This window comes from Ylistrum balloti, unplaced genomic scaffold (genome assembly GCF_031769215.1).
Source record: "Ylistrum balloti isolate Yb309-2 unplaced genomic scaffold, AGI_CSIRO_Ybal_v1 Utg370448, whole genome shotgun sequence".
NCBI classification, from domain to species: domain Eukaryota; kingdom Metazoa; phylum Mollusca; class Bivalvia; order Pectinida; family Pectinidae; genus Ylistrum; species Ylistrum balloti.
Genome location: NW_026782298.1, coordinates 277,788 through 349,876, shown reverse-complemented (window position 1 = coordinate 349,876; position 72,089 = coordinate 277,788). Strand labels below are relative to the sequence as shown.

The following is a 72,089-nucleotide window of genomic DNA, read 5'->3' as shown; positions in this document are numbered from 1 at the left end:
TGATATACAATATATTTATGGATTAGAATGTTAGTGGTATCTATGGTGATAAGCTGGTGTAAGCTATGTCTACAGGTTAGCAGTGTTTGACTATTGTTAGCTGTGTCTACAGGTTAGCTGTGTTTGACTATTGTTAGCTGTGTCTACTGGTTAGCAGTGTTTGACTGTTGTTAGCTGTGTCTATGAGTTAGCAGTGTTTGACTGTTGTTAGCTGTGTCTACAGGTTAGCAGTGTTTGACTATTGTTAGCTATGTCTGTGAGTTAGCTGTGTTTGACTGTTGTTAGCTGTGTCTATGAGTTAGCAGTGTTTGACTGTTGTTAGCTGTGTCTACAGGTTAGCAGTGTTTGACTGTTGTTAGCTGTGTCTACAGGTTAGCAGTGTTTGACTATTGTTAGCTGTGTCTATGAGTTAGCAGTGTTTGACTGTTGTTAGCTGTGTCTGTGAGTTAGCAGTGTTTGACTGTTGTTAGCTGTGTCTACAGGTTAGCAGTGTTTGACTATTGTTAGCTGTGTCTGTGAGTTAGCTGTGTTTGACTGTTGTTAGCTGTGTCTATGAGTTAGCAGTGTTTGACTATTGTTAGCTATGTCTACAGGTTAGCAGTGTTTGACTATTGTTAGCTATGTCTACTGGTCAGCAGTGTTTGACTGTTGTTAGCTATGTCTATGAGTTAGCAGTGTTTGACTGTTGTTAGCTGTGTCTACTGGTTAGCAGTGTTTGAATGTTAGCTGTGTCTACTGGTTAGCAGTGTTTGACTGTTGTTAGCTGTGTCTACTGGTTAACAGTGTTTGACTGTTAGCTGTGTCTACTGGTTAGCAGTGTTTGACTGTTGTTAGCTGTGTCTACTGGTTAACAGTGTTTGACTGTTGTTAGCTGTGTCTACTGGTTAGCAGTGTTTGACTGTTGTTAGCTGTGTCTATGAGTTAACAGTGTTTGACTATTGTTAGCTGTGTCTATGGGTTAGCAGTGTGTGACTGTTGTTAGCTGTGTCTATGAGTTAGCAGTGTTTGACTGTTGTTAGCTGTGTTTATGGGTTAGCTGTGTTTGACTGTTGTTAGCTGTGTCTACTGGTTAGCAGTGTTTGACTGTTGTTAGCTGTGTCTACTGGTTAGCAGTGTTTGACTGTTGTTAGCTGTGTCTATGAGTTAGCAGTGTTTGAATGTTAGCTGTGTCTATGAGTTAGCAGTGTTTGACTGTTGTTAGCTGTGTCTGTGAGTTAGCAGTGTTTGACTGTTGTTAGCTGTGTCTACAGGTTAGCAGTGTTTGACTGTTGTTAGCTGTGTCTATGAGTTAGCAGTGTTTGACTGTTGTTAGCTGTGTCTATGAGTTAGCAGTGTTTGACTGTTGTTAGCTGTGTCTACAGGTTAGCAGTGTTTGACTGTTGTTAGCTGTGTCTACAGGTTAGCAGTGTTTGACTATTGTTAGCTGTGTCTACTGGTTAGCAGTGTTTGACTATTGTTAGCTGTGTCTATGAGTAAGCAGTGTTTCACTGTTGTTAGCTGTGTCTACTGGTTAGCAGTGTTTGACTGTTGTTAGCTGTGTCTGTGAGTTAGCAGTGTTTGACTGTTGTTAGCTGTGTCTATGAGTTAGCAGTGTTTGACTGTTGTTAGCTGTGTCTACAGGTTAGCAGTGTTTGACTGTTGTTAGCTGTGTCTATGAGTTAGCAGTGTTTGACTGTTGTTAGCTGTGTCTATGAGTTAGCAGTGTTTGACTATTGTTAGCTGTGTCTATGAGTTAGCAGTGTTTGACTATTGTTAGCTGTGTCTACTGGTTAGCAGTGTTTGACTGTTGTTAGCTGTGTCTATGAGTTAGCAGTGTTTGACTATTGTTAGCTGTGTCTACTGGTTAGCAGTGTTTGACTGTTGTTAGCTGTTTTTATTGGGTTAGCAGTGTTTGACTGTTGTTAGCTGTCTGTATGTTGTTAGCTGTGTCTATGAGTTAGCAGTGTTTGACTGTTGTTAGCTGTTTTTATTGGGTTAGCAGTGTTTGACTGTTGTTAGCTGTGTCTATGAGTTAGCAGTGTTTGACTGTTGTTAGCTGTGTCTACAGGTTAGCAGTGTTTGACTGTTGTTAGCTGTGTCTATGAGTTAGCAGTGTTTGACTGTTGTTAGCTGTGTCTATGAGTTAGCAGTGTTTGACTGTTGTTAGCTGTGTCTACTGGTTAGCAGTGTTTGACTGTTGTTAGCTGTGTCTATGAGTTAGCAGTGTTTGACTATTGTTAGCTGTGTCTACTGGTTAGCAGTGTTTGACTATTGTTAGCTGTGTCTACTGGTTAGCAGTGTTTGACTGTTGTTAGCTGTTTTTATTGGGTTAGCAGTGTTTGACTGTTGTTAGCTGTGTCTATGAGTTAGCAGTGTTTGACTGTTGTTAGCTGTCTGTATGAGTTAGCAGTGTTTGACTGTTGTTAGCTGTCTGTATGAGTTAGCAGTGTTTGACTGTTGTTAGCTGTGTCAATGAGTTAGCAGTGTTTGACTTATGGGAGCTGTGTCTATGCAGTATTCGACTGATATTTGGATTTTTTGTAAAATAGCAAATACTTATATATATTTCTCTCCTTTGGCCAATAGCAGAGGCCACCAATAAAGGTAATAAGTGTTGTCGCCACAAACACAGTGTTGTTGCTAATTTTGATTTGCGATTTCCCTTTAATTATATCATTATTATTTTTATTTGAATGTTTGCCTAAGATTTACACCAAAAGTTTGCTTCTCGATGTTTCAACAGACTTTAAGCTGGTGTTGGAACAACACACCCCTATACTTTTACTATATACACGTCCTATAAACGGATAGAACGTATTGTTAACGCCCTCAAAAAAAGAAAGGAGACAAATTAATGAAATCAAATAACAAAAGAAAATGCAATGGGTGTTTCTTCATTGAAACTAATGTGGTGAATGGATTACACAATAATAATAGGTGTTTAGGTAATAGTGCATGCTTCTTCAAGTCAAATTAGTTTGTCGACTCTCGAGATGGAGTGGGGGGGGGTGCCTGAATATCCCAAATTTCCCCCCATAGTTATCGCCCCATTCGTCGTTATAATCTTTGTTGTGAGTAACGTGTGTAGTGTCCGACAGATTTGTATCGGAGAATCAGAACCACGTGTTACACAGTAAGACTTTATTGTCAATGTTTTGTATTACAGGGAAACATGTCTATAAAGCACAGTATTTCAGATATCTGTTATTTCACACAACATAATCCCTCCTACTGATAGACAGTCACCAACTTCTTAAATGCTTTACTTTTTATATAATATAAACCATTTTCTATGTATTTTAAACAAGAATAGGCTATATTTTGACCTTCAGTACACCAAACCTAAAAGTTTTAACAATATAGAGAAATTTCTCAGACCATTTTTTAAGAAAATGAATTAAAACATTTTTTTAAAAAATTAACTCCTTTCTAAAACCTTTTAACTGGTAACAAAAAATAAATTGCAATTTAACCTGACCTCGCCTTCAAAATCAAATTTCAAGATTCCCATGCTACTCTTCAAATCAGATTTGGTTACGAAATATTTTCTTAATCTTGTTGATTCTAAATGCTGCAAAAATGATATTTAAAAGTCATAATGTCGACAGTAGTGTACTGGGTTAGCTTTAGCCTGGGACAACGTCTTCATGTTGTCTGCTTACTCAGCCAGAATTGCATGTTGCATGATCTTAGTTAGCTGGTTGTGATACACCAACTCTTCCTATTAATGGATGATCTTTTCCTGGTGTTGGCTTCTTTTTATTTCATTTCTTCAAAACAAAAGTTCTCGTGATTTAATTGATTATGAAGTTTTACATTCTGTAATTTGAACAAAGAGGTACATGTCTTATGTTAATGAACCAGACGTGAAATAATATACTTTAATTTCATCTCTTTTTTTAACGAGTTTTGGTAGAGAGAAAAGATCTCATTAAAGTAAATAAGTGTGTTTTACCGAAAAAAAATGTTTTTATTAAGGTCTCTGATTTCATGCAATTTTCAGTTACGGTTTTCTTTAAATTTTCACATGATTTGAAAAGTTTGTATATTCTTAAATTTTTTCCCTGATTGCTGAACTCTACCATGGTGATGTCTGACCATTACATCACTGACAATATATATTCTTTCTTTTAGCATCTATAGCAGCAGATACAAAAACAGCAGGCAAAGGAAAAGGCAAGGGTAAGGACAAAGGCAAGGGCCCTGCGGTACAGGAAGTAGAGGTAAGTATAAGGTAAGGTGGTTAGTGAAAACAAGGTAAAAAGAAGGATGTGCGATTCATGTATTGACTTAAATTAAAAAAAGAGGGGGGGAGCAGGGGGGGGTCTTTGGCAATGGGCGAAGTGTGGGGTATTTAAGAGCGTTGTAAGGTTGGTTTGACTATCAAATTTCTGTCATCAAGGGTAACAGTGTTTAGAGAAAAAAGGCGGAGTTAATTGGTAATGGTTTAACATTAGGGATGGTATGTTATGGTACTTGTACCTAGTTCTGGAACAAATGGTTGATAACGTCACTAGTTATAATCAGATGTACACTTTGTTAGGTCGCTTTCGGAAATCAGTAGAATTTTTCTCTGTTGATTTAACATGTAAGTGACTGTAACTAAGGGAGTTTAAAAACTGCCTGATGGTCTTTTGATAGAATCTAGTTATCAGACGTTATGTTTTTCCATTAAAATGAAGATTTGTATTCTGTCAGGACGCTGGAGCTTCCGACTTTGTTAATCCTCTGACGGACGCCGCTGATTTTATAGATGGCCAGCTCCTAGTAGCAGGGAACAGAGTTCTCATCAACCTCAACTTGTCCAGTAAGATTTCATTTCCTTCAGTAGTTTCATTATCGTGGTATGAATTTATTGACAAATAAAACGATATTAACATATCTACATTAAAGTAGAGACGTATATATATCACTTATATACGTCTCTGATTAAAGGGGAAGGCATCAATGATTTGAGTTGAAATATAAAAACTAATGATAATAAGGTATATATATTTTATGGGGGTTACTATATGAGTAAGGGTACCAACAATTCTCGGTTTCTGTTTTCTCTGACAGGGAACTGTATAGGAGAACGTGGACTGGCTGCTTTATTAAAAGCAATGCAGTATCAGACAACACTAACACACGATAGTAAGAGCAGTGGGACCGGATTGATGAGGATCGGAGTTCATGTAAGTACAGCTGTACTGACTGTAATAATTAAAAGTTACAACAGTTAAAATAGCATTACCACTTTTGTATGAAAATATTACTTATCACCGAAAATGTTTAATAGAATGTATTATTTGGATGTTTTGTCAACAGAAAAACAAAGCGTCACCAGACAGCGAGGTGCTGGCTAAGCTAACAGAATTCATGATGCCGAAGGACCCGTTTTATAAACCGCCACCACAGACACCAGACGGAGACTCCAACTCCTAACTTAGTATTGGCTGGTAGTGATATCCGTCCACACGTGAACTATCTACTCATTTCTCATCCTGCTATAAAATGTAAAACTTTGAACTCATTTCGTGCATTTGTCCAAAAATGAAGAAATTTAAATTTATTTTGATAAAAAAAGCAGAAGAAAAAAATAATGAAGGGAAGTCTACAAATATCTAAGTATGCATTTCTGTTGGGATATTTTACTGTTTATAATTGTATTGATAAACAGAAAAAAATGTAGATTTCTCAGGTAGCTTTTGTTACGAAAATACAGAAAAAGTGAGCGATTACTGGGTTATAAGATATGAAAATACTGATTTTTGTTTTAAACAAAATTATGTGTTAAAAAAAATTGTATTTACAGAAGGTCTATAGAAATTTAGTTCAAATTCTATATGTATTAATAACATTCCATATTCCTGAAAATGTTTTTAGATGTTCTTTATTTTTCCGTTGATTTTCATAAGTAACTAGATGTATTTTTTTTTTGCGGGGATTGGGGTGGGGGGGATAAAACCTTATCCCGCAAGTTGTTAAATTTTACCAGTAATTGGAAGGTAATACAGATATGAAGACTAGGATCGGAGGTGATCATCCACAATATTGATCTATTGATAATTAGGAATGTAAACCGCTACTCTGTGATATATATTTGTATGATAAAGAGTGAGGGAGACGTGTGTGAATGAGAGGACGAATGGTGTTAACAACGCACGTCAATAGTGAGTTCTACTCTACATCTATGTTGTATTTAAATGTCACTGACCTACGTCAGTTTGTCTGGAGGGGTTCCTCCAGCTGTTTTAATGATCGATCAATCCCGGAGGAACAGTACAGACCAAAACTAACACTAATACACTATTATTTTTGAACAAGTGGCATTGTTTTATGTGAACAAAAAACTTAATAAACATAGGTTATAACAGTAGCATGTATTTGTCGTATTTTATTTCAGAAATGAGCACATCTTTACCCTATACTGCTATCAATAGGGTTGGAGCCCTCAGCATCTTTTGTTTGAGGAAAATTCGTGAACAATATGAAACAATTTATTGTAGTTTTGACTGAATTCTTTAGAAGACAATGCAGCTTTGGAAACACACATGTGGTACATATTACATAGCTACACTTCTGTTTCATTGCTATGTATATCCAAGGTTGAGCCACGAGACCTTTTGCACGAGCACTTGAAGAAATGAAACAATATACCATACACATGCACATTATAAATAAATCTCTAACTCCATGATTTTCGTACAAGAAGTCGTCAACTGACTGATAAACTCGTAAAAAGGGTTTCAAAAGACAAGATTGATGACAGTTATTGGGAAGTTTTAATGTCACCATAGTGATAAATATTTCTTTTTTTATATCGTTGGCTAAGTGGTGAACTTTGGGAGACAATTTCGCAAAAACCAAAGTGGAGCGAAATGTTTAAATATGAAAAGATATATTTCGTACAAGTGACGTTCATACAGCGTAGAATTCGAGGCTTCAGCTTTGTTAAAACCCTTCAAGGTTCATAAAGGGTAGAATTCTTGCCTTCAGTTTTGTTAAAACCCTTCAAAGTTCATAAAGGGTAGAATTCTTGCCTTCAGTTTTGTTAAAACCCTTCAAAGTTCATAAAGGGTAGAATTCTTGCCTTCAATTTTGTTAAACCCTTCAAAGTTCATAAAGGGTAGAATTGTTCATAAAGGGTAGAATTCTTGCCTTCAGTTTTGTTAAAACCCTTCAAAGTTCATAAAGGGTAGAATTCTTGCCTTCAGTTTTGTTAAAACCCTTCAAAGTTCATAAAGGGTAGAATTCTTGCCTTCAGTTTTGTTAAAACCCTTCAAAGTTCATAAAGGGTAGAATTCTTGCCTTCAGTTTTGTTAAAACCCTTCAAGGTTCATAAAGGGTAAAATTCTTACCTTCAATTTTAAAATTCTTACCTTCAATTTTGTTAAAACCCTTCAAAGTTCATAAAGGGTAAAATTCTTACCTTCAATTTTGTTAAAACCCTTCAAAGTTCATAAAGGGTAGAATTCTTGCCTTCAGTTTTGTTAAAACCCTTCAAGGTTCATAAAGGAGAGACTTCTAGACTTCAATTTTGTTAAAACCCTTCAAAGTTCATAAAGGATAGAATTCTTGCCTTCAGTTTTGTTAAAACCCTTCAAAGTTCATAAAGGGTAGAATTCTTGCCTTCAGTTTTGTTAAAACCCTTCAAGGTTCATAAAGGGTAGAATTCGAGGCTTCAGTTTTGTTTAAACCCTTCAAAGTTCATAAAGGGTAGAATTCTTGCCTTCAGTTTTGTTAAAATCCTTCAAGGTTCATAAAGGGTAGAATTCGAGACTTCAGTTTTGTTAAAACCCTTCAAGGTTCATAAAGGGTAGAATTCGAGACTTCAGTTTTGTTAAAACTCTTCAGGTTTGTAATCGTCAAGGTTTGTAATCGCCGGCTATACGTTTAACATGACGTTGGTTTATCATTATATACGACAAATGAAAACTTATCTTTTTCCAACTGTTAATTTAACAATAGCGTCTCCATGACGAAACGTATTAGAACGTTATGGTCATATAGACAACTTCCACACCATGTTACCAGCCAAAGGGTAACAATATGATAATAACTGAACACTTCCTAATGTCTTTACCCTTGTGGAAAGTCCGAAAACATATATATATATATATATATGTGTGTGTGTGTGTGTGTGTGTGTGTGTGTGTGTATACATAGTTGTCTTTGCACGAATAATGCAGAAAAGTTGAATTCCGGATGTTTTCTCTACTTGACCTTATCAACAAAATTGATGTTTACATTTTGGTCAACGTCAAGTCTGACCTTTTCAACCAAATTGGAAACTGCTGTTTTGCTATTCCATCAATAGCCAGGCTGTTCCGTCCACTGGATGGCGATTATTACTTTTGATGTAGCGTAAATGAAGATAAAAAAAACTGACAAAATGTAGATTTATGAAATTTTCTGTCCCTATTTTGTTGAACAAGTAAACAGTGAAAGAGATGCAAGATATACTATTCTGCTGATATAGTGTGATTGTCGTTGTGGCCGTATTCATTACTTTAATCATCAATCACAAAGTGTCTTGAAATAAATCACATAATGCATATAATATGTTTGTGTTTAAACAAATCTAAGTGCTGTCAAATTGACCAGTGAGAAGTGAGGTCAGGCTTGTTACAAAATCAATGCAAATAAATCAAGATGAATTATCAGAAAAACAACGAGTCAAATGGAAATTACTCAGCTTTTTAATGTCGTTGATTTAGAAAAGATTTTCTTCATAATTCGGGCTGAATCAACGAATCTCCTGCTATTTTGATCTGTGTATTTTCTCTTTCTCAGTTGCCAAGCTGTTTCGTTCACATATAAATGATGATATGACTTTGTGCTTTCACAATTGCATTCAGACTAGATGAGTGTCACTCGCCCAACAAAGATTATTCGAATGGTTTCCGTCCGTCCTCCCATCCGTCGAGCCGTCCGTCCGGATGCTGCTTTCTGTGAGATATCTTCTGAAGGACTGATAAGATATTTATGAAATTTGGTTGGTACACCTTAATCCCCTGTCCAAGTTTGATTAACGGTGAATTCCGCGCATATTTAATGAGGCTGCTGTGACCTGATTGGCTGATTTCTTTAATCACTATATGGGAATTATTTCTGCACATTATCTTATGAAGGTTTCATAGGAAAATCACAGATTTTTTTAAAAATTTGAATTTAAAGTTAAATCAATTCAATTTTATTAAAAGTATATTTTAAGATAATCGAAAAAGAAAAGGATTACAATTCATTTAGTGAAACAAAATGTCTTTGTACTTGAGTCTTGTCAAACAACCTATTGTCCGAGATACGGTCAGCGCTACACATGCATAGTTGACGTAACAATTCAGTACTCCGGTCAGCTTAATTAGAGCTTTAGGTGTCTAACACACGCGGTCACTTTCCCAAATCCCGATCGCGGTCTGTAATCCGAATAAACTGACCAATCAAAAACTCACCTGGTCAAGTTTGAACTTGCGCGTTACTGTCCGAAGTCTTCACTTCTTATCAGGACGCCAAATAAATCACATCGAACCTAAAAGCTATCTTCGTATAATTTCAGGTGAGCATACCTTTTTATATTTTTGATAATGCTTTGTCTTCCATTTTTCAGTCTATGTATTTACATATGATATTGATTGATTTGAACATTTCATTATTATTTATGATTATTTTTTTTATATATGTCATTTGTTAACCTGTACACATTTTAATGTACATAACTTTCTTCAAAACAATTTACTAAGCATGTCACCTTGATCGACATGTTAATTATAAAGCAGGCAATCCCCTGAAACGCCAAATTTATCATACTATTGTTATAGCAGTCAAATTAAGACAAATTTCTCTCGCATGCCTCGACCTAGCTTCGAGCTCGCGCTTTGTTACCAAACTGTTGAAGTTTTATTATTTGTCCTGTTTAGCTAACCTGATACTGTATGTTCAGGCTTTTTATAAGTATTCATTACTTTAATCATCAATCACAAAGTGTTACTTGAAATAAATCACATAATGCATAATATGTTTGTGTTTAAACAAATCTAACCGTCAAATTGACCAGTCAGAAGTGAGGTCAGGCTTGTTACAAAATCGATGCAAATAAATCAAGATATAATTATTGTTCCTTTGTAAAAACATGACGAGTCAAAATGGATAATTACTCACCTTTCACGTGCCAAGTGCAAATAAATCAAGATTAATTTTTTGTGATGGAATTTATTCAGAAAAACAACGAGTCAAATGGATATATTACTCAGCTTTCTCTGTAATGTCGTTGATTTAGAAAAGATTTTCTTCATAATTCGGGATGAATCAACGAATCTCCTGCTATATATGATCTGTGTATTTTCTCTTCCTCAGTTGCCAAGCTGTTTCGTTCACATATAAATGATGATATGACTTTGTGCTTTCACAATTGCATTCAGACTAGATGAGTGTAACTCGCCCAACAAAGATTATTCGAATGGTTTCCGTCCGTCCTCCCGTCCGTCTTTCCGTCCGTCCGGATGCTGCTTTCTGTGAGATATCTTCTGAAGGACTGATAAGATATTTATGAAACTTGGTTGGTACACCTTAATCCCCTGTCCAAGTTTGATTAACGGTGAATTCCGCGCATATTTAGTAAGGCTGTTGTGACCTGATTGACTGATATCTGTTAGCATCATTATTGAATGCTTTCCGCATGTTATGTTTTGATAAAACTTGCTTGGTAAATTTATTTCATAATCAACTCACTCATGTGCGATCAACCGTGAATTCTATGCATATGTAATCACTAAGACTGCGCCGGTTCAGCCCCCTTCTCATTAGCATAACTGAAGAAAATTTAGTAGTTTCTTGGAACTTTCGGAAAGTCGGAAATTAGACGTCACAAAATCATGGAGAAGAATAAGAATAATAAGTATAGTAACAGAACAGTAACAATAGTCCTTTCACCAGTTGGTAAAAAAACCCTAAGAAACCTATGATAGTGAATCTCCAAAATGTCATAGTGTTTATATGTGGTGACGTTGTAAAGGATTCCCAAGTTGGAATTTGCTGAAATGTAAGTAGTTTGTTACCATGACAGTGTTGTTGATTTTAAGACAGGTGTTTAGAAATAAATATCTTCTGTAGCGTTATGTTGGAATTAGCAGTATTTTTGTATTTTCATTTTTTTGCAGTAGGTAACCATGGCAATCACACGTCAGAAATCAGAGGAAATGTTTGATTTACACAAAGTTGGTCCAGTGTGGGACCGACCTCTCATTTCGTGGACTCTTTATTGTCTCTAATGTGGTAGATCATTAGCGCGCGTTTTTGCGTGGTGCGGACGTTCGGGAGTTGACCCAGTTTAATCTAAACGACTTTCGACAACTGGTAAATTGACTAAACATTGCAATCAAAATGTCGCCTGTTTCTGTGATATTCGGAACATCATGGTTAGATAAATAAACAGTAAGATTTAGTGAAAAATTAGTTCTGGAAATCTCGGGAACAGGGATCAGTTTGACTCGGGTAGCCCCCAGTTCATACAGACTTTCAGTTTGACTGATTTTGTAATCCCTGGTAACTCCTGGATTTTTGTATTGGTAAATATTTACTGCAATAAACGTCATTTTGTTTTCACTGATTTATAGAAACATGCAAATCTTTCTATTTTTGTAGTATATTTCACTGTGAAAATGTAATAACAGATTTTTATCAAGTTACATGACGGGAAAACTAACACAATATCTGTCAGGAGCTAGATAACATTACATTATAACAACTTTAATTTATTTTTTAAAAAATTGCTATACAAGACCACCAGACCATCCGAAACAAAGCGTCACCAGACCGCCCTAAACAAAACGCCACCAGACCACCCTAAACAAAGCGCCAGCATAACACCCGAAACAAAGCGCCACCAGACCGTCCTAAACAAAGCGCCACCAGACCATCCTAAACAAAGCGCCAAAACAAAGCGCCACCAGACCGTCCTAAACAAAGCGCCACCAGACCATCCTAAACATAGCGCCAAAAGACCACCCTAAACAAAGCGCCACCAGACCACCAGAAACAAAGCGCAACCAGAACACCCTAAACAGGGCGCCAACAGACCACCCGAAACAAAGCGCCACCAGACCACCCTAAACAAAGCGCCACCAGACCACCCTAAACAAAGCGCCACCAGACCGCCCTAAACAAAGCGCCACCAGACCACCCGAAACAAATAGACTATCTATAGTCATGTGATAAAGAAACGCAGAGTGATATTATTTTCAATATCTTGTGATTGCGTTGTTCAAACACAATAAAAATCGGCCAAGCAACTCTCTAGGTTACAGTGCACGTGGTCCTGTATCGAATGTTGCATTATTGTTTTGCATGACAATGTCTTCCGGGGAAAGTACAAAACGGGAAAATCTCGTGCACAGCAGTATTGTGACATTGAGTCATACCATTAGGTAATCTTCATAGAGACACATCATTTTGATGATTTTCTGATAGCATTAAACAATGGCATGGCTGAAGAAAGTTCAGAGAGGGCAGGCCATTGCGATTATTATGCAAGGTCAAAGGCAAACACAAGTTGCGAGACATATCGGTGTCCATATATACACTATAGAACGTCTTGTTAGACGTCTAAGGTTAACTGGGCGGGTTGCTTACAGACCTAGGTCTGGCGTCCGCGCATAACGTCACAACGTCACAACGTCATGACAGTTGCCCTTCATACCATAGGAACCCATAACCGTCTTATCCATGCAAAAACTGTACGGAAGAGATTGCTGGAAGTTGGTCTGCAGGCACACCACCTGGTTGTAGGTCTGCCACTTACCATTGCTCGTCGCCAGCGGCGTATGGCGTGAGTGGCGGCACATGCTCTCAGACTTTCCCCACTGAGGCAGTGGAGGCGGGTCTTGTTTACTGACGAGTCCCGGTTCACCCTGTTTCGAGCAGACGGTCGACGTCGTGTATACCGACGTTGTGGAGAAAGTTTTGCCGACTGCTGTGTAGTAGAGACGGATAGGTTTGGGGTTGGTCGGTTGTGGTGTGGGGTGGAATCTCACATGGAGTTAAATCAAAATTGGTTGTGGTAGTGGGTAAGTGAACTGCCGCTATGTATAGGGATGAGATCCTCCGACCACATGTTGTCGCATTATTGTAGCAAAACAACCTCACATTCCAGCAGGATAATGCTCGGCCTCATGTAGCGAGGATCTGTCCCAACTTTCTCACTAACAATATTCAGCCACTAGACTGACCGTCATATAGCCCCGATCTATCCCCTATTGAGTACTTGTGGGACAAGCCGGACGCTAGCCTCCCCTGTTACTCTGGCCCAACTGACAGCAGCCCTCTCGGAAGAATAGACCAACATCCCAATGAGAATAAGACTCGTCAGTGATACTACATCATACAGCTGTTTCGTCCGTCTAGGACTTGTCGGTGATGTTACACCATACAGCTGTTTCGTCCTTCTAGGACTCGTCAGTGATGCTACATCATACAGCTGTTTCGTCCTTCTAGGACTCGTCATGATGCTACATCATACAACTGTTTCGTCCTTCTAGGACTCGTCAGTGATGCTACATCATACAGCTGTTTCGTTCTTCTAGGACTCGTCAGTGATGTTACATCATACAGCTGTGTCGTCCTTCTAGGACTCATCAGTGATGCTACATCAAACAGCTGTTTCGTGTTTCTAGGTCTCGTCAGTGATGCTAAGGGCTCAAATTTTGAGTCTAGAATCCAAAGTAATTTAAAGAAAAGTCAAAATCTAAGATACACTAACCCCATTATTCAATCAATTTTCATACATCTGATAATTTTAGAACAATGTCAACTACATGTGTATATTCTGAACCGTGCCATTATTCGGGTGAATTAAAACGTGGCAAGCAGGTTACGACAAACCCCGGAGCAGTTGTTTAAACGGGGTAATAGTAACAGATGATAACACTCGAAGTGAACAGTACCGTTAGAAAAGTTCCTAAGAGTTAGATTTGATAGCTAAAGTTGTCTATGTACCTAATTATTAATATGTGCCTTACTCCTTCTGTTCACAAAACGCTGCTATATTAGGGTCTCTATGTACTGACATATGTATTGGTGTCTGTAGGTCAAGGTTGTTTTAGGTAACTAGGCCATACATAACTGCGTCTCTAATACGAAATGAAGATTAAAACATGCATCACATCAGCAATCGCAACGACTGACCTTGAATTGTCGTTAAAAAGTCAAGTAAAATGCAGTTAATTTATTCTCAGCCAAGGAGTCAAACCAGGCACCCTGAGAGGACACATGCTATCTATTAGTTAAGTGTTAAACATATAGTATCCACTTGGTCATACATCGAGTGAAACATTACATTGATAAGATGATCAACAGGAGAGTACCAAAAATTATTATACTTTGACATTAATATTAACTGACGATAGGTGGATTTAGACTCCAACAAAGTAAGATTCTAAGACAGTTATTCATTCAATGTCAGTGACGCCTGTGTTTACGGATCAAACGTTTATATGTGCCCGTAAATGTTGATAAAAACGTGATGAAACCAATGTTTATCACTTGTCAGTCTTGAGAAATGAATAACTTCCTGAGACGTGTATATGTAGACATGATTATGGAAAATCTGTTTAAAAAACAAAAAAAAAAAATAAAAAAACAAAAAAATCCCTGACGCTGACTACGGGAGAATCCTGAAGAAGCTATTCAAAGTAACAAGGGAATTTGAAAGATTAAAAAAATCTGAGGGATTCAACTTGGCGTAGGATCGACGATAATACAAACACCTTGCTTGTGTTGTATCACGATAAAAAGACTGGAACCAAAATAATAAAAATTTCATAGAATTTGTAATCTCTATAGTGTTCAGCCTAAACGCAGCGTGGGTGAAATTTATAAGTTTATCAACTGGCATTTTGTACAGCCAAACAAGATACCTAGCCCAGGGATATGATTTCAATTGTGTGATGTAGTTACACCGGTATTGTCTATCATATGTCTGCCTCGTGTTTACTGGTGTTAATCTGCCGACTGGGGCGATTGGATATTGAAATAATATACTCACTGTATTGATAACACCATGGTGAGATTTAACCTTTGTTAAAAGTACACAGGGAATTGTACAAATACATATAAGCGACGAAGTGAATGATACCGTTTAGCGATAAATCGGATCAAATAAGATTTCAGTCAATAGTAATTTAAACTTCATCAAGCAGTTTTTTCACCCATTACAAAATACGTTGGTGATGCTAAGCACCTACAGATTTATAACTCCGAAGTGGGGCAATCAAAATTGATCGAAGTCATTGTACACTTATCAAATCCTTCAAGGCGAAACAGCTGATTGATTCAGTTTCGAACCTACTGTATATCAATTTGTTTCGAAAGGCTTGTTCATATGTAAATCTTTCGTACGATCAAGCATCAAATAAAGATATGACAAAAGATAGACTTTAACATCACTGACGAGTCCTAGAAGGGCGAAACAACTGTATGATGTACAATCCGTGACGAGTCCTAGAAGGGCGAAACAACTGTATGACGTAGCATCACTGACGAGTCCTAGAAGGGCGAAACAACTGTATGACGTAGCATCACTGACGAGTCCTAGAAGGGCGAAACAACTGTATGATGTACAATCCGTGACGAGTCCTAGAAGGGCGAAACAACTGTATGACGTAGCATCACTGACGAGTCCTAGAAGGGCGAAACAACTGTATGACGTAGCATCACTGATGAGTCCTAGAAGGGTGAAACAGTTGTATGATGTAGTATCACTGATGAGACCTGGAAGGGCGAAACAGTTGTATGATGTAGCATCACTGACGAGACCTAGAAGGACGAAACAGCTGTATGATGTAAAATCACTGACGAGACCTAGAAGGACGAAACAATTGTATGATGTAACATCACTGACGAGTCCTAGAAGGACGAAACAGTTGCATGATGTAGCACCACTGACCAGTCATAGAAGGACGAAACAGCTGTATGATGTAGCATCACTGACGAGACCTAGAAGGACGAAACAGCTGTATGATGTAGCATCACTGATGATACCTAGAAGGACGAAACAGTTGTATGATGTAGCATCACTGAAGAGACCTACAAGGACGAAACCACTCTACGATGTAGCATCACTGACGAGACTTAGAAGGACGAAACAACTGTATGATGTAGTATCACTAAGGAGTCATAGAAGGACGAAACTACTGTATGATGTAGCATCACTGACGAGACCTAGAACGACAAAGAAACAACTGTATGATTCAATTTAATTCATCATTTGGTCCCACTCTGTCTAATTCTAACCAAGGGTATCATTCGCTTGTTCGTCTTTGGTACAATCCTGTTCTCTGCAGGATATCTTTATTCTGTACCTGTATGTGTTCTAGTTTATTGAACTTTTGGCCATTTAGCCGGGTTCAGCTTTTACTATACAGGACTCCCCTAAAAGGATAGGACGAGCTCCGGGTCGTGTATGACGTTTGTAACCAGGTACCGTGTTTCCCATTACTACAGGTATTTGTGTTCTCCGAGCACACTCTAGGGTACCGTGGAAATTTAAATATTATCTTTTCCTTTGACCATGACACAAAATTTACTGATTTTTTTTCTGTTTATAAAGCGCAACATTGATACTTAATGGGACATTTGTACCCTCATCACACACTGTCGGGGTCTCGGGTTAATTAAGGTAAGAAACCAGTGTTAAACGTTATATATGTAAGATGTATTTCAATAATATTTTTTATTTTAAAACTTACTACAAGTAAACAGTATATTCGCTCCTATCTTGTCAGTAATATTGGTTTACTGGCAAGTCCTCACCACTCAGTTTAAATTAATACAAATGAATCAATAAGATTATGTTATGATAATCTCTTACTTTTGAAGAATACTAATTATAATGACGTCGTTATAACCTTTAAAAACACTAAATATCCGCTTCTCATTTCTATAAACACTAAATATCCGCTTCTAATTTCTATTAACACTGAATTTCCGTTATTCATTTCTATAAACACTAAATATCTACTTCTCATTTCTATAAACACTAAATGTCCGATTCTCATTTCTATATAAACTGAATATCCGATTCTAATTTCTATAAACACTAAATATCCGCTTCTCATTTCTATAAACACTAAATATCCGCTTCTCATTTCTATAAACACTAAATATCCGCTTCTCATTTCTATAAACACTAAATATCCGCTTCTCATTTCTATAAACACTAAATATCTACTTCTCATTTCCAAATAAACTGAATGTCCGCTTCTAATTTCTATTAACACTGAATATCCGTTTTTCATTTCTATAAACACTAAATACCGCTTCTCATTTCTATAAACACTAAATGTCCGCTTCTCATTTCTATATAAACTGGATATCCGATTCTCATTTCTCATTGCGGTAGCGAGACATACACCTGAAATCGGGAGATTTTGACGAGAATTTGGTAATTTTTAAGCATTAACCTGTTGATATTAAAAAAAAAATTTCCCCTCAGATAATGTGTTTTTTACAGAAACTTTGGTCAAGAATATTAACACCTGCACAATATCTAGTCCACTAACTGTCTATATAACGATTTTTTAAACAGAGGAAAGGTGCTGTTATGTGCTTTAAATAGAAAAACAAATTTATTAATTTGCGATTCAGATTCAGTAAAATCAGTTTCGTGTAGGCATTGAGTTCACAGTCATTTGTGTTAATGACCATCACGACTGATCTGAAGTGATCACAACATTAGTTACAAATAGAAACAATGTCTGATAACTTTATGCGCCGAAAGTGGATTACATTATTTTTCATAACATTATTTCAAAAATCTTATTTTAAAATTATCTACATTATGAAAAACTGGTCGGGTATGAAACGGTCACATGTAGACAACTGTGGACAAAATATGTCGAGGAACTTATATATTGCTTCGCGGGTTTAAATAGAATTGAAAAAAATATAAGAAAATGTTGTCAATTCAAATGGTTTTATAAATGTCCTGAATGAGTGAATGTTTATGTGATCTCGAGTTCGTTTCCAGCTTCGTCTAAAATAACTCTGTGGGTTACATCCAGTTGATAATCTGAACGAGAAAAACATCTATATCCTTGCTATCATATACTTTGTGTCCCCGCGCTTTATCATCAATATCACCGTGTAGAATCAGTGCTTTTTATTAAAAATGGCAGTTATGTTTACGTCACTGAATTTCCCGCTCAATCTAAAAATAACTTTATATCTTACGTCATCCTGATATGTATTTTCTTTAGTATTTTTTTAAACAAAATATATTGGTACGATAATATTCTTTTTAGTGTATTACCTTTTTAGGGTACAAAGCTATGCTTGTCTCGGTGCTGGCCAGCGTCCATGATGGTCTTTCGGGTGTCTCCGGTGTCCCGATGAAACGTGAGTGACGTCACAGTCAGTGAATAAGGAAATTATTTATATTTTACCTCTATATATACACCCAGAATGTACCATATTGTTACCAATATACCATTGTACTACATTTGAGTTAGAACTTTAACTTGCCGAGTCGTCTAACTATTTGTCCAGTGGGGCCAGGAGACATCGTATCGGCACGTGAGATATTCCACATCTACATTTGTATGTATGTAGTGTAGTATTCTAAAACCAACTGATGAGACGATTTCAGTGTGTACAAGTTGATGGGGATCAGTTCGGAGATTTATCAATTTTGGATGTTGTATCAGTATTTGGTTTTAACCATATGCCCTGGTATGCCATGTTTGTATTCGTTTGACTATTGTCATAACCCAGAATATAAATTGGCATTTGATGTTTTTTGAAATGATTCCATATTTAAAGCTTAAGTGACTTTATTGGTTAGTTCAACTTTACACATGAATTTTAATATATTGTCCCTAATTTTACTCTTGGAATCCGCAGTCATTCATGGTTTTTAAAACCTTCGGCCCGAGCATCACTGAAGATACTTATAAGGACGAAACAGTTGTATGGCGTACAGTCAATACTACTTAAAGACTATATTCACTTGTATGTCGTTTGTATATTGCCTTATGAAGTTGTATTTGTACGAAGCGCATTGTAACCTGTCTGAATCTTGATTTTTTTTAATTAAACATATTTTATTGCTAAAATTATTACAACAGGATTAGGTACAAGTTATTACAACTTATGAAACACCCTTTCCCCAATATATAACAAAATATAATTAGACAACGCAATAGCCATATGGCAACAAATACACTAACTACATATTATAGGAGAGAGAGAGAGGGGGGGGTGGGGGGGGTGGGGGGGTGGGGGTGGGGGTAGTTTAGGCGGATGACGTCAAGTGAACCTATTACTAGATTTAATAAAGTTTTGGACATTCAAAAAGATTTTCGAGTTTGTTTCAAAAGAAAGATCATTATTACCATACAATATCAAATCTAAATCACAATGTATGGGTAAATTTAAATCATCTAAATGTTGAAAAAGAACATTTCTTTGTAAATTATAATGACAACACATAAAGACAAAATGATAAGAATTTTCACACAAATGTCCACAAGAACAACTGGGGGTATCCACAAGGTTTATCCTGAATAAATCATAATTTAAAGAAGTGCACTGGTGTCTAAGTTTCGTTAGTATGCTATTTAATTTACGGTCACCTATCTTGATATGAGAACAGGATATAGTGTGGACGGACACTGTCATGGTACCGCATTTCTTCTCAAAATACATCTTCTCTTATTCTGTAATTGATGTAAAGAAAATACATTTCATTTAGTTTGAAATGAAAACCAATCAACACACACAAATAAATCAGGTATCGTTTATAGTTTACTACATCCGGGTCTTTGATTGTCTTGTTCATTCACCTGCACGCTTGATTACGTAATTAACGTCGGCAATTGGCCGATCGACAACGCAAAAATAACCACGTCTACCGAAAATCAAGGGAGGCTACTCTCACCATCTCCGACAAACAAAATGTCGTCAGCATTGAACGTCATTCCCGATGATATCGTACTTAATTATACTTCTAACGTATCGTTGAAGAAAAATTTAAAAGCGAATGGTTTCGTGTCTGGGTCATACTTTCAACGAGCGTCCTTCCAAACAAGAGAAGATGATACAGTTGAAATTAGTGGCCATGTTTTCCCCAGTCAGCGGAAAAATTTGGGGATATATACCATCTACGACCCGTTTTCAGTCGAATATTTATGAGGTTTTCCTTTTCAAATAAGGTTAACATGGAAAATCACTGCATTTATTCAATATATATACCAATCAATAGGGAATTCAAAATACTAAATTTGTATCTATGGATTACAGCCCTTTCCGTTGTTGAAGGAGTAAAAATTGTCTTTTTCATTTGACGCATATTGCCAGAACCCAGAAAGTCGCCACATTACTACGATCCGTTTTTCAGACGAGTATTTCTGTGACGGGTTTTTTTTACTTAACTAAGTTTATATGTGGTAGCAGTGCAATAATTAAATAATGAAATATACCGGTCGTTAGGGAATTTAATAACCTAAAATTAGGTATATATATTTTAGCCCCTTTCCTCCTTGAATGACTTAAAACAGTCCATTTATGTAGTCACGTACTTTCATTTCCCTATACTCGCCATGTTAAATCGGGTCGATTTCAGCCTCTTTTGGTATACTGTGACGTCACTGGTCACTTATTGGGTTTTCAGACAACTGTTTCCGTGAAATCGATAATTTTGCCATTTTAACAGTCAATTTCGCTTTTATGGTTCATCTTTGAAAATTTTTATTTCTTGTAAAGTGGTCACAGTAACCTTTATTTTCAAATATATAAAAAAATCATTTTTCGTTGAAGATACCCTTTAAACACCACACAATGTTGAATCTGTTTATGTTTTTTTTCCTCTTTACATTTTTGCTAATAATTAAAAAGATAAACAACAAACAAACAAACAAAAAAGTTCAAGTGGTGTGATAGTTTTCTATGGCGCAGAATTAATGAAATAAAAATAAAAACAGTCGCCATGCAGGGTTAGCTCAGTTGGTAGAGCATAGGCTCCACGACCACAATGGTGCAGAGGGCCGGGTGGGTTTGAATCCCGGCAGCAGCATTTTCTTTCCCGTGAAAATTCACCTCTCACCTCTGTTTCAAGTGGGAATGAAGTGGTAAACCCCAAAGAAACTAACAAAACAAGTTTGCTTTTACAGTCATATAAAGTCTTTATAAAATGGCCAACAAGATACATCGCTGATATAACGGTTACTTTCTAAACTGGCATTAAATTCTTAAATTTTGGGGTTTTTTTTAATGTATATCATGTTAATGGTTTTTTTTCATCAAGAATGTTAATACCTTATTGGAAGACTTTAAGATTTCATTTCAACTGTTTAACCATAACAGTAAACACTCATATTATCACAGACCATTCACAAAGTAAAACTTTGTAAAAGAGCAGAAACATGTCCAGATAATTTCATTTCCCTTCAGTCAATAAATATCCGAAAATGGTCAGTCCGAAATCAAGCTTGTTTATAAATACACACATTAACATGCGGCTTATTAGCACATGAGAGAGGATTATAAAACTTATGCTAGCAAAATTTTGAGAGAAAAAAATACTGATGTTCATTGAAATATTGTACACGTGAGTCTGTGAATATTTACGCACTTTTGAGCAGACATAATATTTTTTTTAAATGCTTTAATCTATAAGGACACTGCAGGATCTCCTCGTTAAGTTGATACTTAGGCCGTCCGCACAATCGGAGCTAAGATTTGCACTTCTCATGCTTCGTCTGAAATTTGGGAAACGGTATGAACACAACACCTCCCTCTAATCGCTCTGGGTAGCGAAATCGGTGTTGCAAGTTCCCCAGCAGCAACGTTTCACCATTGTCGGAGAATGTCGGAGTAGCGAAACGTAAACAAAGAGGCGAATACTACCCGCGATCTGATTGGCTAAACCGCGCTGTCAATCAAAAGCTGTCGATCGGCCAATTAACAAAGCGTAGGTCGGACAGAGAAGAACAGATAAGGTACATAATTTCGGTCTCAGCGGAGGAATCCGGATGAAGGGAAGTTGTTGTGAAACAATAGTAGTGTAAACAATGTTCCCCACCAACCAAGGTTGGAAACATGTAATCGGCATACAGGTCAACAACCTCGGGTAGTATTAACGTTTTACTAGTCAACGACTGGCTGTAGAAGTGGACAACCAGCTTTAGGGTAGGGTATGTTATCAGTATAGGTCAGAGCTAATTGTGATGTTTATTTATAAATAAGATCTGCGTCTTCCTATAATCGGTGACAGTATGTATACAGCCGGAAGCAAAACATAAAACGACGGACAGTGTTACTTATATTATTCTTCACTGCCGACCAGTATATATATAGTGTGTGACTGCCGACCAGTATATATATAGTGTGTGACTGCCGACCAGTATATATATAGTGTGTGACTGCCGACCAGTATATATATATAGTGTGTGACTGCCGACCAGCATATATATAGTGTGTGACTGCCGACCAGCATATATATAGTGTGTGACTGCCGACCAGCATATATATAGTGTGACTGCCGACCAGCATATATATAGTGTGTGACTGCCGACCAGTATATATATAGTGTGTGACTGCCGACCAGTATATATATAGTGTGTGACTGCCGACCAGTATATATATATTAAGTTACCGGCCTTCGGACTGGTGACACCCAGTAACATCGCTCAGCCTGAAATGTGAAATTCTACACTATTGCAGCCTGCTGATTGGCCAAATAAGCTGGACTATGGTAATATAATAAGTATGGAATGTATCCGTATAGCTGGACTCCTATAAATTTAACATGAATTACTGATATTGCTCGTCCAAATATTTCATCGTATCCTGAGATCGCCATACTATTTTACATACATACTCGTGTATACGCTCGTGTCCGTCACGCCTGCTGACCATATATACTGTGTCTTACCTGTATAGACTGCTGACCCCAGCCGTGTAAAACACCTGTACTCACCTGTTTGTTTACATTTCCAGTGTGTGCATATTCCTGAAATATTGTGTGCTTTGACGTTTGTCAATCCATCATGAATACTACTTCAACTTCCAATAAACATCTTATGATATTCATCGTCGTCGTCTCCAATTTTTCCTGAAAGTAAAAAGGCCAGACAGGGATCCCTACTGAAGAGAGCCCACCCAATTACCCTATGTACCCTAGTCAACCCGGCCTATACCTTCCGATGGGTACATCGACTCCCTCAACTCCTCATGGAAACGTCCTTCCTGGCAACTTCTATCCTCAAACTGCTGGGTATCCTCTGGGCCACTCCTCTAATACTCAAGCCTTTAATGTTAATCTCTCTCTCCGGAAAACATACGAGATATAGTTATGGCCGTTAAAGAAATGGTAGTGAGTGAAATATCTGGCCTCATACAAACCGACCAGCATATATATAGTGTGTGACTGCCGGCCAGCATATATATAGTGTGTGACTGCCGACCAGTATATATATAGTGTGTGACTGCCGACCAGTATATATATAGTGTGTGACTGCCGACCAGTATATATATAGTGTGTGACTGCCGACCAGTATATATATATAGTGTGTGACTGCCGACCAGCATATATATAGTGTGTGACTGCCGACCAGTATATATATAGTGTGTGACTGCCGACCTGTATATATATAGTGTGTGACTGCCGACCAGTATATATATAGTGTGTGACTGCCGACCAGTATATATATATATAGTGTGTGACTGCCGACCAGTATATATATATATATAGTGTGTGACTGCCGACCAGTATATATATAGTGTGTGACTGCCGACCAGTATATATATATAGTGTGTGACTGCCGACCAGCATATATATAGTGTGTGACTGCCGACCAGTATATATATATAGTGTGTGACTGCCGACCAGTATATATATAGTGTGTGACTGCCGACCAGTATATATATAGTGTGTGACTGCCGACCAGTATATATATAGTGTGTGACTGCCGACCAGTATATATATAGTGTGTGACTGCCGACCAGTATATATATATAGTGTGTGACTGCCGACCAGCATATATATAGTGTGTGACTGTCGACCAGTATATATAGTGTGTGACTGCCGACCAGTATATATATAGTGTGTGACTGCCGACCAGTATATATATAGTGTGTGACTGCCGACCAGTATATATATAGTGTGTGACTGCCGACCAGTATATATATAGTGTGTGACTGCCGACCAGCATATATATAGTGTGACTGCCGACCAGTATATATATAGTGTGTGACTGCCGACCAGTATATATACAGTGTGTGACTGCCGACCAGTATATATATAGTGTGTGACTGCCGACCAGTATATATATAGTGTGTGACTGCCGACCAGTATATATATAGTGTGTGACTGCCGACCAGTATATATATATATAGTGTGTGACTGCCGACCAGCATATATATAGTGAGACTGCCCACCAGTATATATAGTGTGTGACTGCCGACCTGTATATATATAGTGTGTGACTGCCGACCAGTATATATATAGTGTGTGACTGCCGACCAGTATATATATATAGTGTGTGACTGCCGACCAGTATATATATATATAGTGTGTGACTGCCGACCAGTATATATATAGTGTGTGACTGCCGACCAGTATATATATATATAGTGTGTGACTGCCGACCAGTATATATATATAGTGTGTGACTGCCGACCAGTATATATATAGTGTGTGACTGCCGACCAGTATATATATAGTGTGTGACTGCCGACCTGTATATATATAGTGTGTGACTGCCGACCAGTATATATATATATAGTGTGTGACTGCCGACCAGTATATATATAGTGTGTGACTGCCGACCAGTATATATATAGTGTGTGACTGCCGACCAGTATATATATATAGTGTGTGACTGCCGACCAGTATATATATATATATATAGTGTGTGACTGCCGACCAGTATATATATATAGTGTGTGACTGCCGACCAGTATATATATAGTTTGTGACTGCCGACCAGTATATATATAGTGTGTGACTGCCGACCAGTATATATATATAGTGTGTGACTGCCGACCAGCATATATATAGTGTGTGACTGCCGACCAGTATATATATATAGTGTGTGTGTGACTGCCGACCAGTATAAATATATAGTGTGTGACTGCCGACCAGTATATATATAGTGTGTGACTGCCGACCAGTATATATATAGTGTGTGACTGCCGACCAGTATATATATAGTGTGACTGCCGACCAGTATATATATAGTGTGTGACTGCCGACCAGTATATATATAGTGTGTGACTGCCGACCAGTACATATATAGTGTGTGACTGCCGACCAGTATATATATAGTGTGTGACTGCCGACCAGTATATATATATATAGTGTGTGACTGCCGACCAGCATATATATAGTGTGTGACTGCCGACCAGTATATATATAGTGTGTGACTGCCGACCTGTATATATATAGTGTGTGACTGCCGACCAGTATATATATAGTGTGTGACTGCCGACCAGTATATATATATAGTGTGTGACTGCCGACCAGTATATATATATATAGTGTGTGACTGCCGACCAGTATATATATAGTGTGTGACTGCCGACCAGTATATATATAGTGTGTGACTGCCGACCAGTATATATATATATGTGTGACTGCCGATAGCATATATATAGTGTGTGACTGCCGACCAGTATATATATATAGTGTGTGACTGCCGACCAGTATATATATATATAGTGTGTGACTACCGACCAGTATATATATAGTGTGTGACTGCCGACCAGTATATATATAGTGTGTGACTGTGTGTGACTGCCGACCAGTATATATATAGTGTGTGACTGCCGACCTGTATATATATAGTGTGTGACTGCCGACCAGTATATATATATATAGTGTGTGACTGCCGACCAGTATATATATAGTGTGTGACTGCCGACCAGTATATATAGTGTGTGACTGCCGACCAGTATATATATATAGTGTGTTACTGCCGACCAGTATATATATAGTGTGTGACTGCCGACCAGTATATATATATATATGTGTGACTGCCGACCAGTATATATATATATAGTGTGTGACTGCCGACCAGCATATATATAGTGTGTGACTGCCGACCAGTATATATATATATATAGTGTGTGACTGCCGACCAGTATATATATATATATAGTGTGTGACTGCCGACCAGTATATATATAGTGTGTGACTGCCGACCAGTATATATATAGTGTGTGACTGCCGACCAGTATATATATATAGTGTGTGACTGCCGACCAGTATATATATAGTGTGTGACTGCCGACCAGTATCTATAGTGTGTGACTGCCGACCAGTATATATATATAGTGTGTGACTGCCGACCAGTATATATATAGTGTGTGACTGCCGACCAGTATCTATAGTGTGTGACTGCCGACCAGTATATAAATATAGTGTGTGACTGCCGACCAGTATATATATAGTGTGTGACTGCCGACCAGTATATATATATAGTGTGTGACTGCCGACCAGTATATATATATATATAGTGTGTGACTGCCGACCAGCATATATATAGTGTGTGACTGCCGACCAGTATATATATAGTGTGTGACTGCCGACCAGTATATATATATAGTGTGTGACTGCCGACCAGTATATATATAGTGTGTGACTGTCGACCAGTATATATAGTGTGTGACTGCCGACCAGTATATATATAGTGTGTGACTGCCGACCAGTATATATATAGTGTGTGACTGCCGACCAGTATATATATAGTGTCTGACTGCCGACCAGCATATATATAGTGTGTGACTGCCGACCAGTATATATATATAGTGTGTGACGGCCGACCAGCATATATATATATAGTGTGACTGCCGACCAGTATATATATGTAGTGTGTGACTGCCGACCAGTATATATATATAGTGTGTGACTGCCGACCAGTATATATATATAGTGTGTGACTGCCGACCAGTATATATATATAGTGTGTGACTGCCGACCAGTATATATATAGTGTGTGACTGCCGACCAGTATATATATAGTGTGTGACTGCCGACCAGTATATATATAGTCTGTGACTGCCGACCAGTATATATATAGTGTGTGACTGCCGACCAGTATATATATAGTGTGTGACTGCCGACCAGTATATATATAGTCTGTGACTGCCGACCAGTATATATATATATAGGCTGTGACAGCCGACCAGTATATATATAGTGTGTGACTGCCGACCAGTATATATATAGTCTGTGACTGCCGACCAGTATATATATATATAGGCTGTGACAGCCGACCAGTATATATATATTGTGTGACTGCCGACCAGTATATATATAGTCTGTGACTGCCGACCAGTATATATATAGTCTGTGACTAACACCTTGACTGCCGACCAGTATATATATAGTCTGTGACTGCCGACCAGTATATATATAGTCTGTGACTGCCGACCAGTATATATAGATAGTCTGTGACTGCCGACCAGTATATATATATAGTCTGTGACTGCCGACCAGTATATATATAGTCTGTGACTGCCGACCAGTATATATATATAGTCTGTGACTGCCGACCAGTATATATATATATATAGTCTGTGACTGCCGACCAGTATATATATAGTCTGTGACTGCCGACCAGTATATATATAGTCTGTGACTGCCGACCAGTATATATATAGTCTGTGAATAACACATTGACTGCCGACCAGTATATATATAGTCTGTGACTAACACCTTGACTGCCGACCAGTATATATATAGTGTGTGACTGCCGACCAGTACATTTATTATTTATAGAATTATGTACGATCTACGCAAATACGTTACGACATATTTTGACCATTTTGGTTTGCAGTTTCCTTGTTTTCATGAAATATTTTAAGTTTGATTTCCAAGACAAAACATTTATTCGTGGCTGAGGGTAGGTCTGTCAGTAACTAGACACACTAAATGTTTTGTTGTAGATTTGTTTGTGGTCACATGTTGAAATATAAAATTCACAAATATTTTCGTTTGCGACTTTTTATAATTGTAAACAGAATATCGTGACCACCCATGCATGCGACCATGTGCCATCAACTCACCAATGATCTGCGAGTATGATTTTACTGCGGAATACTTCTACACACTCGGTAAAGCCTGTGGTGACTGTCCACATAACGTCATGGACTGCTACAGACCAGAATGCATTGCAGCCGACGGTAATCCCCGTGCAATCTTTGTCATCAACAGGATGTTGCCTGGTCCAGCTATTCACGTAAGTCAGTGTACAGGACGTTGTCTGGTCCAGCTATACAGGTATATCAGTGTACAGGATGTTGTCTGGTCCAGCTATACAGGTATATCAGTGTACAGGATGTTGTCTGGTCCAGCTATACAGGTAAGTCAGTGTACAGGATGTTGTCTGGTCCAGCTATACAGGTTTATCAGTGTACGGGATGTTGTCTGGTCCAGCTATACAGGTATATAAGTGTACAGGATGTTGTCTGGTCCAGCTATACAGGTATATCAGTGTACAGGATGTTGTCTGGTCCAGCTATACAGGTATATCAGCGTACAGGATGTTGTCTGGTCCAGCTATACAGGTAAGTCAGTGTACAGGTTGTTGTCTGGTTCAGTTATACAGGTAAGTCAGTGTACAGGATGTTGTCTGGTCCAGCTATACATGTATATCAGTGTACAGGATGTTGTCTGGTCCAGCTATACAGGTAAGTCAGTGCACAGGATGTTGCATGGTCCAGCTATACAGGTATATCAGTGTACAGGATGTTGTCTGGTCCAGCTATACAGGTAAGTCAGTGTACAGGATGTTGTCTGGTCCAGCTATACAGGTATATCAGTGTACAGGATGTTGTCTGGTCCAGCTATACAGGTAAGTCAGTGTACAGGATGTTGTCTGGTCCAGCTATACAGGTATATCAGTGTACAGGATGTTGTCTGGTCCAGCTATACAGGTATATCAGTGTACATGATGTTTTCTGGTCCAGCTATACAGGTATATCAGCGTACAGGATGTTGTCTGGTCCAGCTATACAGGTATATCAGTGTACAGGATGTTGTCTGGTCCAGCTATACAGGTAAGTCAGTGTACAGGATGTTGTCTGGTCCAGCTATATAGGTAAGTCAGTGTACAGGATGTTGTCTGGTCCAGCTATACAGGTAAGTCAGTGTACAGGATGTTGTCTGGTTCAGTTATACAGGTAAGTCAGTGTACAGGATGTTGTCTGGTCCAGCTATACAGGTATATCAGTGTACATGATGTTGTCTGGTCCAGCTATACAGGTAAGTCAGTGTACAGGATGTTGTCTGGTCCAGCTATACAGGTAAGTCAGTGTACAGGATGTTGTCTGGTCCAGCTATACAGGTAAGTCAGTTTACAGGATGTTGTCTGGTCCAGTTATACAGGTAAGTCAGTGTACAGGATGTTGTCTGGTTCAGTTATACAGGTAAGTCAGTGTACAGGATGTTGTCTGGTTCAGTTATACAGGTAAGTCAGTGTACAGGATGTTTGGTTCAGTTATACAGGTAAGTCAGTGTACAGGATGTTGTCTGGTCCAGCTATACAGGTATATCAGTGTACAGGATGTTGTCTGGTCCAGCTATACAGGTAAGTCAGTGTACAGGATGTTGTCTGGTCCAGCTATACAGGTATATCAGTGTACAGGATGTTGTCTGGTCCAGCTATACAGGTAAGTCAGTGTACAGGATGTTGTCTGGTCCAGCTATACAGGTATATCAGTGTACATGATGTTGTCTGGTCCAGCTATACAGGTATATCAGTGTACATGATGTTGTCTGGTCCAGCTATACAGGTATATCAGCGTACAGGATGTTGTCTGGTCCAGCTATACAGGTATATCAGTGTACAGGATGTTGTCTGGTCCAGCTATACAGGTATATCAGTGTGCATGATGTTGTCTGGTCCAGCTATACAGGTAAGTCAGTGTACAGGATGTTGTCTGGTCCAGCTGTACAGGTATATCAGTGTATATGATGTTGTCTGGTCCAGCTATACAGGTAAGTCAGTGTACAGGATGTTGTCTGGTCCAGCTATACAAGTAAGTCAGTGTACAGGATGTTGTCTGGTCCAGTTATACAGGTAAGTCAGTGTACAGGATGTTGTCTGGTTCAGCTATACAGGTAAGTCAGTGTACAGGATGTTGTCTGGTTCAGTTATACAGGTAAGTCAGTGTACAGGATGTTGTCTGGTTCAGTTATACAGGTAAGTCAGTGTACAGGATGTTGTCTGGTCCAGCTATACAGGTATATCAGTGTGCATGATGTTGTCTGGTCCAGCTATACAGGTAAGTCAGTGTACAGGATGTTGTCTGGTCCAGCTATACAGGTAAGTCAGTGTACATGATGTTGTCTGGTTCAGTTATACAGGTAAGTCATTGTACAGGATGTTGTCTGGTCCAGCTATACAGGTATATCAGTGTACATGATGTTGTCTGGTCCAGCTATACAGGTAAGTCAGTGTACAGGATGTTGTCTGGTCCAGCTATACAAGTAAGTCAGTGTACAGGATGTTGTCTGGTCCAGCTATACAGGTAAGTCAGTGTACAGGATGTTGTCTTGTTCAGTTATACAGGTAAGTCAGTGTACAGGATGTTGTCTGGTTCAGTTATACAGGTAAGTCAGTGTACAGGATGTTGTCTGGTTCAGTTATACAGGTAAGTCAGTGTACAGGATGTTGTCTGGTCCAGCTATACAGGTAAGTCAGTGTACAGGATGTTGTCTGGTCCAGCTATACAGGTAAGTCAGTGTACAGGAAGTCAGTGTACAGGAAGTTGCCTCTCGTTTATATTGACTGATGACATCTAAATACTAAGTATTTTTTATGTCCCGTACATCCGTCTGATGAAGGGACAGTTAAGACATCCATATATAAACATAATATGTATTAAGGGTATTTTTATAAATTAACTTTTTGTTAAGCCATAAAGTGATTGTGTCGACTATTACAGGTTTGTGAGGGAGATACTGTGCTGGTAAACCTTCACAACAAAATGGCCGGCGCCGGTATGTCAATCCACTGGCATGGACTTCTACAACACGGTACTCCCTATATGGACGGAGTCGGCATGCTCACTCAGTGTCCAGTACCGGCTTTCTCTACGTTCCAATACCGGTCAGTATCTGGTACAAATCTTCATCGATCAACTAGCTTCATCAATCAGATCCATGATTTCCTTTGATAGTAGAAATATTACCGTAAACGTAAGACTACTAAAATACAGGTGTATGTAACATACTTACCATCTGATAATTCCTGACGAAGGATTTCTTGTTCATTTGTACTATATACTCAGGTAAATAAAAAAAACTCTTTCATGAAATGTAAAAGAAAACCGTGTTGATGTATTAAGAATATGACGATATTTTTCACATGTATAAAACTGATTTTCAAATATCACTTATGTTAATTACCACGGTATGTACTTCCTCTATGAAAATCTCACGGTATTCTTTTGTAGAATGAATGAATGTGAGAAATATATTATTAATCATTGTAAAGCTGTACCTATAAACATATTTATGAATTATTGTGATGGTCATATACATAACAGGATAAATTCTAAAATGTTTCATTCTGTATAAAACACCTGTGATAGATTTTCTTGACATCTGATTGTGTGATAGAAGCTGTGATGTCTCGTGAGTTGTATGTAGGTAAAACGCCTTTATAATGTACACAATGTGTACAGAATTGTTACAACCAGCTAATAATTGTATCAATAGATTTAACGTCACCAATTCTGGAACCCATTTCTGGCACGGCCATCTCGGACTACATCGATCTGATGGGATATTTGGACCATTTATTGTTCGTCAAGCCGCAGAGCGCGAGGTCCATAGCGGTCTCTATGACTACGACCTTCCCCAACATACCATGCTCGTCAATGATTGGTTAATGGAATTAACTGTGGACAGGTTCGCACACCACTATCAAGCCCAGGGCGACAATAAACCCGCTTCAATACTCATTAACGGTATAAGAATATTTAATAATAGTCTATTTGTCGGATTAAATTTTTCATCTTTTTTGTGTTAAAGTTACAAATTGCGTCTGTATCATGTTCTGTTAAAGTTACATCTGTAACATGTTCTGTTAAAGTTACATCTGTATCATGTTCTGTTAAAGTTACACAGTACATCTGTATTATGTTCTGTTAAAGTTACATCTGTACATCTGTATGATGTTCTGTTAAAGTTACATCTGTATCATGTTCTGTTAAAGTTACATTTGTATGATGTTCTGTTAAAGTTACATCTGTATGATGTTCTGTTAAAGTTACATCTGTATCATGTTCTGTTAAAGTTACATCTGTATGATGTTCTGTTAAAGTTACATCTGTATGATGTTCTGTTAAAGTTACACAGTACATCTGTATTATGTTCTGTTAAAGTTACATCTGTACATCTGTATGATGTTCTGTTAAAGTTACATCTGTATGATGTTCTGTTAAAGTTACATCTGTATCATGTTCTGTTAAAGTTACATCTGTATGATGTTCTGTTAAAGTTACATCTGTATCATGTTCTGTTAAAGTTACACAGTACATCTGTATCATGTTCTGTTAAAGTTACATCTGTATCATGTTCTGTTAAAGTTACATCTGTATGATGTTCTGTTAAAGTTACACAGTACATCTGTATCATGTTCTGTTAAAGTTACACAGTACATCTGTATCATGTTCTGTTAAAGTTACATCTGTATCATGTTCTGTTAAAGTTACATCTGTATGATGTTCTGTTAAAGTTACATCTGTATCATGTTCTGTTAAAGTTACACAGTACATCTGTATCATGTTCTGTTAAAGTTACATCTGTATCATGTTCTGTTAAAGTTACATCTGTATCATGTTCTGTTAAAGTTACATCTGTATCATGTTCTGTTAAAGTTACATCTGTATGATGTTCTGTTAAAGTTACATCTGTATCATGTTCTGTTAAAGTTACATCTGTATGATGTTCTGTTAAAGTTACATCTGTATCATGTTCTGTTAAAGTTACACAGTACATCTGTATCATGTTCTGTTAAAGTTACATCTGTATGATGTTCTGTTAAAGTTACATCTGTATCATGTTCTGTTAAAGTTACACAGTACATCTGTATCATGTTCTGTTAAAGTTACATCTGTATCATGTTCTGTTAAAGTTACATCTGTATCATGTTCTGTTAAAGTTACACAGTACATCTGTATTATGTTCTGTTAAAGTTACACAGTACATCTGTATGATGTTCTGTTAAAGTTACATCTGTATCATGTTCTGTTAAAGTTACATCTGTATGATGTTCTGTTAAAGTTACATCTGTATCATGTTCTGTTAAAGTTACATCTGTATCATGTTCTGTTAAAGTTACATCTGTATGATGTTCTGTTAAAGTTACATCTGTATCATGTTCTGTTAAAGTTACATCTGTATGATGTTCTGTTAAAGTTACATCTGTATCATGTTCTGTTAAAGTTACACAGTACATCTGTATCATGTTCTGTTAAAGTTACATCTGTATGATGTTCTGTTAAAGTTACATCTGTATCATGTTCTGTTAAAGTTACACAGTACATCTGTATCATGTTCTGTTAAAGTTACATCTGTATCATGTTCTGTTAAAGTTACATCTGTATCATGTTCTGTTAAAGTTACACAGTACATCTGTATTATGTTCTGTTAAAGTTACACAGTACATCTGTATGATGTTCTGTTAAAGTTACATCTGTATCATGTTCTGTTAAAGTTACATCTGTATGATGTTATGTTAAAGTTACACAGTACATCTGTATGATGTTCTGTTAAAGTTACATCTGTATCATGTTCTGTTAAAGTTACATCTGTATGATGTTCTGTTAAAGTTACATCTGTATCATGTTCTGTTAAAGTTACATCTGTATGATGTTCTGTTAAAGTTACACAGTACATCTGTATCATGTTCTGTTAAAGTTACACAGTACATCTGTATCGTGTTCTGTTAAAGTTACATCTGTATCATGTTCTGTTAAAGTTACATCTGTATCATGTTCTGTTAAAGTTACATCTGTATCATGTTCTGTTAAAGTTACACAGTACATCTGTATGATGTTCTGTTAAAGTTACATCTGTATGATGTTCTGTTAAAGTTACATCTGTATCATGTTCTGTTAAAGTTACATCTGTATGATGTTCTGTTAAAGTTACACAGTACATCTGTATCATGTTCTGTTAAAGTTACACAGTACATCTGTATCATGTTCTGTTAAAGTTACATCTGTATCATGTTCTGTTAAAGTTACATCTGTATCATGTTCTGTTAAAGTTACATCTGTATCATGTTCTGTTAAAGTTACATCTGTATCATGTTCTGTTAAAGTTACATCTGTATCATGTTCTGTTAAAGTTACACAGTACATCTGTATCATGTTCTGTTAAAGTTACATCTGTATGATGTTCTGTTAAAGTTACATCTGTATCATGTTCTGTTAAAGTTACATCTGTATCATGTTCTGTTAAAGTTACATCTGTATCATGTTCTGTTAAAGTTACACAGTACATCTGTATCATGTTCTGTTAAAGTTACACCTGTATCACGTTCTGTTAACAAAAGAGCCTAACCTCGTTGTGAATATGTTGCCTATTGATGGTGCGTTATTGTATATTTTAATTTGTGTATTCTCCGTATTTTTGAAGGCAGGGGAGCACACCGTATTTTTTACGACCGTGAACATGATGAGAACATGACAACACCTTATGAAGTGTTCCATGTCAAGCCGGGGTTGCGCTACAGATTCCGTATTATCAGCAATGGGATACTGCATTGTCCAATACAGCTGTCTATTGACAACCACACCCTCCAAGTCATCAGCAGTGACGGTAATCCATTTCAGCCGATTGACGTAGAGAGTATTAATATATTCGCCGGTGAACGGTATGATATAGTCATCTTAGCTAACCAGACAGTGGACAATTATTGGGTCAGGGCACGAGGACTGGGAGACTGTTCCTTCAAGGATACTTATCAACAAGCCATTATCCGATACGATGGAGCGGGGGAAAAACTGCCGAATCGTCCTACAGGACACCAATTCGGAGCGCGTGAAGGAAAGGTGAAACTGGTTAGGCCGATTTATAACATACATACATACAGCTGTATGACATACATACATGTAGTTGTATACAGACATACATGTAGCTGTATGAAATGCTTATATGTAGTTGTGTGAACCATGTTGCCTCGAACATAGAGAGAATCAACATTTTAAAATGTAAAAAATAGTGTTCAATCCTTAGTTTGGGCATGGTCAGTTCACGTGCTTAAGACCACCGAATAAAGAATACCTACACATAGACGGAATTTTAGTTAAAGTTCGATGACACGTGAGCAAACTACGAACAAAAGCAAGATTTACACGCATATTCGGGAGGGCTCCGGAAGAGTAAGCGTCTTCTGTTTCATTGAGGACAAACGTCATTTAAACGATGGTGAATCTAAGCAAGTAATGTCACGTTCTCAAATGATAACCATGGTTCACAAGACATACTTACGAGCACTAGACATGACAAATGTCACGTTATCAAATGATAACCGTGGTTCACAAGACATTCTTACGAGCACTAGACATGACAAATGTCACGTTCTCAAATGATAACCGTGGTTCACAAGACATTCTTACGAGCACTAGACATGACAAATGTCACGTTCTCAAATGATAACCATGGTTCCCAAGACATACGAGCACTAGACATGATGAACTTTTTATCGGAGAGTATAGTATTTTCCAAGGAGACGAGTATGACGACCAGAAGACTTCGTCATAATCAAACTATGTAAGAATATGTGGTATTAGACATACGTGTGACATGTATCAGTAAAATAAAAATAGTAAGTTTAATGTGTATCTATTTGGTTACTTTTTTATAGAAACTAAATCCTTGGAACAAAAAGGAGACAGAGACACTTATTCCAGTAACACATCTCGAGAATTTACGCCCGTCGGACAAATCACTTGAGGAAACTCCAGACAAGAAGTTCTACCTGGCGATGGACTTTAACTTCGTTAACAACTTTAACCTTTATGTAGAACGTGACCATGTTTCTGCTTCGACTGTCGTGGACCCTACTAAGTACGAATTGACCCCACAGATTAACCACATCAGTACTATCCTCCCACCGTCTCCCCCACTGTCACAATTCCATGATATCCCACAGGTAAACACTTAGCTTCACTACCATATACTACATCTTATGTTCATTGATAGTAAGTGTCTGTTAACTCTGTTAATTGGTTTTATTCAATATTAATTTTTTTTCAGATTTAATTTAAGATTAACTTGTTCGTTTAATCTTCCTATATCTGTACTGAAATTCCAAGTCAAGGCCTGTTACTTTAATGTTCCGTTTTTGGCAGCATTGAGTATTTTCAATTTTCGAAATAACGAAGACATTTACAATGTCGATATGACATTTATCTACAGTCATTTGCTGAAAGTCATGAAGCTCAAAACAGTCCTGAAACTGTTTAATTTTTTTTTTGTTAAATAAGCTTCACGTACTCCAGGTTTGTAACACAAGGAGTTCCAAACTAATTGTTATTTGAAATCCCTGGCAAATCAGACAAACAGAACAGATAACACAGTGTTACATATCGGGGATGTTTTACTCTTAAGGCATTCATTATTTCTGGTCATTGATGCAAATTTTGAAAATTAATTTCGTGATTTGTCAATGTACGGTTGTACAAACTTTCCATATAACCAGTGACATATAGTGCCTTAATGTTATGTACCGCAGCCATTAGAACAATATATGTAGGTTTTATTATCTGTAATAACCCCAAACCGGGAGATGTTCTGTAACACCTGTCGACGTGTTGTGTTACCGAGAGACGTTCTGTAACACCTGTTAACGTGTTGTATTACCGAGACATGTTCTGTAACACCTGTCGACGTGTTGTGTTACCGGGAGATGTTCTGTAACACCTGTTGACGTGTTGTATTACCTAACAATGTTCTGTAACACCTGTTAACGTGTTGTGTGACCGAGAGACGTTCTGTTACACCTGTTGACGTGTTGTATAACCGAGATATGTTCTGTAACACCTGTCGACGTGTTGTGTTACCGAGAGATGTTCTGTAACACATGTTAATGTGTTGTGTGACCGAGAGACGTTCTGTTACACCTGTTGACGTCTTGTGTTACCGAGAGTTGCTCTGTAACACATGTTGACGTGTTGTGTTACCGAGAGATGTTCTGTAACACCTGTCGACGTGTTGTGTGACCGATCAATGTTCTGTAACACCTGTTGGAGTGTTGTGTGACCGAGACATGTTCTGTAACACCTGTTAACATTTTGTGTGACCGAGCAATGTTCTGTAGCACCTGTTGGAGTGTTGTGTGACCGAGCATTGTTCTGTAACACCTGTTGGAGTGTTGTGTGACCGAGCAATGTTCTGTAACACCTGCTGGAGTGTTGTGTGACCGAGCAATGTTCTGTAACACCTGTTGGAGTGTTGTGTGACCGAGATATGTTCTGTAACACCTGTTGGAGTGTTGTGTGACCGAGACATGTTCTGTAACACCTGTTGGAGTGTTGTGTGACCGAGATATGTTCTGTAACACCTGTTGGAGTGTTGTGTGACCGAGCATTGTTCTGTAACACCTGTTGGAGTGTTGTGTGACCGAGCAATGTTCTGTAACACCTGTTGGAGTGTTGTGTGACCGAGACATGTTCTGTAACACCTGTTGGAGTGTTGTGTGACCGAGATATGTTCTGTAACACCTGTTGGAGTGTTGTGTGACCGAGAAATGTTCTGTAACACCTGTTGACGTGTTGTGTTACGGAGAGACGTTCTGTAATACTGTCATTATACATAATTACAGTTTTTTTATCAACGTTGTATTTTCAGGAGATGTTCTGTAACGCCGACACCATACAAAAGAACTGTTCTCAGGAATATTGTGAGTGTGTTCACGTGATAAAGGTAGACCTGAACGATACAGTAGAACTGATCGTCATTGATGAAGGAAAGTACTGGGATGCTAACCACCCGATGCATCTCCATGGCAACAAGTTTAGGGTGATAGGCATGGACAGGGTGCGTATTGATTCCACAGCAAATGAATACCTCTGTTATCTACTTAAAGATCATACTCGATACTCCAGGGGTTACGATCACTTTCACTCTCTGTTCCCCAGGAACATGTCCTCGATACTCCAGGAGTTACAATCACTTTCACTCTCTGTTCCCCAGAAACATGTCCTCGATACTCCAGGAGTTATAATCACTTTCACTCTCTGTTCCCCAGGAACATGTCCTCGATACTCCAGGAGTTACAATCACTTTCACTCTCTGTTCCCCAGGAACATGTCCTCGATACTCCAGGGGTTACAATCACTTTCACTCTCTGTTCCCCAGGAACATGTCCTCGATACTCCAGGGGTTACAATCACCTAAACCCTCTGTTCCCCAGGAACATGTCCTCGATACTCCAGGGGTTACAATCACCTTAGCTATCTGTTTCCCTGTAACCATTCTCGATACTCCAGGGGTTACAATCACCTTAGCTATCTGTTTCCCTGTAACCATTCTCGATACTCCAGGGGTTACAATCACCTTAGCTATCTGTTTCCCTGTAACCATCCTCGATAATAATAATAATAATAATAATATACAACATTTATATAGCGCACTATCTATTTTGACAAAATACTCTAATGCGCTTCACAATTACATAATAATCTTACTACAAAATTTACAGAACATGTATAACACAGTAATCAACATATGTAACACAAATTGACCAAATCAAGTAAGTAGTGGTGAAAGTATGTATATACAGGACGTCAGCGTGAGAGTCTAAAATGCAGACGTAAACAGGTGGGTTTTAATATCCCTCTTGAATTTGGCCAGGGATTTTGACTTTCTAGTAGCAGATGGTAAGCTGTTCCACCTAAAGTGGCCGCTACCTTTCCAAAGCATCGGTTACCATAAGTCACAGTCCGAGAGTTCCAGGGGCACAATCAAGGATTCACTCTCTGTTCGTAGTGATCGTGACGGCCGATAAACGGTGACAAGTTCCTGCAAATATTCAGGAGCTGTTCCATTTATTGCCTTGTATGTATACATCAAAATCTTGTACTCTGTAACCGGAATCGCACGGAACATGCCAATGCAATAAGTAAAGGACTGGTGTAAATGTGGTCACTCTCTGTTCCCCAGTACGGGTAACTAGGCGTGCTGCGGTGTTCTGTACCCTCTGCAGGCGTATCAGTAGTGTATCAGCTACACCAACGAGTAACGCGTTACCATAGTCTAACCTAGAAGTAACAAGAGAATGTAGCAATTGTCTTGCATGCATCTGTGGTATATATTACAATTTTACTGATTTGGTGATAAATAACATTTTATTCACTCTAATTCAATAATGTTCGTAACTTATCACACTACAGGGAGAGAGCACGTTCATGTCTACATAAACCTATTTTGGTCAGTTTTAACTTTCCCATGTTGTATCTCAGATTTAAACATCCTGAAGTTAATAGTATCACTAATGAGTCCTAGAACGTTTAATCATTTGTCTATATTCTACCTAATTTATACTGAAGGGTGATACTGCCTCAACAATATGACTTTTAACATAACCTTCACATATTCATCACTCATTACATTAAAACGAAATTTAATGTGCATATGTCTGTCGATTACATCATAATGATCAACAGAGAAATGATTTTAATTATAAAACCATTCACCGATGTATTTATCAACTTAATATTCCACGGGAAAATCGTCCTTGACCTTGAAAAGGATTCGTCAACACTGAACTAAACGTCAAATTAATGCCACATACATAATATAGCAACACTTATTGTCACATTTATACACAAGCTATGGTGGATTGATATCTACTTGTGGTATTGCCGTGATAATTTCATATACATAACATAGCAACACTTATTGTCACATTTATACACAAACTATGGTGTATTGATATCTACTTGTGGTATTGCCGTGATAATTTCATATACATAACATAGCAACACTTATTGTCACATTTATACACAAGCTATGGTGGATTGATATCTACTTGTGGTATTGCCGTGATAATTTCATATACATCATAACAATTATTGTCACATTTATACACAAACTATGGTTATTGATATCTACCTGTGGTATCCGTGATAATTTCATATACATAACATAACAACACTTATTGTCACATTTATACACAAACTATGGTGTATTGATATCTACCTGTGGTATTGCCGTGATAATTTCATATACATAACATAACAACACTTATTGTCACATTTATACACAAACTATGGTGTATCGATATCTACTTGTGGTATTGCCGTGATAATTTCATATAAAGTCATATCAATGTCGTGTTAAGACGTCTTATTAAGTCGACTAGTCGTGATAATGTCGTGTTAAGACGCCTTATTAAGTCAACTTGTGTTAATATCGTGTTAAGACGCCTTATCAAGTCGACTTGTCGTGTCGTGATAATGTCGTGTAAAGATGCCTTATTAATTCGACTAGTCGTGATAATATCGTATTAAGACGCCTTATTAATTCGACTAGTCGTGCTAATATCGTGTTAAGACGCCTTATTAATTCGACTAGTCGTGGTAATATTGTGTTAAGACTCCTTATTAAGTCGACCTGTTGTGTTAATATCGTGGTAAGACGCCTTATTAAGTCGACTAGTCATGATAATGTCGTGTTAAGACTCCTTATTAAGTCGACTTGTCGTGTTAATATCGTGTTAAGACGCCTTATTAAGTCGACTAGTCGTGATAATGTCGTGTTAAGACGCCTTATTAAGTCGAATAGTCGTGATAATGTCGTGTTAAGACGCCTTATTAAGTCGACTAGTCGTGATAATATTGTGTTAAGACGCCTTATTAAGTCGACTAGTCGTGATAATATTGTGTTAAGACGCCTTATTAAGTCGACTAATATCGTGTTAAGACGCCTTATTAATTCGACTAGTCGTGTTAATATCGTGTTAAGACTCCTTATTAAGTCGACTAGTCGTGATAATATTGTGTTAAGACTCCTTATTAAGTCGACTTGTCGTGTTAATATCGTGTTAAGACGCCTTATTAATTCGACTAGTCGTGTTAATATCGTGTTAAGACACCTTATTAATTCGGCTAGTCGTGATAATATTGTGTTAAGACGCCTTATTAAGTCGACTAGTCGTGATAATATTGTGTTAAGACGCCTTATTAAGTCGACTAGTCGTGTTAATATCGTGTTAAGACGCCTTATTAAGTCGACTAGTCGTGATAATATTGTGTTAAGACGCCTTATTAAGTCGACTAGTCGTGATAATATTGTGTTAAGACGCCTTATTAAGTCGACTAGTCGTGTTAATATCGTGTTAAGACGCCTTATTAAGTCGACTAGTCGTGATAATGTCGTGTTAAGACGCCTTATTAAGTCGACTAGTCGTGATAATATTGTGTTAAGACGCAGTGTTTTAGCCTAAGGAGGTTCCCCCTACACTGACTTCAGCCACTAACTGTCAATTTTTCTCTTCATCGCCGAAAACCCAAAATACCGAGGCCTTCCGAATAACGCGTCTGTCAATTTTAAGAGGAAGTTAAGTTTCAACACAGGTCATTTTCGAGCAATATCGTGACAAAAATCGTTTTGTCATGACTGAAAGGTCATTTATGGCAACAAATAACAATTCATGTTACTGTGAAATTGATTAATCTGGCAACACAAATAGAAGGCAGTTACATACCACCATAACAGACTTATTAATGGAGGCACTGATCTTATATCTGTTGTGTAAAATATCTCATTGTACATCAAACAGCTCAACAATTCCACGACCCTTGAGGAGATAAAGAAACTGGACAGTGAAGGCAAATTAATGAGGAATTTTACCTCCCCGGTTGATAAAGACACAGTTACCGTTCCTGACGGGGGCTATGTTATTCTCCGTATCCATGCCAACAATCCAGGTACGATTTCATGTAATGGTAGCCAGCTAGATTCACGACTTTTATATCGTAGAGTTTTTATATCACAACTAGTAAAAATCTATATAACTGATTGGGAAATAAGATTTTTTATTCTATACTTAAAATTTGGAAATACCATCCTTAATATTGTCAATTTCTAAGATTTCGGAAATTCTTCATTTTATGCCTCCTTCATTTATTGTATGTGTATAGCCACTGCTCTGAACACGTTCATATCAATACTTGTTTACACGTGCGGGATGTAGAGAAATAGTCATGGTTCTGAACACGTTAACATCAATAGTTGTTTACACGTGCGGGGAGCAGAGAAATAGTCACGGTTCTGAACACGTTAACATCAATAGTTGTTTACACGTGCGGGAAGAGGAGAAATAGTCACGGTTCTGAACACGTTTACATCAAAAGTTGTTTACACGTGCGGGAAGTAGAGAAATAGTCACGGTTCTGGACACGTTCACGTCAATAGTTGTTTACACGTGCGGGAAGAGGAGAAATAGTCACGGTTCTGAACACGTTTACATCAACAGTTGTTTACACAGGCGGGGAGCAGAGAAATAGTCACGGTTCTGAACACGTTAACATCAATAGTTGTTTACACGTGCGGGGAGTAGAGAAATAGTCACGGTTCTGAACACGTTAACATCAATAGTTGTTTACACGTGCGGGAAGTAGAGAAATAGTCACGGTTCTGGACACGTTCACGTCAATAGTTGTTTACACGTGCGGGAAGAGGAGAAATAGTCACGGTTCTGAACACGTTCACGTCAATAGTTGTTTACACGTGCGGGAAGTAGAGAAATAGTCACGGTTCTGGACACGTTCACGTCAATAGTTGTTTACACGTGCGGGAAGTAGAGAAATAGTCACGGTTCTGAACACGTTAACATCAACAGTTGTTTACACAGGCGGGGAGCAGAGAAATAGTCATGGTTCTGAACACGTTAACATCAATAGTTGTTTACACGTGCGGGGAGCAGAGAAATAGTCATGGTTCTGGACACGTTCACATCAATAGTTGTTTACACAGGCGGGAAGTAGAGAAATAGTCACGGTTCTGGACACGTTAACATCAATAGTTGTTTACACGTACAGGGAGCAGAGAAATAGTCACGGTTCTGAACACGTGAATATCAATAGTTTACACGTGCAGGAAGTAGAGAAAATAGTTGTTTACTTGTACGTTATTGGCTGTTTACAGGCAGCACTAGTGACATCTAGCGACAGAAGTCTGATTCAGTGAAAATCACGCTTAAATTAGCTGAGATTTAAAACCATAACACGCTGGAACAGTGTCTTGGTATACAAACACTAACAGCCATTTAATTCAGTATATCATTTCTTTCTACAACTTTAATATTAAAACTATTTTCAGGGTTCTGGTTTATGCATTGTCACATTGAGTTCCACGCCGACCTAGGTATGGGATTTGTGCTACAAGTCGGTGATCTTGACCAGATGCCTCCCCCACCTACAAACTTTCCCCGGTGTGGCAGCTGGTCTAACAAGTAAACGGCTACATTATGTAGTACCAACACCGCGACAATCAACCTCACGAGTCTGATGGTTTAGCCTGCCAGTAGCATAATTCAACATTTACAAAGTAGATGTATGTGTTGTCAGTTTTTTTTTATAAATTTATTTGTTGTTACAGATGTAAATAAAGCTTGTTTCATATTTTTCAACATTTACTGTTTTCCTCGCCGTGTGACATGCAAGACTACAGGGAAAACTTTGACGATAAGCAGCCAATCAGCCATTAAATAGTATACAGGGAAACTTTGACGATAAACAATCAGACTTTAAATAGTATACAGGGAAAACTTTGACGATAAACAGTCAACCAGCCATTAAATAGTATAAATATTTACAGTCTTTTATCATTACAGTATACAGTATTGTATAACCTTACCGTGTATAATATATATTTAGCTATTTCATCCCCACAAATACCCCTAATGACCTTTTTATATCATTTCGTATAAACGATTATTTCTAAACATTGTCCAACTTTTGTCAATACTGAGTGTATCTATATACCGAGAGTAGATATCTGTAATTATACAGAGCAGTATATACCGGAACAAGGAGAAAATGAAGATGCATTATCGAAACAAGGAGGAAATGAAGACGAATTATCGAAACAAGAAGGAAATGAGGATGAATTTACAATGAAAGCCACCGGTATCGTCAAAAGGTTACAGTCAACTGCAGCAGAATTCACCAAAACGTTTTGATTTTTGAAAACTAACTCCTGAAAACGTCTCACTTTTACAAGAGTTAAAAGAGTTCGAGATAACGACGTTTGACTGTAACCCCAGTCTGAGATTCATCAAAACACGTATTTAGATTTAAATCCATACGTATTCTCAACGTGACAGATATCATGACCCTGAGCACTCTTCATCAGCTCCCTGACATCGTAGTTCCTGCCATCTCTGATGTTGGTAACACTGTACAACTACAAACGGCACACAACTCCGTCAGTGTTCAGTCAGTGGTTACTATGGAAATTACTTACATATAAAATGTGGTAATACATATACTTGGTTAGATGGAGTACGTGGTCTTGATGATGTTAATGTCGGTACGGTTTGAAAGCTACATACTGTAACGTTGTATAGTAGTGTTAACAAAACGGTTACAATCCCAAAATATCCGTTTTTATCATACTTGTATTTTTTTAATGATTTCCTTGTAAATGTTTCTTTTGTATATATTTTGCCCTCGTTTTATCGACTTTGAGTTGGAATATACCAACTATGTTTTATTCTAATGGATTTTGCTACAAACTCAGCTGTCAGTCAATTCGATGAAGATAGTCTTTATTGAACTTCTACTTGTTATGCCTCCGGATCTAAAGGTCAGGGACATATTGTCTTTGTGTTCAGTTTGTCTGATGTCAGTTTTAGCCCTGCCCATAACCTCTGTGCCATAAGAGGAAGGGGTTTCCAGTGGTACCAAATGTTTTCCTCGTGTGACCTTGACCGCACTGGATAAGAAAGTCCACGTATTTGATGCTTCTAAGTAAGTCTGTGCTTTAAACTGTTTAAGAATATGACATTACTTACAGGAATTGACCACGATTTACATGGCGGGTGTCCTCGATGAAGCAGAAGGCGCTTACCTTTCCGGAACACCTGGTGTTATCATCAAATTATTTTTCAGGAGTCTCCATGTAAATTTGTCCTGTCCTTATATTTCGCCTTGTGTTCATCGACTTTGACTTTAGATTCTGTTTACATAACGAGATTGTCCTTGTCGTTTTTCTTCCTACATTGTAATGATGTTGTATTTTTACATGTTATAACTAATTGATCCTTAAAGAATTAAATACAATAATATATGTTCCCCTTGATTAATTTCATATCTGCTTCAAATCCGTGTTATTCTGAAAATATGGAGAATGTGATTTTACTAAAGAGTACTTTCAGTCCTTAATACAATTTGTTTCTGTCTTTTTTGGAAACAGAACGAAGATGATTACATGTTCTACTTGTTGTGTAGTTTCCATCCTGTAATGGACCAGAAACTGACATTTTGAACTTGTACTATTTTGTAAGAGGAAAGAGAACACAATATATCAACAATACCCGGTGTTTTCTCTACCTAAAATGTTTACTAAGTTACGGATCGCATCAATCAACATTAACAAACTTTCTAATTAATAATAATGATTATTTAATCAACAAGCGTATAAGTTAATACTTCAGCAGTAATATAATTATAACAATTATGTACATATATATATATATATACAGTCACGAGTTGGTCCCGGAAGTGATGCACAGTTCAAAGGGGGATAACTCTCTCGTACGACTTAAGGTTTCACTACATCTTTACGAGGAGTTCACAGCCGTAAACAGAAAGTACTTGACAATACTATTATAGTATATTGGTAATGCTACTCAAGCATTCTTACATGCATGCTTGAATTTTCTAATAGCTAATTTTTTTTCGAAATATGATTGGTGAATCGCTGGATAGGTCTGTTTCACCGGGGCTACCTCCCCTTTGGATGTTCATGTCAACAACACAGTTGTTCCATTTCACATTTTTATCACAAGTTTTACTTGTAGAAGGTATCAAACTTATATATCTAACACCGAAACACATCCTTGTGTTGGGTTAGGCCTACATTACTCAGGATTTCAATATACATTATGCTCTTCAACAGAAGCTCCACATGATGAAATATTATCTTCAGTGAAGAGATTTTCTGTTTGATATTTTTGGGAAGTAGTCGCTTTTGTCTTTAAGAAATTGCACATCTTTCCCTTAAATCCAATGGTATTTAGAATTCGCTCCATTGGGAAGAAATATGTCCAGAATTCCTTCACTTTCTTTTCAGTCAAACTATCTTCCCATACTTCCGAAATGGTCACTTCGGTGGAATTTGACAGAAATTTCATCCTTGCCTTGCAGTTCCTCTCGGGGTAAGGTTTTGTCAGGTAGTTTGCTTTGAAATGTGTTCCTTGTTGGTAAAATGACCGAGCGTTATCCAGTGTGTAAGAATGAACACAGGCCGGGTTACTGCCTTTGTCCTGGGGACGTCTACAGACAATTCTCTTGGGTTGACTTTGAACCAGTAATATTTGCTTTATATCTGAAAAAAAATTATACGTAATACAAAAAACTGTGAAATTCGACTTTTTCGTGTCCAACTTGTTTTCTGGAAACAATGAACAAGACAGTTGGAAGTTTCACCATGCACAGTAAAATGAGCCCTCCATACCTCGAGCATTAAGTCACGTGTGGCTTAGAGAGATTACACTGAACCATTGATAAATTACCCCTGATACACACTTAGATATCAATGATAACGATATCATTCCCTAGTAATAGCCAGTTGTCAGCAAAGACATAATGTCCAGATAGATATGCTATAATTTCATCAATAACAATTACTTCTTTATCTCGACTACATGTTTAAACATTTTCTACACCAATTTGTACCAACATCGTTATGTCGAATTCTTATCTCTGACAGCGTATACGGTATACATTTTTCATTCACAAATTATACTGTGGTTGGTTCAAGAGAATGTGCATTTCTTAATCTCGAATATCGCACTGGTGAATCAACACTTCCTTTTTTCGAGCATCTAATGTTAAGTGATAGATATAAACTTCTGTATGTCGAAGTCCTATTAACAATGTATTCGCGATTCTTAGTTTGGTCGCTTACTTGTTGTTGTAGCATTGCTTAAATAAAGGGTTGAGTTCGGTTACACGTCTGTCCGGCAGTCCGTCCGATCGTCTGTCCAGGAGTCCGTCTGACCGCCCGTCTGATACCGATCCGTTAGTGTAGATAGACTTTAGAGACTGAGTGGACCTGTGAAATCACCGTTCAGCCATTCAGATATATACTCTGTAGCTCTAATAACATTACAACACTGTCGAACAGCTACTACATGTATACCAAACAATAATGTTTACACGACAATCACTATGGAAACCAGTTTTACACGTGTCTGTGACACAAAAGACCGGAATGTTCCCCCTATTACAGAACTGTGTAACATGAAATGTTCGTTGTGTAGAAACATTCGGTGTTGTCGTGGCTACAGACAAAACACGAAAATAAAATATAACGAGTAAGATTTCAGATTAAAGAATTATGTTAATGGATATGTAACATCCGCGAACATTTTTACCCTCTAAAGGAAGAGTTAGGCCTAATCATAATAAAACCCCATGAACATTTTATATTGTAAACTATAAAACGACTCTATCAGAAAGCATTCCGGTTTTGAATTATTTGGCTAAGAAACATAAATACAGACTAGGTACTTCATCTACCTACATACCACATACGACCTTTTTATTTATTTTCTTTTCTGTTTTAACTTTTTTCAAAAGATAATTTTTCGTTAAGAAATCATCATGTTATTAATTTAGCCAATGAAAAAAGTAAAAAAAAAAACCTGCGCCATGTTTTATGTTTTGTAATAATCAGTTCCATCTGATAGTAACATCTGTTGAATATATCACTAACGACACCATCGGGTAAAATAAATAATTGTCGTAAATAACCGAAAATAGCCGAGAACTGCCGACAATAACCAGTCTGTCTCGTCAAAACACACAAAGCTAGAGGAAACTTACGCTCTCTCGTCGAAAATATCCGAACCCTGTTCTGTGTGAGGACCCGATTTCAGGATATTATTTCCGTCATAGTCAATAAACCTGGAAATAGAGTCTTCATCGTTATGTGTTGTTCTCTGTTAACTAGTCTACTGTTATGTCACTTAAATAGGCGGTGACGTTGATGTAATATTACTAAATAAAGAAGTTTGGTGTAGGATAAACTTACACGGTTTTATTACATGATTTTTTAAACAAACATAGTCTTAACTTTTTACATACATCTTTGAAACAATGCATGATTTTTCTTCTCTTTTTTTCATACATTGATTTTTTTTCTGTTTTTGAGAAACTATTAAAAATTTTCTATAAGGATATATTTTTCCGTTATGTGACGAATGCTTTTTTTCTAAGCCGATAGAGATTCTTGTAAATAACATTTTGCATAAATCCATAAAGAACAGATTTTATGTCTACACGACACATGATATACATCGTTGAACTTCTAGGATAAGCCTGTGTGTCATGTAAACGAAAACTGGAGACCCAGAATACCAAAGCGAGGCAACGCAACGCTTCGCCGTACAAACTCGACATGCGCACTTACGTTTTTCGAGACAATGCTGTCATAAGGCTTGCGTTGAGGCCTTCTGTGGAATGTGATCGAGAAAGGCTACCACTGAAAAGTCAGAGAATGCATTACTAGGAAGATTACCACAGAAATAGTCATGTGACTTATAAACACACAACCCCTTTACCACGTGACTTATTGTCATAACAACTTACTCCTATAGATCAGAATAACAGAAAAAGAACAATATTTTTTTATAGTATCAGTGCCCTAAACATATGAATAAAAAATGATGAGTGCAACAGATTTCTTCGAAAAGATCTTTTAGAGTTAGCCACCGAGGCGTGACTTAATTCCACAGTGATTCATTTTGTAGAGGTTTAAGTTTAAGAGGTTGAATCGTGTTGGCCAGAGACGCATGCGTAGAAGAGTTTGATACATACGGACGGATTCGATACCCTACAGATAGGGCTTAAAGTTATGTATCACAACTAAATACATTTATACTATTAAAAATATCATTCTTGGAGGACAACATTAAAGTTGTCATCAAATCGAGACATCGTGTGTTTAACGAAATTTGTAGTACATTGAACTGACCTGTTTAAAATGGCATGTTTATGATCTCATTCTTACCTTTCGCCGGGTAGACATACAGGTAACGACAACGTAGATCCCATTAAATTCCCAAACGAGGCTTCCTTCCACAGCGCCACCTGGTTACTATCTGATGAATAGTATGTACTTTTGGTGTGGTTACTGGAGGTTTCTGACCAGTCAGACTGTGTCGAGGATTGTGATTGGTCAGACTGTGACGATGACTGTGATTGGTCTGAATCCATAGATAGTGTGTATGGAACATATGCACTGTCAAACAGAGAATTTACAGTAATTGACGATTTTTTTGATATATTCACATGTAAATAAAGTACGAGGAACTGAGCAGACAGGGCTTCAATCCCCGAGCGCGGAAACATACCTAAAAGTACTTACGTTACGAAAAGGGAAAAACATAGGGTACCAAAAACAAAAGGGAAAGCTTCTTTAACCGAATGAAAATGCATTTGTAGTGTAGAATAACGTTAAAAAGCGTGTCTGTTTCATTTTCCTTAGACAAAAACTAAGTTCAGTTTATTTTTCAAAGCATCCATAGTGACCTGCGTCTGATAAATACGTAATACTTAGCAAATCTATGATACAGTTTGTTCTTCTGTATGTGCAGGTCGGGAAGTACGAAAACAAAATGGCGGATACTGAGAAAAAGAGTGCAAGTCTAGTAAAAACAAAAGAGTGTAGGTCAGATGTCGAAAACAGATTGATCTTTGCTTTTGCTCGTGTTCTAAACTATCTTTATTCTCACGCCACACTTTACAAGGCGCCTTATTCTGGTAGAAGTACTGAGTTGGTGGGTTCTGTTCCCGGATAGAAACAATGCGTATATCACTGGTCCTTACAGACCTTGTTTTGTAGTAAAGGGGCTGACTATGCTATCTCCGATTCATTTTTTACTGACTATCTTTCTTTACATCAATAATCAATCGATCTAGTCTAAACTACCCCACCTACCTTCCGTCCATTGGCTTCTCGTCATAAAGGTCCTGTGTCTGGATTTCTGTGTTTTGTTTTTTCGCTTTGAGTCGGACCCTAAAGATCGGCATTGTGAACCTAAGAACTATGGCCAAAACTGCCAGGAAGCCAACCGTAATTGCTGCTCCCATAATCACCTGATCCTGGATCGATAAGGAACCATCAGGTCTATCTAAAACCGGAAGTGTTCTCACCGTGTCCGACAAGTTTGTTATTGTAGTACTTCCGGTAAAATTTGATATCGACAACGTCCTGTTTGACAGAAGTTCTTTTAGACTATCCTGTGTAAGGTTTGGTATACTCATGTCCTCTGACACACTAGTAGTATTAAATGTGTGAATTATCTCTGTCACGGAGTCGTCTTCAATAGCCTGTTGAATGACGGACGCCTCCCCCGATAAAGTATCCATACCCTGTAAAATCAAACCATATGAAATGGAATCAGAGCCACATGTAAAACACACATACAAACACGAGATATTCCGAACAGTGTTAATGACGTTACTTAATAACAAATAACAATGATAACAAATACACAAAGCAGTGACGTAGCAAATGTTCGTTAGGAGTGTATGCTTTCAAGAGAGGACCAGGTGTGAAGCTCCGGTGAGGGGTGGAGGGTCGGGGGTAAAGTAAGGTAAAAACATAAAATATCTCAATGGAATTCGAGTGTATGCTTAATGATACAAGCAGACATTATTACTACGTCACTACAAAGGAACGAGGTACTGAAACTTATTGTATTGAACTGCATGGAAATTGACTGTATACAAATCTAGTGACGTCATTTGCATTACTTAATGCAAATTATATTTAGTTTGAATAACATGCAATGCAAACTGCGAAATATATACGAAATATATCAGGTTTACTTATCTTCACAATGAATACATGAAAAATACGTACACGTTCAAATTATTATATTGAACGGCATGAAAATTTGCTGCATTGACTCAAATGTTCAAAGACTTACACAGGCATGTAGCAGCGTATGCAATTGTAGAGAACACATGAATGTGTGGTAAGACAGGTGTGCACAGGTGTAACTAAATAGATGTGTTACCTATGTGCTACAGAGATTAAATTTACATTTATGTACAAAATGCACATAAGGTAAAACAGACATAAGTATAAATTGTTTCAATTTTACATAAATGATGCATATACACAGGTATACAGTATCTGTTTATACAGTTATAAAACGTTACAGCATTACTGAACACTGAAAGTCAACACGTCCCTACATTGTTATACTGAATGTTTCACGTAACATAAAGATGATGAATTATTATGAAATTCAGACTTCCTAGTGTCAACGGACATTAAATTTGCCCCGCCCGACTGTAAAACTCACACAAACCGGGACAAGCCGTGTTTCTGAAAATTCCCGTCAAAAGACAGAGAGGAGGGATGTCAACTGTACCCCATAAATTTTCCACACCCATAAAGAGCCTCAATTCTGTGGATTTTTAAAATAATATACTTCGACACTCGTGTCGGTTGTATTAAGTACTTTGCCATTATAGAGAAGACGATTTGGTCCCAGCTTGTGTGTTCAGATTATAGCTGTGTTTCAATATCTTATCATTGACTGTAGATCCCCACAAACCTTTAACAAGCCGGCCTAATTAATAGCGATATTACAGAGATGAAACATATCACCTCTCTTTGTGCAGATGACAATACCGTTATATATACATTATAATTTAGATCAGTAGCCGCCGGCCTGTCTGTCTAACAACTATACCTCATTATGTATTTCTTAGCAAATCGTCTCCCAAACTGCAAAACCCTCGTTATGTGGATAGCTTGGTTGAATGCGACGAAGTATTAGACTGAGATGTCAAATAAATTAAACAGAAAGCTGTTTCATCCTGCAGCGACTCCTGATGACAAGGACAAGTTTACCCGTGAAGCAGCGAAAACTGAAAATAATCTGACGAAACGATACTATTTCGAAAGAGAGGTCTGTGAGCTGAAACAATTCACAAATTCTGTGAATAACACTTATTAGTTGGAAATGTTAAATAAATCACAATAATTTTAACTGTGTGCGCTAGGCATAGTATCTGTTTACCAGTGCTGTAAATGTGACACAGTGACCTCGTTGGTAGGAAATCTATATTTAGTATATATATATATATAAATAATCCCGTACCAAACACAAATAAAACCTTATCATCAGTCTATCAGTATTTTGTAATTTTTGTTCTCCAGGTCACACCTGATCGGTGCTACAAGTAGATAAAGGCCGCTTTATGGAAATTGTCAAGTGCCATCACACTGAAATGACATAACATGGTCAGTGAAGCATGACGTCCCTCCTCCTAATGTTGCGAACTATCTAAAAATTTCTTACTGTCTTGATTTTGGAACGTTCATCCAATCGAGTTTAGCAGGGAAGTAATTCTAAAGTAGTGAGAAACTGCAACAGACTAAATTTTGGCGAGTTCTGTGTGGTTCGTGGGTGTTCCGATTTGTGGAAAATGTATAGGAGTAGAACAAGCATATGATAAGTGTATATGTAATCATTTTGAGGAAATACATGGTTTAATTGGCTTTTTTTCAGTAGCTGTTCATGTATTGACAACAACTCAATGAGGTCGACACGACATTCCAACATCATGTAAAAATGAAACTTTTATTTTTTTTTTTTTTTTTAAAAAAGCTAAACAGTTTACGAAAGATATACCGGCGTAACAAAAGGGAAAACAATATTGAAATCTTTAATCAACACATATACAAACTAAGATGTCACCTCCGTTAACATGCTCAGCTAATTTAGTGTGAGAGTTTAACGTAAGCCAAATTGAACTTTCAACATTTAAATGCCAGTGTCGAGGGTTGCCTTCTGTAATTCATGTAAACAAGACTGGAGAATTTAACATTGAAATATCCTAGTCACTGAAATGATTTACAGAATACAAACACAATCGTTACATCACTCTGTCATAACAAGCGTGTGTGTGAGTGAGAAGGGCGGTACGCTTTATCACACCTGCCTGACTGATTTACGAGCCCTTAATGTCACAGTACACCTCTTCTGACAATAACCACGAGATGGTGAAAATGTTTACAGGCATTCGACGGAGTGATTATATCTTAAAACAAATATTAACAAATACTAAAAAAAACACACCAAAAGGTATCACAAGCACGCCGGATATGGGACATGCCTGTTTAACTGGACACAGGTCGTATCTGTACTGATACAAGACGTGCATCAGCGCGGGACGTAGCTGTGTGACGGATATAGGACGTGTTCGTACGCGGGACGTAGCTGTGTGACGGATACAGGACGTGTACGTGCGCGGGACTTAGCTGTGTGACGGGTACAAGACGTGTACGTGCGCGGGACTTAGCTATATGGCGGATACAGTACGCGTACGTGCATGTTACACAAACTGCACTAGAGATGGAAATTCAAGAAATAAATTGAACCAGCTACAAAAAGAAGCTTGCAGATTTTCCAAAACATAATACAACGTGTTAAAAAGTATAAGTATACATGAATGCTCTGGATAAGCGCCTGGATGGTGTGCATGGGCTATGCGTTCGCGCGATGCGCCTGGGTAGTGTGCCAGGGTAATGCGCCTAGGTAGTGCCCCTGGATCGTGCGCCTGGTTTTAGCATTAGTACCTACAATTGGCGTCATTGAGCCTGAAACGAGGCGGTTTGCTACACATCCAACATTTTATTTCTTCAGGACGTTGAAAGCATAATTTGTGATACGTGCGCGAGAACTTTAGAACACAATCATATTTTTGAGTTAACAGCAATTGTTGAAGTCGGGCTATATGGTAACCCAACACATGTTTTATTATCAATTATCCTGTAACAATGTGTTACATTAAACAACTTGGTCCTTCATCGTCTAGGTTTCGTTCTTTATTCGGAAGATGATCCTCTAAAATGACCATCTATTTTTTTACTTTTCTGTTTTGCACAATATCACAGTAAACATTCACTGCCCATTTTGATATATATCTTCAGTTCAGTATTTTAGCTGTATCCTATAGTAAAAGGTGTCATCCATTTCTAATTTCTACCATTCTTGTCTTTTCTAAATGTTGCGGGGGGGGGGGGGGTTAAAGTTTACTGGTGTCAGTCTTCTAAGTGTGCCAGTACCCGCTCGCCCATGTTTAAATTTGATATGGATTGTGGAACGGTTCAGAATAAACACGGATACTTGATATTGATTTAAAGTGATCCAATATTGTAAACCACAGAAATAGTGACGTGGAATTAGTACACCCCTTAAATCGTATCCTTTTTACAATTACTTAAAATGCTTTCTTCTCTTCGTCGTGGCTTGTGACTTTGGTGGAATTATTAGATTTAATCATAACTGTATTCAAAAAATCGGTCAACTGATTTGTTGGCTCTGCTATTTCTTTTTATGTGATTGAAATGTGTTTTGTACTTGAAACTCGTATAATTCGAAGACCCGTTTGATTCGAAGCATTTTGCTGATCCCTGTCTAACACAAAACATTCCTTATCACTTAAATCGAACACCCGGTTATTTCGAAATTTCTCATGTTTAGGCCGAGTTCGAGATAACGAGAATCGATTGCTGACCAATGGTTTTGAGGCTCTCTTGTTTCATGTCTATATTGCCACACTTAAGAACGACATCTTCCATGCCCCTGTGATTTCTATGGCGACAATTTCTTATTCCTTTTCAATTATGTTTCCCGCATTTTTCAAGTTAATATTTTCCCTTACAACACAACCAAAACATACTTACATACCGGTGAGTACCTGCCTTTGTTTTATAAAATATTCTTTTTTTATTTATGCAAAGATCCAATATCTCGTCTAGTCAAGATACATGGATTTTGGTTCTCTTCTATTTAACTTTGTAAGAAGTATTGCTTAACATAATAAATTAATGAGTTACTTTGGTAAAAGAAATAGTAAATTGCCAGTATGACTTGATATCCAGGTAGGACTTACCTGGCTGGTGTTGTAATAGTCCGACCGCTACCTGTACGTCAGTGAAGAATGAATGAAACGAACTGACGTCTGTTGTTTTCAAATATACTGTCAGTGGGAATGCACCACCAGAATTATGACGTCATGTTTGTGGTTTTAAAAATAGAACAGGAATCCTCCCCCACAGATACACATATACACTTTCCGGTGGACTGTTCAGGGTTAAGAGGATTTTGTTTTCTATTTCCAGCTATCGATGTTTATAGATTTATAGACTTTGTCTTATAAGTCGTGTACTCTATATTGCTCACCTGTTACAATCTTCGATCGGTTTGTTTTTACTATTGTCAGATATTGCAACATTCGATGTTTAACATCTCTCATATCTATTTTCTGTAGAAGATTACTTCTCTTTATATATTAGCGAAAAGTTCGTTAGGCAGTTTCTGTGTATCATTGCCAGTTATCATTGTTCTTTACCCCTAACTACGTCAATTTAGCTTTGCTCTCAATCCTTGCACCTACTTTGTGACCTTATCTTTGCTCTTTGAACTTTGCCTCTACGATGTGACCTTATCTTTGCTCTTTGAACTTTGCCCCTATGTTGTGACCTTGTCTTTGAACTTTGCCCCCTACGATGTGACCTTATATTTGCTCTTTGAACTTTGCCTCTACGATGTGACCCTATCTTTGCTCTTTGAACTTTGCCTCTACGCTGTGACCTTATCTTTGCTCTTTGAACTTTGCTCCTAGGTTGTGATTTTATCTCTACTCTCTGAACTCTGCTCCCAACTTTTTGTCTTATCGCTAAAACCTGACCTTATTGCCGCCATTTTCAGACAGCTATACAGAAGATCAGAGTTTGATATATATGCATACAATTATCGTACTACAGATGTCAATTATGGAACATCTCATTATAACGTTACTTCCGTCATTAAGAGCTGGTTCTACACCTAATTAAAATATTTTACCGCACGTCAATGTAAAATTTGTGCTGCAGATTTAGAACGTGAAAAGTTAAAAATTTCATTTAGTTTTTTGTTTTATTTCGCATCGTTTATTTTCGTGTGCCATCGTCTGCCGCCATTATTCCCCAAAATTTCATTAAGTTGTTCGTAAGAGGAGTTGATGTTTGTGTAATGCAAAAAACTATATTATTACATAAACAAATACGTGTTTATAATTACCACAAACTTGTAACCTCGTCGCCATTGTCGTAGAGACCTCGCCACAAAGCTAAGTGTATCAGTGTATGACGTCATCGCCAGACGTTGAGTAATATGGGAAGAGTGGGCGGGGCTGGGCGCCCGTTATCTAACAAGAGTAGTAGCTAGGGATTTTTTCTTCCATTTTTACAACAAATTGTTAGATTCATATAGAGCGTACAATTAAATATAAAACAATCGGATTGTTGAGGGGGTTACTGAAGGTCGTTAATGTTAACTTTTAACAAGATATGACTTCCCAATGATAGTCAACAGTAACTAATCGGTGATGTGTGTGTTAAGGAATCTGTCATAATTACCAAAACATATTTTAACATTGTTTATACGTCAGCTTAAACAAATGTTTTCCGAAAAAAAAAAAAAAAACGCAAATGAATCATGATTCAGTTACATTGTACCGGCCCACGTGGTGACTGATCGGTCGTTAGATCCTGACATAATAGGCTATAATGTTATTACATTAACACCGAGGATTAATGGATAGGGGCCCATTGATCACAGAATCTACAAATTTTTCTCCCATTTCCTAGAAAGTATGATTGAATTCAAACGTCGACACCCCCAGAAAGATATTAGCATAATGATATAGACAGTTTTCTATGAAAGTGCATGTCGTTGATACGAATCTGGATCAATGTCATTAGATTTCTGAAATGGAAAGATTCCCTACAACAGATAGGACGATCGTGCATTTCTATGTTTCAAACAGAGAGTTCTCATAAGTAATCTGATTGAAATAAATCCTGATCTTTATTTTTTTCTCGTAAGCCACACAAGGCCGCCCGACTTTGTCAGTGGCTGTGTGTGTTCTGCTATTAACACAGACAATTCAGTGTTGTTGTTTTTTTTTCAATTTAATTCATTATATCAGTAACTTTTGATGTATGTATAGTTAGAACAAGTGTAGGATGGACGCGTACTTCTACGTCACGTTAAGGAGTGTGTGGTAGTATGATAAAGTGTTTTACAAGAATATTGTAAATCACACATCAAACATTTGTTCGAGATTTATAAAAGGTTTGTCTAGATTTTAGAGTTAATGCGACACGATCTCGCAATTTATCAATTTTAGCAAGCAAGTTAAAATCGTGAATGGAAGTCGACGGAATTTTATTGTAACAAAAGTTGTATTGTAATTTTGACAAGAAATAAATAAATTGATAAATACATCAAAATAAATAGATAGATTGATAGAATAAAAAGATAAATAAAAAGATAAATACATGAAATAACAAGATAAATACATAATAATAAATAGATAAATACATAAAAAACATATAGATACATAAAGTACATAGATAGATAAATAAGATAAATAGATAGATAAATAAGATAAATACGGAGATAAATAAGATAAACAGATAGATAAATAAGATAGATAAATAAGATAATAGATAGATGAATAAGATAAATAGATAGATAAATAAGATAAACAGATAGATAAATAAGATAAATAGATAGATAAATAAGATAATAGATAGATAAATAAGATAAACAGATAGATAAATAGATAGATAAATAAGATAAATACATAGATCAATAAGATAAATAGATAGATCAATAAGATAAATACATAGATAAATAAGATAATAGATAGATAAATAAGGTAAATACATAGATCAATAAGATAAATACATAGATCAATAAGATAAATAGATAGATAAATAGATACTAGATAGATAAATAAGATAGATAGATAGATAAATAAGATAAATAGATAGATAAATACGATAAACAGATAGATAAATAAGATAAATACATAGATCAATAAGATAAATACATAGATCAATAAGATAAATACATAGATAAATAAGATAAATACATAGATCAATAAGATAAATACATAGATAAATAAGATAAATAGATAGATAAATAAGATAATAGATAGATAAATAAGATAGATAAATAGATAAATAAGATAAATAGATAGATAAATAAGATAAACAGATAGATAAATAAGATAATAGATAGATAAATAAGATAAATACAAAGATAAATAAGATAAATAGATAGATAAATAAGATAATATATAGATAAATAAGATAAATACATAGATCAATAAGATAAATACATAGATCAATAAGATAAATACATAGATAAATCAGATAAACAGATAGATAAATAAGATAAACAGATAGATAAATAAGATAAATAGATAGATAAATAAGATAATAGATAGATAAATAAGATAGATAGATAGATAAATAAGATAGATAGATAAATAAGATAGATAAATAAGATAGATAGATAGATAAATAAGATAGATAGATAGATAAATAAGATAATTAGAAGGATAGATATAACAAAAAAAATACGTAAAATAACTAGATAAATACATTAAAATAAAAGATAAATAATGAAATAAATACATAGATACCTAAAATAGATAGATAGGTAGAATGAAAAATAGATAAATAAAAATAAAAGATAAATAGATGAAATAAGATAAAAAGTAAAACTATGTATTTCTAGAAACAGAAATAATAACGTTAGTATGTCAAATATGTTGTATGATATTAAACAAAATGATAGAAAACGCCATTTGTTCTTTATTACAGAAAGATAATAACTGTCCTTCCTATTCGCTTGTGTTGTTCCTAATTAGAACGATTTATGTGTGAAAATGCTAATATCGTAAACACTTTCTACAGTACATGCAAAATTCCTGCATTATCTTTATTTTATGTCATTGTTATGAAAACGAGTGGAAAAACTGTCGTTTATTGTGTTTCTGGGGAGTCGGTATGTCTCGTTAAGATGAAAAATTCTTATACTTCTGTCATAAGATTAAATAAAAAAAGATATATCATATATATTGCTGACAATTTCCATTTTTTGTTTTAAAAAATTCGTACATGAAAAGATGAATTCCTTGTTTTATAAATCAAATAAATGAAATGTACATTTATTTGTTTTTAGAAATGGGGCGCGCATTAATTTTACACCTCATCACCATAGGTGTTTCATTTTAAATAGTCACACACAGACGTCTTGATCATCGTCATCTAATATAAGTTTAAGTTATTTCCAGCGGCAAATAACTTACATTATGCTCAAAAATGTAATTTTTCTATGAAAATAACAGTGAAGTCTAAAAAAATATTCCTTCTCAGGAAGAAATGTGAGACTCATTTTTGTAGTTAAAGCATGGGGAAATGTGAGACCTTACGGCCATGAAATTCACAATTTTGGTAAAGCACTTTAAGATGTTTCCATTCACGAAGAGTAGTTGATTCTACCATATCTGGGTCTTGAGAAGAATATTTTTGAAATTTAAGCCAATTTGACCCCTTTTGGCCCCGCCTCTCAGGCCCCTGGGGGTGGGGACTGTATAATTCAGAATTTTGGTTCATCTTAAAATTGGCAGTGGAAACAAAAAATTGAGGTCGGCAAAGTATTATACTTCACCAAAACACAGACATAGCCATGTGCTTCACGTCCTCAAATTGAGATATTGAGAATACACAGCCATGAATCAATCAGGTCCCTGGCTGTTCAAAGGCTGGTTAGAGGTAACCAGTGGTTTGTGGAAATTTTCATATATCTATTAAAAAAACAATTGGAAACATTAATTATCATTTTATAGGAGTAATTTTGTCGAGAAGGGCAAGATTGAAATGGAAATATTATAACATGTATACACTGTATAACAAACTTTTTTATAACAGACCTGTATTTATAACCCGGGATTCCTCTAACCTGTATACACTGTATAACCCGGGACTCTATAGACCTTTATACACTGTATAACCCGGGACTCTATAGACCTGTATACACTGTATAACCCGGGACTCTATAGACCTGTATACACTGTATAACCCGGGACTCTATAGACCTGTATACACTGTATAACCCGGGACTCTATAGACCTGTATACACTGTATAACCCGGGACTTTTCTATAGACCTGTATACACTGTATAACCCGGGACTCTATAGACCTGTATACACTGTATAACCCGGGACTTTTCTATAGACCTGTATACACTGTATAACCCGGGACTCTATAGACCTGTATACACTGTATAACCCGGGACTTTTCTATAGACCTGTATACACTGTATAACCCGGGACTCTATAGACCTGTATACACTGTATAACCCGGGACTCTATAGACCTGTATACACTGTATAACCCGGGACTCTATAGACCTGTATACACTGTATAACCCGGGACTCTATAGACCTGTATACACTGTATAACCCGGGACTTTTCTATAGACCTGTATACACTGTATAACCCGGGACTCTATAGACCTGTATACACTGTATAACCCTGGGACTCTATAGACCTGTATACACTGTATAACCCTGGTCTCTATCGACCTGTATACACTGTATAACCCGGGACTCTATAGACCTGTATACACTGTATAACCCGGGACTCTATAGACCTGTATACACTGTATAACCCGGGACTCTATAGACCTGTATACACTTTATAACCCTGGTCTCTATCGACCTGTATACACTGTATAACTCGGGACTCAATAGACCTGTATACACTATATAACCCGGGACTCTATTGACTTGTATACACTGTATAACCCGGGACTTTTCTATAGACCTGTATACACTGTATAACCCGGGACTCTATAGACCTGTATACACTGTATAACCCGGGACTCTATAGACCTGTATACACTGTATAACCCGGGACTTTTCTATAGACCTGTATACACTGTATAACCCGGGACTCTGTAGACCTGTATACACTGTATAACCCGGGACTCTATAGACCTGTATACACTGTATAACCCGGGACTCTATAGACCTGTATACACTGTATAACCCGGGACTCTATAGACCTGTATACACTGTATAACCCGGGACTCTATAGACCTGTATACACTGTATAACCCGGGACTTTTCTATAGACCTGTATACACTGTATAACCCGGGACTCTATAGACCTGTATACACTGTATAACCCGGGACTTTTCTATAGACCTGTATACACTGTATAACCCGGGACTCTATAGACCTGTATACACTGTATAACCCGGGACTCTATAGACCTGTATACACTGTATAACCCGGGACTCTATACTCTATAGACCTGTATACACTGTATAACCCGGGACTCTATAGACCTGTATACACTGTATAACCCGGGACTCTATAGACCTGTATACACTGTATAACCCGGGACTTTTCTATAGACCTGTATACACTGTATAACCCGGGACTCTATAGACCTGTATACACTGTATAACCCGGGACTCTCTATAGACTGTATACACTGTATAACTATAGACCTGTATACACTGTATAACCCGGGACTCTATAGACCTGTATACACTGTATAACCCGGGACTCTATAGACCTGTATACACTGTATAACCCGGGACTCTGTATACACTGTATAACCCGGGACTTTTCTATAGACCTGTATACACTGTATAACCCAGGACTCTGTAGACCTGTATACATTGTATAACCCGGGACTTTTCTGTATAGACCCGGGACTTTTCTATAGACCTGTATACACTGTATAACCCGGGACTCTATAGACCTGTATACACTGTATAACCCGGGACTCTATAGACCTGTATACACTGTATAACCCGGGACTCTATAGACCTGTATACACTGTATAACCCGGGACTCTATAGAACTGTATACACTGTATAACCCGGGACTCTATAGACCTGTATACACTGTATAACCCGGGACTCTATAGACCTGTATACACTGTATAACCCGGGACTCTATAGACCTGTATACACTGTATAACCCGGGACTCTATAGAACTGTATACACTGTATAACCCGGGACTCTATAGACCTGTATACACTGTATAACCCGGGACCTTTCTATAGACCTGTATACACTGTATAACCCGGGACTCTATAGACCTGTATACACTGTATAACCCGGGACTCTATAGACCTGTATACACTGTATAACCCGGGACTTTTCTATAGACCTGTATACACTGTATAACCCGGGACTCTATAGACCTGTATACACTGTATAACCCGGGACTCTATAGACCTGTATACACTGTATAACCCGGGACTCTATAGACCTGTATACACTGTATAACCCGGGACTCTATAGACCTGTATACACTGTATAACCCGGGACTCTATAGACCTGTATACACTGTATAACCCGGGACCTTTCTATAGACCTGTATACACTGTATAATCCGGCACTCTATAGACCTGTATACACTGTATAACCCGGGACTTTTCTATAGACCTGTATACATTGTATAACCCGGGACTCTATATACCTGTATACACTGTATAACCCGGGACTTTTCTATAGACCTGTATACACTGTATAACCCGGGACTTTTCTAACTGCTCCACATATCAATGTTCGTGATTGTGGTTACAGTTTCGATTGAAATATTCAGTTTGGTGACACTTGCTCGGAATAAAATTTGCTGGTACAATTTTTTTTCTGTGTAGTAATAATAGTGATCTGGAATTGCTATCTCTTTTTCTCCGATAATTACATAAATAAATCGACGAATGCCTCATATTTGTAAGACATCTTTAAAACCACGAGATGCTGAAATGCCAAGAGCGATAAGAAATTGAATTAACAGGCAAATGCTGTGAATTTGATTGTTAATGCTAAATCTGCGTTATGTTTTTCATCATACTTGTGAAAACTTTATCATTAAAAATGAAACACCTTATAATACGTGCGAAATAAACTTAAATGTAATCCGGTGTCGGCTTCACATGGTAAACATGTACACAGCGTGACGTCACTCTAGTATTGACACTGTGTCTATTTATCTTTGCTATGAATACGTTAATGAGCCACGGACACGGGAATGGCAGTCACACCAATATGTTGTTGGTTAGCTGGCCATATTTACCTTTTTGATTTGAAAATATGAACCACGACCTTAAATTCGTCAACAGGATCTAGATGAAATTACCAACGTGTCAACAGAATCGTAATTAAAACTCGAATTCAGTCAAACAATCGCAAAGTGAACCAAGATTTACATAGAGATTCCAGAAAAAGGTCACAGGACCATGTGTATCTGGAGAGAAAGGGTACTCTGCTTCGTCGGTGAATTTAATACTTTGGAAAATAATACTTCTTCCATACAAGATTTTTTGTAATGAGTATACACATTGATTTAATCGTTGGCGATTCCATAATCCTGTTCGGACAGTGTACCAGATTTGACACTTAAACTTCATTAGTATTTCAAGATAGTTCTTTTCTATTTGTGTATCATACTTTGTCGATGTCCATACATTGTGTGATATTCTAGGGGTGGGACCTCATCAACGCCATGTTCATATCTGAAGAATATCTTATCCAGATGTACGAAGCATCTAGAGAGTTATTAAAACACATCTAATGCATGTCTTAAGAAATAAATACTGGCTTAGACGTACAAAATATTACAGAATGATGGTTTATATATACAAAGTAATACAGAATCATGGTTTATACATACAAAGTAATACAGAATCATGGTTTATATATACAAAGTAATACAGAATGATGGTTTATATATATATATATATATATACAGAATCATGGTTTATATGTACAAAGTAATACAGAATGATGGTTTATATATACAAAGTAATACAGAATCATGGTTTATATATATATATATATATATATAAAAGTAATACAGAATGATGGTTTATATGTACAAAGTAATACAGACTGATTGTTTATATATACAAAGTGATACAGAATGATTGTTTATATACAAAGTAACACAGAATGATGGTTTATATGTACAAAGTAATACAGAATGATGGTTTATATATACAAAGTAATACAGGATGATAGTTTATATATATATATATATACAAAGTAATACAGGATGATAGTTTATATATATATATATACAAAGTAATACAGAATAATGGTTTATATATACAAAGTAATACAGACTGATTGTTTATATATACAAAGTAATACAGACTGATTGTTTATATATACAAAGTAATACAGGATGGTCATAAAACAGAAGTAAGAATTTTGGTCAGAAGCAAGAAAATAAAAAAAATCAAACAGATGATACAATATAAAAATAAGATAAAAGATAATACCAGTGAAGGTAGAATACCTGTTTGTTAAGGACTGTATGGAATAGAATGTCAGTACTTTAGATAGACATAAATATTATCAGAAGTAGTGAGGTGATGGACACGTCATTTCGTCCATAATGCTTTATTACATAAAATCTTCCACATGGATGTCGCCTCTTTTGACCTTGACATTGTAGAATTTTCATTACAAGAAATAATTAACAAAAGAAACAACACATGGGCGTATTCGCAGAATAACACAGTAACATGGCTATAATTCCTGTAATTGTTGATGACAGGTAAATGTTTTATCGTGAAACAAAACAAAGAAAATGCATTAAGGTCCTAGAAGTTTTATATTTACTGTAAATTTGTTATCATTTACGATAAAACAATAAAAATCGTTTTTAACAATATGTGGCGTCACGCATCATGCTTGAAATATTTCGAGATAATACAGAGCGTAAAAAGACCAGATTTAAAGCAGACCGTTATATAACCTAACCTGAACAATCCATACCGTTATATACCCTAACCTGTACAATCCAGACCGTTACATACCGTAACCTGTACAGTCTAGACCGATACATACCGTAACCTGTACAATCCAGACCGTTACATACCGTAACCTGTACAGTCTAGACCGATACATACCGTAACCTGTACAATCCAGAACGTTACATACCGTAACCTGTACAATCCAGACCATTACATACCGTAACCTGTACGTACAATCCAGACCGTTACATACCGTAACCTGTACAATCCAGACCGTTACATACCCTAACCTGTACAATCCAGACCGTTACATATCGTAACCTGTACAATCCAGACTATTACATACCCTAACCTGTACAATCCAGACCGTTACATACCCTAACCTGTACAATCCAGACCGTTACATACCCTAACCTGTACAATCCAGACCGTTACATACCCTAACCTGTATAATCTAGACCGTTACATACCCTAACCTGTACAATCCAGACCGTTACATACCCTAACCTGTACAATCCAGACCGTTACATACCCTAACCTGTACAATCCAGACCGTTACATACCCTAACCTGTATAATCCTAACCTGTACAATCCAGACCCTTTCATACACTAACCTTTTCCATCCATTCCGTTACATACCCTAACCTGTACAATCCAGACCGTTACATACCCTAACCTGTACAATCCAGACCGTTACATACCGTAACCTGTACAATCCAGACTGTTACATACCCTAACCTGTACAATCTAGACCGTTACATACCCTAACCTGTATAATCTAGACCGTTACATACCTAACCTGTACAATCTAGACCGTTACATACCCTAACCTGTACAATCCAGACCGTTACATACCCTAACCTGTATAATCTAGACCGTTACATACCCTAACCTGTACAATCCAGACCGTTATATACCGTTACTGTACAATCCAGACCGTTACATACCCTAACCTGTACAATCCAGACCGTTACATACCGTAACCTGTACAATCCAGACCGTTACATACCCTAACCTGTACAATCCAGACCGTTACATACCGTAACCTGTACAATCCAGACCGTTATATACCGTAACCTGTACAATCTAGACCGTTATATACCGTTACTGTACAATCTAGACCGTTACATACCCTAACCTGTACAATCTAGACTGTTACATACCCTAACCTGTACAATCCAGACCGTTACATACCCTAACCTGTACAATCCAGACCGTTACATACCCTAACCTGTACAATCCAGACCGTTATATACCGTTACTGTACAATCCAGACCGTTACATACCGTAACCTGTACAATCCAGAACGTTACATACCGTAACCTGTACCTATAGACCGTTATATACCGTAACTGTACAACCTGTACACAATCCAGACCGTGTTACATACCGTAACCTGTACCCGTTATATACCCTAACCTGTACAATCTACCCTAACCTGTACTGTTACATACCCTAACCTGTACAATCCAGACCGTTACATACCCTAACCTGTACAATCCAGATCGTTATATACCCTAACCTGTACAATCCAGACCGTTATATACCGTTACTGTACAATCCAGACTGTTACATACCCTAACCTGTACAATCCAGACCGTTACATACCCTAACCTGTACAATCCAGACCGTTATATACCGTTACTGTACAATCCAGACCGTTACATACCCTAACCTGTTACATACCGTACTGTACACATACCCTAGACCGTTACATACCCTAACCTGTACAATCCAGACTGTTAGACCGTTACATACCGTATACCCTACCTTATATACCAGACCGTTACATACCCTAACTACAATCCAGACCGTTACATACCCTAACCTGTACAATCCAGACCGTTACATACCGTAACCTGTACAATCCAGACCCCTAACCTTACCGTTACTGTACAATCCAGACCGTTACATACCGTAACCTGTACAATCTAGACCGTTACATACCCTAACCCGTAACCTGTACAATCCAGACCGTTACATACCGTAACCTGTACAATCCAGACTGTTACATACCGTAACCTGTACAATCTAGACCGTTACATACCCTAACCTGTATAATCTAGACCGTTACATACCTAACCTGTACAATCTAGACCGTTACATACCCTAACCTGTACAATCCAGACCGTTACATACCCTAACCTGTATAATCTAGACCGTTACATACCGTGTACAATCCAGACAATACCGTAACCTGTACACCGTTACCTGTACAAATCCAGACCGTTACATACCCGTTACATACCGTAACCTGTACAATCCAGACCGTTACATACCCTAACCTGTACAATCCAGACCGTTATATACCGTTACTGTACAATCCAGACTGTTACATACCCTAACCTGTACAATCCAGACCGTTATATACCGTTACTGTACAATCCAGACCGTTACATACCGTAACCTGTACAATCCAGACCGTTACATACCCTAACCTGTACCCAGTATACCGTTACATACCCAGACTACATACCGTGTACAATCCAGACCGTCACATACCCTAAACTGTATAATCCAGACCGTTACATACCCTAAACTGTATAATCCAGACCGTTACATACCTAACCTGTATAATCCAGACCGTTACATACCGTAACCTGTACAATCCAGACCGTTACATACCCTAACCTGTATAATCTAGACCGTTACATACCCTAACCTGTATAATCTAGACCGTTACATACCCTAACCTGTATAATCTAGACCGTTACATACCCTAACCTGTATAATCTAGACCGTTACATACCCTAACCTGTACATTCCAGACCGTTATATACCGTTACTGTACAATCCAGACTGTTACATACCGTAACCTGTACAATCCAGACCGTTACATACCCTAACCTGTACAATCCAGACCGTTATATACCGTTACTGTACAATCCAGACTGTTACATACCGTAACCTGTACAATCTAGACCGTTATATACCGTTACTGTACAATCCAGACTGTTACGTACCCTAACCTGTACAATCCAGACCGTTATATACCGTTACAGTACAATCCAGACTGTTACATACCGTTACTGTACAATCCAGACCGTCACATACCCTAAACTGTATAATCCAGACCGTTACATACCCTAAACTGTATAATCCAGACCGTTACATACCTAACCTGTATAATCTAGACCGTTACATACCTAACCTGTATAATCCAGACCGTTACATACCCTAACCTGTACAATCCAGACCGTTACATACCCTAACCTGTATAATCTAGACCGTTACATACCCTAACCTGTATAATCTAGACCGTTACATACCCTCACCTGTATAATCTATTTGGAGCTAAAAATATATTTTACAAGATGTTCTTGTTTTATTTAATTCATTAATATGTGACAATAAAGTAAACAGATGAAATAACTTAAACTGGCACGAAATTCGTCTGGTGAAGCTTAATTGTTGTATAACATATACAATGGACATGTGTTTTTGTCAGAGGAAAGGTGAGTGATTGATTGAGAGTGCTGAACCATTTTGAATACTAAATACCTTTACAACCTTTCTCTGAGAGTGACCTCCCTTGTTTATAGTTTAGGTTTAACTATGTTGTCTGGCGACCATACAAAACGACTGGGAGTGACCGACATTACAACAATTATGCTGATATTTATGCAGACTTGCATAGCTATTCGTCATTTGGCCACTTGGTTATGGTGATTTGATGTAACGCCTCACGGAAACATGTCGAGAATTTGTTACACATGGAAGCTAGGATCAAATAGCCCTATTCCTCGCATGTACGGATCTTCTGTCCTTCAAATGTCAAGGTTGGCCTCTACAGTCACTTTCCAAGAAAATGAACGCTGCATTGAAAATGATTCTTGACGCTATCTTTCCAAAACATTAAGATTAAATAGCACAGTGTAGAGTAAAACAAAGAATAGACAAAACGCTATTTATAGCATTTTGTTCCAAATGAGGCGTGGCTATGTAATTATAAAAGGGATATATAACACTAAGTGTATGTTCAGGATTGTAAAAATAAAATTTGAAATTTGAAGTCTTCGGAAGGATTGAAAGAAAGTAGAAGTTAAATAAAGAGAATTTTCTGACCTGAAAACGCTCCAAAACGTCTCTCCTTAAAGCGTCCATATAATAGCATGAACTCAAACAAATATATCTACATGGTTCCACGTGTCTGTATATCTACATGATGGTACCACGTGTCTGTATATCTACATGATGGTTCCACGTGTCTGTATATCTACATGATGGTTCCACGTGTCTGTATATCTACATGACACAGAATGGTTCCACGTGTCTGTATATCTACATGATGGTTCCACGTGTCTGTATATCTACATGATGGTTCCACGTGTCTGTATATCTACATGATGGTTCCACGTGTCTGTATATCTACATGATGGTTCCACGTGTCTGTATATCTACATGATGGTTCCACGTGTCTGTATATCTACATGATGGTTCCACGTGTCTGTATATCTACATGACACTGAATGGTTCCACGTGTCTGTATATCTACATGATGGTTCCACGTGCCTGTATATCTACATGATGGTTCCACGTGTCTGTATATCTACATGATGGTTCCACGTGTCTGTATATCTACATGATGGTTCCACGTGTCTGTATATCTACATGATGGTTCCACGTGTCTGTATATCTACATGACACAGAATGGTTCCACGTGTCTGTATATCTACATGGTTCCACGTGTCTGTATATCTACATGATGGTTCCACGTGTCTGTATATCTACATGATGGTTCCACGTGTCTGTATATCTACATGACACAGTGGTTCCACGTGTCTGTATATCTACATGGTTCCACGTGTCTGGATAACTGCAAGAGTGTTCCACGGGTCTGTATATCTACATGATGGTTCCACGTGTCTGTATATCTACATGATGGTTCCACGTGTCTGTATATCTACATGACACTGAATGGTTCCACGTGTCTGTATATCTACATGATGGTTCCACGTGTCTGTATATCTACATGATGGTTCCACGTGTCTGTATATCTACATGACACTGAATGGTTCCACGTGTCTGTATATCTACATGATGGTTCCACGTGTCTGTATATCTACATGATGGTTCCACGTGTCTGTATATCTACATGATGGTTCCACGTGTCTGTATATCTACATGATGGTTCCACGTGTCTGTATATCTACATGACACTGGTTCCACGTGTCTGTATATCTACATGACACAGTTCCACGTGTCTGTATATCTACATGATGGTTCCACGTGTCTGTATATCTACATGACACTGAATACCACGTGTCTGTATATCTACATGATGGTTCCACGTGTCTGTATATCTACATGATGGTTCCACGTGTCTGTATATCTACATGACACTGTCTGTATATCTACATGATGGTTCCACGTGTCTGTATATCTACATGATGGTTCCACGTGTCTGTATATCTACATGATGGTTCCACGTGTCTGTATATCTACATGATGGTTCCACGTGTCTGTATATCTACATCCACGTGTCTGTATATCTACATGACACTGAATGGTTCCACGTGTCTGTATATCTACATGATGGTTCCACGTGTCTGTATATCTGCATGGTTCCACGTGCCTGTATATCTACATGATGGTTCCACGTGTCTGTATATCTACATGATGGTTCCACGTGTCTGTATATCTACATGATGGTTCCACGTGTCTGTATATATACATGATTCCACGTGTCTGTATATCTACATGACACTGAATGGTTCCATGTGTCTGTATATCGCCATGACACAGAATGGTTCCACGTGTCTGTATATCTACATGATGCCGGTTCCACATGTCTGTATATCTAGATGACACTTAATGGTTCCACGTGTCTGTATATCTACATGACACTGAATGGTTCCATCACCTTAGTTTCTTCATCTGGTAAGATTTTTCCATCTTAAATACCAAATTTTCCAATCTATGTTCAAGACATTTTTCTATCCTTTAATTTCCGTCAACCATTCTAAATGTCTCCTTTGACTGAACACGTTGTAAGGGTCTATAGTCTTTACGTGTATGTTAACACCTGTAATCACATCTGGTTTGGTAACGCTTTTAGGGGACCACTTTCGTCGTCACGGCTATAGGTATATAAATCTCGGTTTGGAGTAAAGTCTTGGTTTAGTGAGTGGAGTGATAATTACAATTTTTTGCATAAAAAAACTGTGGAGCAACTAAAATCTGGCCATATCAATGTAAAATGTGTCGCCCAAAATGCTGACCAAATCGTTTGAATACCTGTCATTTATTTTTTCATCATAGCAACTTTTTTGTTTTCAAATAGTGTTGGAGTTTGTATTCAACAAGGGCCGGTGTTTAACGTTACGTTAGACCTTAGTATGTAGGAGTAGGAATGAAGACATTTGATAATACAAGATTTTCCATTTAAATGTAGAAAAGGTAGCACCTAAATTTAAAAAGAGAAAGCTGTCTTATCCTTGCCTATCAGAAACACTATAAACAGAATATACAGGGCAAACCTACAGAAGTGATGAATGGTGACAGGTGACTTAGAAGTGTTTCGGTTCATTGCCTCAGATTGACCTAGTATAACAGAAAATATTGATATATCATGTACAGTCCCTACCTTACACTTGATCTAGAGTTACTCGTGGTGATTGTGGCTTTTCTAAATAATATTTGCATAAATAAATAATTAAATACATTAAACATGCACTTTAGTGTTATTTGTAGCGTAGCACGTGCTATCATTATAAATATGAATATTTAATTATTGAATAAGAAGTATATATTTTTTTAATTTAATTGTATTAGCGTAAGTTAAATTGAAATAAATGTTTTGAAATGAAAGGCTCGGGAGTAGTTAAAAGCGGACTGAATTGAAAGGCTCAGGAGTTTATATAAAGCGGACTGAAATGAAAGGCTCAGGAGTTGTTATAAAGCGGACTGAAATGAAAGGCTCAGGAGTTGATATAAAGTGAACTGAAATGAAAGGCTCAGGAGTTGATATAAAGCGGACTGAAATGAAAGGCTCAGGAAATGAAATGAAAGGCTCAGGAGTTGATATAAAGCGGACTGAAATGAAAGGCTCAGGAGTTGATATAAAGCGAACTGAAATGAAAGGCTCAGGAGTTGATATAAAGTGAACTGAAATGAAAGGCTCAGGAGTTGATATAAAGCGGACTGAAATGAAAGCTCAGGAGTTGATATAAAGGGATATATTTTAATGTAATTTTGCTTGATGAAATCCTGTATATAGGAGTTATAAAATGATC

At 37.3% G+C, this 72,089-nt stretch overlaps 3 protein-coding genes across 3 annotated transcripts in view; 2 read left to right on the top strand and 1 right to left on the bottom strand.

The window, feature by feature from the left end:
- LOC132554871 (leucine-rich repeat-containing protein 71-like) overlaps nt 1-5,598 on the top strand; it is a 35,380-nt gene extending 29,782 nt beyond the window's left edge. Inside the window, exons 13-16 of the mRNA XM_060219196.1 lie at nt 4,114-4,202; nt 4,678-4,786; nt 5,038-5,153; nt 5,287-5,598. Of these exons, the coding sequence (XP_060075179.1) occupies nt 4,114-4,202; nt 4,678-4,786; nt 5,038-5,153; nt 5,287-5,403 (431 nt within the window). The 3' untranslated portion in view covers nt 5,404-5,598. The remainder of the gene's footprint in view (nt 1-4,113; nt 4,203-4,677; nt 4,787-5,037; nt 5,154-5,286) is intronic.
- Nucleotides 5,599-12,635: 7,037 nt separating this feature from the next.
- Nucleotides 12,636-43,431, top strand: LOC132554835 (uncharacterized). The gene is made up of 10 exons (XM_060219159.1): nt 12,636-12,777; nt 18,271-18,348; nt 27,973-28,190; nt 30,901-31,064; nt 31,676-31,926; nt 34,604-35,019; nt 35,835-36,122; nt 37,820-38,008; nt 41,754-41,901; nt 43,295-43,431. The coding sequence occupies exons 1-10, from the start codon at nt 12,636-12,638 to the stop codon at nt 43,429-43,431; spliced, it is 2,031 nt and encodes a 676-aa protein (XP_060075142.1).
- A 3,042-nt stretch (nt 43,432-46,473) lies between these two features.
- Nucleotides 46,474-50,574, bottom strand: LOC132554824 (uncharacterized). Its single transcript, XM_060219144.1, has 6 exons — nt 50,144-50,574; nt 49,214-49,444; nt 48,614-48,685; nt 48,028-48,108; nt 47,108-47,254; nt 46,474-46,525 (listed from the first exon to the last, which is right to left on the bottom strand). The coding sequence occupies exons 1-6, from the start codon at nt 50,572-50,574 to the stop codon at nt 46,474-46,476; spliced, it is 1,014 nt and encodes a 337-aa protein (XP_060075127.1).
- Between the last annotated feature and the right edge of the window lie 21,515 nt (nt 50,575-72,089).

Bases quoted from the DNA above. Each gene is read 5' to 3' on its own strand.
- LOC132554824 (XM_060219144.1), bottom strand. From the start codon at position 50,574: ATGGATACTTTATCGGGGGAGGCGTCCGTCATTCAACAGGCTATTGAA. The intron at 49,445-50,143 runs GTAGGTGGGGTA...TCTGTTTGACAG, and splicing joins GAGAAGCCAATGGACGGAAG to TGCATATGTTCCATACACAC. The intron at 46,526-47,107 runs GTAAGCGACCAA...ATTTTTTTTCAG, and splicing joins AAGCAATGCTACAACAACAA to ATATAAAGCAAATATTACTG.
- LOC132554835 (XM_060219159.1), top strand. From the start codon at position 12,636: ATGACAGTTGCCCTTCATACCATAGGAACCCATAACCGTCTTATCCAT. The intron at 31,927-34,603 runs GTATAAGAATAT...GTATTTTTGAAG, and splicing joins CGCTTCAATACTCATTAACG to GCAGGGGAGCACACCGTATT. The intron at 38,009-41,753 runs GTGCGTATTGAT...TACATCAAACAG, and splicing joins GGGTGATAGGCATGGACAGG to CTCAACAATTCCACGACCCT.